Source organism: Nuphar pumila, chromosome 5 (assembly GCF_984573655.1).
Source record: "Nuphar pumila chromosome 5, dmNupPumi1.hap1.1, whole genome shotgun sequence".
Lineage (NCBI taxonomy): Eukaryota > Viridiplantae > Streptophyta > Magnoliopsida > Nymphaeales > Nymphaeaceae > Nuphar > Nuphar pumila.
The window spans coordinates 30,014,835-30,086,923 of NC_143253.1; the positions used below are offsets into that span (position 1 = coordinate 30,014,835).

Consider the following 72,089-nt stretch of genomic DNA (forward strand, 5'->3'; position numbering starts at 1 on the left):
GTCAAGCCTAGATCATATATGCATTGCATTCTTTTGCATATTTCTATGAGTTGTAAACTGTGAGACAGGTGGAACCTATGCAGAGCTATTCACATGTTGTATCAGATAAGGTTCCACAGAGTAAATTAGGTGACTTCTACTCCTTTTTCTCCCATTTATTTTCGTTCTCATATGCATTCACTAAGTTTCATGCAAGCATGGGGGAGTGCCACTGAGGACAGTGTCATTCAAGCATGAGGGAGGGTGTAGTTTGCACACCTAAACTTTTCATGTATTTGTACTTGCATTTTTTAGGTCAACTCATTAAAATTAGGCTTTTAGGGAATGAGTTTGAACTTATATGACTGCTTTGCAACATCTAACGTTTTTAGAGAATTTTTAAGCCCCACAAAAAAAAATTCTAACACGGATCTAGAAAACCATGGTTGTTTATGTGGATTTCAAAAAAATGATTATAGATGCATGTTAGAGTCTATTTTGAATCAAAAGTATGAATATGCACAGTTTTATTTTTGAAAACTAAGCAAATGAACAATATTGCATTTATGAGCTCAAAAAGTGAAAAAGAGCATACGTTTAGTTGATTGATATCTTCGTTCTTCCTAGTAGCTGGGCTTAGACACAAGTTGAAGTGTTTGAGTTTCATGTCGAAAAGGACAATGAAGGAAGTCAATTCTTTGTCTACGTTGATATTTGTGGCCTATTTTGTTCGAGCAAGTAGAGCCTGAGGGGTGTTTACACCTGGTGCCCTAAAGCCATCTGGTTTGGGAGTCATCGGCCTGAAAGCCCGTTACATGGACTTTATAGAGAGCCTAATAGGTATTGACATTGCACATGACAGAGAAGCAGACTATACGTAAACTATAAAAATTGAAGGTCTAGTGACTCAAGCAATTAAGTCTGAGAGATACTTTGTATCTGGTGCCCTAAGGTTGTCTGTTCTGGGAGTCAGTAACCCAAAGCTTGTTATACGGGTCACGAAAATTGGAAATTTGATATAGTGCTCAATAAAAGAAAAAAAAATGTGTGAAAAATTGAAAATCAAGAAAAAAAAAGAGAGCGTAAAAGAGAAAAGTTCATTGCTTAGAAGCAAATATTGAAAAAAAACTTGTGCAAAACACATATGAGTGAGGATAAGTAAATAATATGTATGTATTTGAATTTCTGAGAATTAAACATAAATGACTATGCTATTTAGAAAAGTGAAAGAAAATATTTTATTCTGTGGTGGCAGGTAGAAGACTCTAATCATGTTTTGAAAATGCAATGGCATGAAATAATTGTGAAAACAAACTCCTTAACTGCCTAATGCTTTGTGTTCTAAAATTTTTATGCATACATGACACAGATGTTTGTGGGTAGCATCACTGCAAACCCTCACGAGACCTTACTCGTCCACTAGGGTAACCCAGGGGTTTAAAGGGCTTGTTGCATGTGCTAAATGCAACCGTGATTCCTACGAAAGTGAGTTAGGTTTTTGTTTTGATTAGTTTATCATTTTTGTTTTTGCTTCAGTTTGCTCGAGGATTAGCAAACAATAAGCATGGGGGTATTTGATCATGCATATATTTCATATTTTATTAATCAATATTTATGCATGATCCATGTTAAAATTGCCTTAAAACCCCATTTTTACCATTAGTTTTGATAAACTGCATTGAATTGAATTTTATCAGAAAATCGTATTCTTCAAAGCTTTCCCTGCATATATTTTTTTAGTGTTTCTATTATAGTTAGAATTTCTTAATTGTAGTTTAGTTTGCTTAGGTTTTTATTAGCTAATTTGTAATTTTTAATTAGTTTAGGAAGTTTGCTTTTTAGACAATAAAATATGTTTTACTAAAGTGGGTCTTTTGGAAATTATTGAAAATTGTTGGACTTATTTTGAAAATTTTGTTTTACCCTAATATAATATTATAAATAGTATACTACAGCAGAAAAAAAGGGGTCTTCCAATTTTGAAGTTCACGCCTTCTCTCTCCAGCCAACTTCTTCTTCTAATTATTCTTCTTCTTTATTCTACTCCTTTTTCTCTTTTTCTTTCCTTCCTCTACCCTTTCCCTTCACTGACATCTTCTTCATTGTCTATCGTCAAGGGGTGCAGCGTGATGAGCATAGATCGTGGGAGGCCGCTCTTTCCTCAACCCATCCAGTCGATCTCAGTAAGTCTCTTCTTCCCCTTCTCTTTATTTGTTTTTGCAAAGAGTAGATTTTTTAACCGTGTTTCTTGTTTTGATCTTTGTTTGGTTCAGTTAGTTGCTTTGATTGTTGTTATCGTTGTCTGACATTAGTTTAGTTTAGTTTTTTTTTAAAGCGTTGGAAAAACGAATATTGTTCATTTGTGTGTTTGAATTCGAAGTATTTCTCGTTTCCTAAGATCAACCCGGACTCCACCACTTGTGCGAGCCGGTTTTTATATTTTTGGTGTTTGGCTTTCACTGGATTTTCATTAAAAAAATATTGTTTTAAAAAGGGTTTTCATAAAACTCACACCAGTCACTCTGTTGAAATCTTGACAAACCTCAACCTAGCCTAGCTGAACTAGTCAAGCCTACTTGGCCTAGCTGACTAGCCTAGTCTAAACCTCCATTGAGCCTAGTATATGACCCAGATCTCTAGTGATCATGCATAATTTTTGCATTTTATTCATACTATTCTATGCATGATCCAGTGAAAATTTGCATTAAAAACTCATTCTTATCCGCATTTTCGAGAAACTTCTTTGAAATTGAAAGTATAGGTAAAATCACATATTTTAAGTTCTTCTCTGTATTTTTTAGTATTTAGATTAGTTTAAGACTATTTAAGTTGTAGTCTAATTAGACTAAGGGTTAATTAATTAATTTTAATCGGTTTAGAAGTAGTCGCTTTTTGGAAAATACATTTTTAGAGGAAGACCTTTTTTAGAATTTATGAAAATTATTCAGACTTCCATAAAAATCATATAAGCGAGAATTTTTAGTATAAATATTATTTTCTTAGCTGCAGCCTACGTTTTTGCCTCTTGAGAAATCGCAGGCATCTCCTCCCTCTTCTCTTCCTCCTTCTCGTTTCCAATCAGTTCTCCCTCATTCTCTTCCTTTCTCCCCCATTTTTGTCTTGCTTCTAACATTTCTCTGGCATCGATTCTTCTTACCGCCACTCAATGGAGGCAAGTGTTGTGCAAAGGTAAGACCACTTTCTTTTTCTCAACCCCTCCGTCAAAAACGGATCGGAAGGTACATTTTTTCTCCCCATCTCTCTGTAGTTTTAGTTTCTGCATACATACATCATATCATTACACGTAGTTCATTATATCATTGCATATTTATTGCATATAGATTAGATTAGTTTTAGTTTTATTATCTGAAAATATAAAATAGTTTAGTTTAGCTATTTTTCTCAATTTGCATGCCGAATTAGATAGTAGTATTTTTTATATAGTTAGTTCTTAATTTTAATTCATGTCAAGTGTTGTCTTTTATCAGAATTAGTTAGTTGCTTTCATTAGACATAAATTAGTTTAATTAAAATTTAGATTAGATTTAATCATGTTAGCCGATTAGGGTTTTATAAATTTTTTTAGTTAGTTTGTGATTTTTTGATGCTTAGATCTAATCTTTCCTGTTTATTTTTATTAATAAGTTAGTTTATTTAATAATCAAATAATACCTTTTCTGATTTTAGCATGTTAGATTAGTTTTGTTTAGTTTTAATTAAGGTTAAATAGTATTTCATTATATTAGAAATTGATAAATAGAATAATTGTTATTTAGTTTTTATTTATTTATTTAGCCAAATAGATTAAATTTATTTATTGTTTTCATCAATTAGTTAAGTTTATTTCCAATCTCAGATGTTTTATTTCTTGTATTTAGATTAGGATTTAGTTGCTAATTTATTAAGTATTTTTTTTAGATAGATTTAATTTTTAGCCAATTTAGATAATAATAGTTAATTCTTTTTAATTTGTGGTTTTTAAATTTCACGTTAATCTGTGTTTTCCTTTCTAGCAATCAGTTTAGTGTTATTCTTACTTTAACGTCATTAGATTAGTTTAATTAGAGTAATCAGCTTAGATTAATTTAAGTCTAGCCAATTCTTGTTTTCCAGTTTTTATTCGAGTAAGTTAGCTATTAATTAATTAGATTACATAGTTAGTTTTCAGAGAATTTTTTTGTTTCAGATTTGACGCCCATACAATATGTTTTATTCTTTGTCATTCGTTTGATTGTTAGTTATTAATCTTGTATTTAGTTTAATAGTTAGTTTTAGTTGATTCTTGTAATTCGGTTAGCATTTATTTTTATTGATAGTTAGTTAGTTAGTTTTGCTATTTTGTCATTTAGTGCTTTAGTTTGCTACATATTAGTTCATAATTGTTACATGTAGTTAGTTTGTTATTAGTAGTTATATTCTTGTTTTTGTGATTTTTCTTTAAACTAACATTAGATTTTTATTTAGTTTTTTTGTGTTTTGTTCTCGTCTTGTGTTTTTGTTTTATAGGGAAGCGATTGATCGTGCGGTGAGCCCTCAAATGAGCCCCTGAAGAGCCCTCTGAGGTTCCCAAAAGGTCTCCTCAAAAGGCCCTTCAAGCCCTTCGGAAAGCCCCTCAAGGGTTCCTAAAAATTCAAATAGACAAGAAAGAATATCAATCAAATTCAAGAAAGGGACTAGAAGCTCAAGCATTGAAGACCCTTTTCTTTTCTTTTTAGCTTAGGATCTATTTATTTTATTCAATTCATTGAGTTTGTAATAAGGCCACTTAATTATTTTTACTTGTTTAAGTCCTCCGCAGAGGGCCGAACTCTTAGTTAATTAATTCTTTTATTTTTCAAGGCAATAAAGAGTATATTAGTTTTATGTGGAATACAAAGTGTTTCTCCTGTTCTCTGAGATTGACCCGAACTCTACCACTCGTGCAAGCCGGTTTTTATTATTTGGTGTATGACTTGCATAAACCGTTTTCATAAAAAATATCTTTTAAAAATCTATTTTATAAAACCCACACCACCTAGTCTTACCCATCTTTTGGAGCACGTGCATAGCCGAAGTGTTGCTTGAACTTTCCAGTGCTCGTCAATTGTAGAAAGGGATACCTAAGCTCGATGTGAGATTCATTTTGTTTTGATATTGACTTTTGTTTGTTTAATATATTTTCTTACGTTTTGATAATCTAATGTTTCATATATTGTTCGTTTCATGTGATTATCGAGTTTTGGTCGTTCCTACCACAGAACTTACTTTTTTTAGGATTCATGAATAAGGTACGAATCTCTGCAAGTCCACCACTCCAAAAATGATAATCGAAGAGTTCCTGGTCATGCTAATCCCTGCTCAACGGAGGAGAAAAGACTCTTTACCTTAAAGAGTGTACCTCGTATTTTCTCAAATTCGGATCCGATTTTTTGGACCCTTGTCTAAAAATATTTTTCTTAGTAGAAAACTGTATTTTTTTTAAACCCTTTAAAAAATTCAAGGATCCACTAAGACATAAGATGAGAACAGTGGTCATATATGTCATATGCACCAATTCTATTGGTTTCAAGCACACCAATGGTTCTCATCTCTATTAGAGGATGCGAAGGACAATTTTGATCATATGCATTTCTAAAAATTATTAGAGATCACACCATAGAATATCTGTCACCCACTCATAGAGGTTATTGTGAAGTTCTTGAATATGGCAACCAACACATTCTACTTGGAAGATATTGAGATGACCACCACGTTTGAGGACATGACACGAATCACTAGATTTAAGTGTCATGAGAGTCAGTAAGTGGACATCGATGGAGAAATTTGAAACACATATGTGATATTTATTTAGAAGCCAAGAATGATGCGTTCCTAGGAGAAAGGTTGAAGTTATCATCGTCGAGGAGTCACTTTGACCCTAGTAGGGAGAGGAGAATGAAGGAAAAACTATCGTGTATTGGAGGTTAAGTTGATACTAGTAATATCTTGGATATGGAACTGATAGCATTTTTGCTCTACTTCTTTGGCACATGCGTATTTATTGACAGTGGTGGGAAGTCGATCCATGGTTCATATATTGAACTAGTGACAAACTTAAATCATGTCAAACAATACACATTGGGAGTTGTTATACTTGTACACCTCTATGCATGTTTGAGTGGCATGAGGACTAGAAGAATAAACATCATCGGCATGTTGGTATTGTTAGAGGTAGTTATTCCTTTATTTGTACCTAAATTGTTGAGGTAATTATTTAACATTTTTTATGTAATATTTTATGTATTAATATGTGTTAATCCTTATATGAATCTCTGCAGTTTGGATATGGAAGCACATATATATTGGAAGGCCTTTGAGATGTCAAATTCTCTCTAAATTTCTGTGTTGCAATGTGGAGTCGGTCAAGCAATGAAGAAGGGACTAATCAAAGCGCGTCTGGTCATCACATGGATAGAGGCCATTACTTAAAATTATTGTGAACAATGACCAAGGTAAATATAAATATTTTTTATAATATTTCATATTTATAAGTAATGCAATATAGGACTAACCAAAAATGAATGTTTATTATATAGGTAAAATGATGCCCCTATGAAGACGCGGAGTAGGAGGAGAATCAAGATGTGGTTATGCAAGCAAAGGTCATTGTGAGGATGAACATTTGGTTGTACATCATGAATGAAGTTAAGTGTCAAATGGTCAAGCGAGTGATCCAAAAATTTGGATATGTTAGCAAAATCGTCCCGCTTAGAATAAAGGATAGAACAAAAGATTAACCCATCCTATTTTTCTCTAAAATTGAAGACTGGTGCGACAACGATGAATATATCGATTTGTCCTCCATGGTACTTGTCGATAATGACGAAGATATAGCTACTCAATCCCAACATTTTACAAGCAATCTCTCTAGGAAAGATGGCCATTGAGGAGGAGGAACGTGGGTTGATGAGTCAAAAACATAGAAGGACCATAAGTGGAATAGTTATAGAGTAGGCTCTTGCACATGACAAAATCCGCATGATAAAGGATATGCTTTTTGTAAAGGAGTCCATTATACAAAATCAAGTTGAGCTTATCGATAACTATGCTAGGGTCATTGAGGAGCTATGAGCATGCCTGAGGAGCTACTAGTGAATATATTCACTTTTAATTATTAATTGAATATATGTATGACCAGGTTTATTTTTTAATGTATGCATGAGTATATTCATTTTTTAATTGAATGTATGCATGAGTGGGTTTATTTTTTAATGTATGTATATTTATTTTTTATCAATAAATGAATAAATATATGTATTAATAAATGAATGAAATGATTGAGCAGGTTCATTTCAAATGAATGAAATGAATAAATAAGCAGGTTCATTTTGAATGAATGAAATGAATGAATGTATGAACTGATTCATTTTTAAATGAATGAATATTTTAAATGAATAAAATGAATGATCAGGTTCATTTTGAATGAATGAAATGAATAGCAGGTTTAATTCAAATGAATGAAATAAATGAATATATGAATGTATAAATTGATTCATTTTTAAATGAATGAATGTATGAGCAAGTTTATTTTTTTAAAAATGAGCAAAATGAATGAATATAATGATTGAGCAGGTTCATTTCAAATGAATAAATGTATGTATGTATGTATGTATGTATGTATGTATGTATGTATGTATGAGTATATTCATTTTTGAATGAAAGAATGAATAAAATAAATAAGCAGGTTCATTTTGAATGAATGAATGTGTGAACTAATTCTTTTTTAAATGAATAATGTATGTATGTATGAACAAGTTTATTTTTTTTATGAATAAGCAGAATGAATGAATGGAATGAATGAGTAGGTTCATTTTGAATGAATGAATGTATGAACTGGTTTATTTTTAAATGAATAAATGAAATGAATGGCAGGTTCAATTTTTAATAAATGAATGAAATAAATGAACACAATGAATGAATTAAAATAAATGAATGAATGCATATAACAGAATAAATGAATGAAATGAATGAGTAGAATGAAATGAATAAATGTATGTATGTATGTATATGTATGAACTAATTCATTTTTAAATAAATAATTGAATGTATGCATGAGCAGGTTTGTTTTTTAGGAACTCTGCAAACAATTATTGTGAATCATAATCAAGAGTTTTATTTTTTGAGAAATCTGTAACAAATTATTGTGAACAATGATAAATATATGCGATGTAGAAGAAATATCATCCACAAGTGAGACCATCTACTCGTCGTAATAATTGTAGCCCATTCATGATGTAAAAAATTCAGCCTGCAACAAAATATTAAACCCACTAAGTACGAGAGAGCAATAAGATTATGTTCCAACAAGTAATCTTAACTTATTATGTTGCAAACGTTCTAATGTGCACAAGTTGTGCTATGAATTGAATTGTACAGCTTGAACACCTTCGTCTTCAGGTACATTTCCCAAAGAACCCAGTGGTTGTTGCTCCAATTGACAGAAAATAAGACATGCAACATAAATCGAGTTTAAGGTCGCTTTGAGCACCCAAATTTATGTTTGCTACATACGCAACATTGTTCATTGGATACCTTGTCAGCTTCAAACCAAAAATAGAGCATGTTGTCATCAACATTCAAGCATGCAACAACCCCATCTTCCTACCCTTTAGTTGAGAGCATTTGTTGTAACTAGTCAATGTTTATAATTTAGTTTTTGTTAGTCAATAGTAAAACATCAGAAATATCAGTTTTCAGACTCACAAAGAAAGAATGGGTAAGGTAAACATTTTTTGGTAGATTATATCCCTTTTTATATCTTGATTGTGGGTTTTTATAAATCTTGCTAAATGCTACATATGTGCTAAATTCATGTTAGATTCATTTGAGTATACAAACAAATATAACAAACGAACGTGCAAACCTAACACTTACATCACTTGCCATCCAACTTTCTTCATAAAATTCACTCTTTTGACACATTTTAACTTTTCTTACCAACCTTTATAAGTATCTCGAGCACCACAATTGCTTTCTTGGGGTATGAACAAATTTTTGTTGGGACGTTTCTGGTATGGTTTATAACTATCCATCATGAACTACCTAAGATATAAATAAAAGACATAAGACATCATTAAATAAAGAAATACCAAACTACCCTAGCCCCATTACACCAACATTATTTAAATTAAAAGTCTTAATTATCACATGTTTATTTTTATTTGATTTATTGGTCTGCATTTAAAACTAGATGATATTTTAATTCATATGGAATCCTGGATCTAAATGGGGGTCCATATAGAACATTCTCTATGAGGATCCAATCCATAACCATTGGATCCAACTTACACTGCATACCAGATCCATCTTGGATCCAAATGGTGATTTTGGATAAAGAACCAAAATTTAAGATTCAAACCACCCCAACTCATATAATCTTCATACTCAATTTTTTTGCTTATTCTTAAAATATTATTCACAACTTCAAACAAAGGTTCATAATTAATCAAAATCAAGAAGTCACAATGGTAGCCATAATTGCATCAATAATTCATGATTTATTCATTTTCATTATCAAAAAAATCTCAGGTTTTACACTAGGGGTGTCAACGGGTCTGGTTTACCCAAACCCGACCTCGACCAAACCCTATAGGGTCCGAGTATAGTGACAAATAAGAAGACCCGATTAAGACTCAGGTTCAGACCCAAAGGTCGGATTAATACATGGACCTGAGTATATATTGTGAAACTTTATACCAGACCCAGGACCGACCCGAGTTCTGATTAAGAACTGCAAATTTTCAATGTAAAAATGATAAAATATTATTTTACCAGGTATAGTTCGAGTCTGGTTCATGTAGTTCTTATCGGGTCGGGTATGATTTCTCTTACAGCAGACCCGATTAAACTCAGATCCGGACCTGATACTATACCCGAAAATCTGGTCCAATTCTGGTTCCACTTGGGTCCAAACCAAACCTGACCCGCTGACATCCCTAAGTGAGACTGTCAAAGATCTCCTCCAAAAGCTACAACTCTGGTAGCAATAAATCCGTAGTAGGTTGTTGCAGACCTGAAAGCAAGCAAGATTTAGTGGAGGATTGTGCACCGGAATCAAACTTTGTACATTTAAGACTTAAGATGCTCAAGATACCTTAGATGAACATGATGTGGTATATACTTCATATGAGAAAAAATGAATCACAGAATTGGAACCAATACCCACGTCAAACTAACCTGATTCAAATCTAAATGCAGGTTGGAATTCCATTTACTGGGCTCAACATCAACTTTTACCAACTGGACCTAAAAGTCCTACTCGTGTCTAAGTCATGCATTCTTGATCAGGCTGCAATCCTATTCATTGAGAGCCCTACGTAATTAAATTGAAGGAAGTTTTTCTGACAATTCCCTGAGTATGTGTTGCAAAACCTTTACTTCAGTATACTCGGGAGTATGTATGAGGGTCTAGGTAGGCCTACTTGACAGTGGGTCAAGACGCCCAGTTCAGTTGCCACATGCGTCCCTAGGCTCGTGGGTCCAAGACTCTGGAAGACTCGATGAAAAACAAGTCCTCGATCTCCTGGCCGACAAGTAGAGTCGTATCAACCAACATCCCAATGGGGACCTAGTTTCCCATGTTGTGACGACTGACAAGCTTAATTTTGAGGGCAAACCAAGTGCGTCGTCTTAAGGTGTGTTTGAATCGCAGTCTGAGGGATGCACCGAGCGTGGGCCCCACGTGCATCCGCTGGAGCGTTCCGTAGATGCTTATTTGGCATCCGCCACTGCACCACGCCCCCCACGGAACAGTGGCGGATGGACACTCGGACAAAAAAAACAAGCAAAAAAGAAACATTTTTTGGGGGGCACGTGAACAGGCCAGGACAGTGCATCCAGTCCTCAGTGCACGTGCATGGACATCCTGGCACGTCCTGTCCATGTGTGTCTGCAATTCAAATGCTCCCTTAAGCCTATGGGCCAATTGGACAAGCCATGGCAATGGGGCACAACAGGTGGACAACCCTAGAAGGGGTCGTCCACAAAGGCACCAAATCAGCACCAAGGCAAGGAGTGTTGTGTATCAAGTAATGAGCGACACAATAGGCTGACGGTGCTATTGAGCAACATGAGCAAGATGGTCATTTTATGCTCAGTTCTGTATTTTAAAGTGGTAAACAAATGAATGGTTGATATTATACTAAAACTTGTTTCTTAGTAAATAAGCAACGAAAAACACATCTAATGGTTCAGATCGAGCAAAAAATACTTGAAAATATACAATTTTTAGATGGTCCTAACAGGACCTAATAAAAAAATGAGGACCCTTAATAAACAATGTTTTTAATAAACTTGCAGCGTGTGATCGGCTGGCTTGTAATGAGTTTGGGATTGGCTCTGCTGATGACGAGCTCAAACAGCACAAGCTCGGCTCCCCTTTTACCAGACCTACTAGGGGACCTGGGCAAGCAAACAATCAAGGGCACCGTCACCTTATTTTGTTGTTAAACAACTACGAATATGGTTTCCCGATTGAAAATAAAAGCACTTTCTTCTGTTTTAGGACACCGTGTCTGGGATCTAAAAAAGGATAATACTAGTTTTTCTTTTTGGTCTTTTGCTTGTTACATCTTCCTTTATCTCTGCATCATGAATGCGAATTTGATCTTTTGCATGGTTCTCATCTTATTCACATAATGGCTTGTAGGAAAAATCAATAAACTTGCTCCATTGACATCTTTATTTCTATCATTGTAAACAAGCCTGTAAAATTTGCAAGTGATGCTGCAACCAATTAAAAGGACGGACACGACATTACAGGTATTAACTTGTGCATACTTTTGTTGATGATGAAACTCCATCATTCATTATTGAAGAACTCAATAGAGTTCGTCAGTTAGGTCACTCCTCATGCCAATAGAAGTTGCCAGGAAAGATTTTCAATGATTTGAACGCTTATTTGCCAAGGACCAGCTCCTTGAAATGCAGGATGCATTGTAGTGCGCTTTCGAACTCCACTTCTTGTAAGGCAATTGTGAAGCGGCAATACCCAAGAACTCCAGTCCACAAACTGCTGTTGATGCACAGTCCTGTGGTTCTGAGGATGGTCTCCCTGATGTTTGATTCGCTAATTATGATGTTGGTGCTAGTATCATCTTCAGAGCCATTTGGTTTGATAGAATTTCCAAAGTAAGCAGATGGCTTTGCTATCACAGATACTCCACCAGAGCAATCTAGCACATCCCATCCACACTGTCCTAACATCTGTGGCAATTAAAAAACAGGTCAGCAAATAAAAATGTAATGACGACTAATAACAACTACTCCATCAAGATAACACAAACCAGCAGTCTAAAATTATAACAAAACTGAAATGCAAGTAAGCATAATCACATAGGCCTACCTCATTCAAACGTTCTACCCTCGTCTTCAGAATTACTTTCTGTTCAGCAATTGCCTCTGATAAGCTTGCTGCATTATGGTATCTCATCCCCAGCAACTTGTTTATAGCATACCTCAGAGTACTGTGTGGCTTGCTTAAGCCAGGGAAACTGTGGAATACTTCAATCAGGACAGGGTCATTCATAACCAAGAAGCCAAATTCGACCCCCCCACTCAGCATCCCAGAGGAGAGTCCACCGAGCAGACAAACAGAAAAATGTGGGTCAGACTCCTTCAGCTTCGACAATATGCCTTCCATGTTCCACTTATCCTGATTCTCACAGTTGAATTCCAAACCAGAGAATGAAGTGTCTATCACCACCCTGGCTCCAAACCTTGCACAAACTGAAAGGATGCCTCTCATTTCTTCATTGCTGTAAATGGAGCCCGTAGGGCTGACTGTTGGCCCTGAAATATATACCCAGGGTCTGTGTACAGTCCCTAAGAAGCCTAAAATATTGTCAGTGAGCTTGAACCCAGTGTCTTTCATTGTAGGAATAGTCACAATATTGGCTTTCAAAAACTTTGCTGCAGACATATAATTTCCATTAGAGCCAGCAGGAAAACACAGGGTTCCACCTTCTTCAATGCTGCACAGGACTAATTTATTGAATAAAGCCAGAGGGCAGTCCCCATAAACCAACTCGGTGGTATTATGCATCTCAATCCCATAACTATCCTTTATGAACAGTCGAAGCACAGTAGTAACATCAGTCTCTTGCTCCGTCATGTTCTGTCTTGCAAAGCTTTCGAAGATGGCACCTTTTACAGCCAGAGGAATAGGCAAGGAACTATGATCAATATCCATGTGAATCAGTGCCGAGTCTCTTGTTTGATTCACAGAGAGCTCAGCATCACTAAAAGCTGCAATGGCAGACTTCGCAAATCCAATCATCACATTTGAGCTTGTCTTGCACTCCCTCTACATAGACAGCAATGTCATAAGATTACCAGAATATGCCACTTCATGGGTGCCAATTAACACTCCGCCCTTGTTAAAACAGCTTATCCAGTTACAGATAGAAAGAATTTGTAGCAGATTTACAGGCTCAAATATGTCAAACACGTTAACTCATGCTTATGCTTACACATACAGAGACATAGATGGTGGATCAGTTCATTTCAGTGTTCATATATTGTTCATTAAGCATGGATTAAAAGTGGGACATCTCAACAGCAAATATCACAAAAGCCAGTAAACAGAACTAGTAAACTGATGATAATTTGTTGTTTAACATGACATAGGACGAGGTGTAACCGAAAAAGAAGCAGAACTCGCAAGAGCATGACTAGATATATTAACCCTTTTCCAGAATTCAAAGAACATTTGGTAAATAGGGCGCTTCCAAGGATGCATATAGATGGTGGCATCACGAATCTTAAAGATGATACTTCAAATACAAAGTGTAGGAAATACATTGCAGTGAGATTGTTGTATGTGCCTACAGGAGACGTGCAAAACAAGGAAACCTAAAAGAAGTTTCCAGTACCTGTAATATAGGATGCCGGTCAGCAAGCTGAAAAGCTAGAAGCTCATGGAAAAGACACCCATAATAATACTGGCTAAATAAAGCTGTATGACCATTGAGTAACTCGACTGTCTTAGACAATGCACTGAAGATAGTTTCTTCCTCACAAATGACAAAAGCTACTTCCAAGTCCGAATAAACCTAAAAAATCAGGTTTCATTTCACTATTAAAAGATCAAACAAAAAAAAGAAAATTTCTATAAATGTAAACCGCAATATTACCCGATTTTTAACAAGGCCACAGAAAATGGCTGCATGTGAGGGTAAAACATTGCTGGCAAGGTACCTCAGAACCCCATTAGAAGCAGGAAGACTGGAAAGCTCGAGATGATCAGAAATGTCCAAGAAAAGCCGAGAACCAATCTCCCTTGTTGTATCTAGCAATTGTTCAAAAGCTGTACTGGTAACAACTTCAAATTCTGCCATGCCAGTGATGACAACTTGTGGTTTTAACTTCTTGATCAACTCAATTAGAAGATCAGATTGACGTGGAGCTTCAATCACCATGATCACATCTTCAGGTTGGTCATCTGCACTGCAATTTATGCCCTGAAAAAATGTCATAGTTTAATAGTTCTAGTACCATGCACAAGTAGCTAGGAAATGACAGTTATCCCCTCAAAGCAGATCAATTTCCTAATTTGGAATGGAGACCACATATTCTTGATAATAGCTTGAGAAAGAATTTGATGATTACAGAGATAACGAGATAATTTTTGAGAGGAAATATATGGTCTCATCAACCAAAGGAAGCAAGCTATACTGAATATTTTCAGTCTGAAAAAGAAACGGTTCACACTTTTTAAAGATCAAACAAAATAAGGCCCTCATGTTCCCGAATTGAAAAAGTTAGTTACAACAACAATGAAAACCAACACCTACTTTGGCCAATAAAACCATATTGGAGGACACAAACATGGCATTTTGACTAAAAGCAAGTTTACAAGAATTTCATGAGATTTTCTTCCATAATTGTTTTAATCACTTATTTCCAACATAAGAAGATCCACAGGATGTTTGTGCCATGGGAACACAACTTACAGAGTAGTAGTGATGCGCCTAACAATAGAACAGATATTTTACTATATAGTATATACATTGGAAAAGAAAAAATATCATAAGCCATACCTCTATTGCCAAAGATGTCAACCATTTCTTGGGCAAGTGCCTGGTCAGATGTTCATCCACAATGGCGAGACGGGGTGAGAAAAGTTGGAGTGCATTCTCAATTGCCACAGACCTTGATGGGAATATGACAACATTCTGATATTTCATTAACAGATGCATTAGAAAATCAGCACGGTTCAGTAACTTTGTTTCATCAATAAGCAGACATAATTTCTTTAAGGAATTTCAGATCTATTTTTCGCCAATCTATGTCACATGGATGCGGTGTGGGTACGGGATGCAATGTGGATTCGCTTGGTACAATATGACATTTTTCAAAAATTAGGACTCGGGCACAACCGCAAATATATTATTTATATTTATATGATTATATATAATAATAACATATATTATCCATTAAAATTATATATATAGATTTTTTTATAAGCACACTTTTATCATGCCGGACAGTGTCATGTGTGTCAGACACCATATCACGTGTAGGATACATGTCAACATGTCGGACATGGTCGATGTCATGCCTGACGCAAATCACAGCGAATTCCATGTCCGGATCCATGTCATGTCGTACTGACACGTGATTCGCCCCATGAAGGGCGTGTCCCTGTGACATAGTTGGCAATGCACTAGGATAACGGCCCAAAGCTATGTCACATGGGTACGGGTACAACATGGCAATTTCAAAAAATGTGGGTATGGGGACAAGGATATATATATATATATATATATATATAAAGAGAGTGGAAAGAGTTTGGGTCTGGATCCACATGATCCAGATCCAAACTATTCTCTCTCTCTCTGTAAAAAGGAGGAAAGATTTCGGGTCTGGATCCACATACGATCCAGAACCAAACCTTTTCCTTTGTCTCTCTATAAAAGGGGAAGGTGCCTTTCCCTTATTTTGCTCTCTCTCTCTCTCTCTCTCTCTCTCTCTCTCTCTCTCACACACACACACACACACACACACGTGCGCAGATTGGAAGAAGGAGATTGAAGAGGGTTTGCTCTCTCTCTCTCTCTCTCTCGCTATATATATATATATATATATATATATATATATATATTCATCTTCCTCTTTTCGTCTTCTTCTTCCTTCTCCTTCCCTCTTTCCTCTTTCGTCTTTTTCTTCCATCTCCTCCTCCTCCTCCTCCTCCTCCTCCTACGTCTTCTTCTTCCTTCTCCTCCTCTTTCTTTTTTTCTTCCGCTTCTTCCTTTCCTTCTCCTCTTTCTTTTTTTACTTCTTCTTCTTCTTTCTTTTTTTTCTTCCTCCTCCTTTTTCTTCTTCCTCCCTGCACTGACATAAAAAAAATGGTTCGGTCAGGGTTGGACCCAACCTGATCCGGACCAGCACGTACCCGTGTCGACATGGGTACGGCTGCCTGGTTTTCGTGTCTATGTGACATAGGCCCAAAGGAACAGTCCAAATTGGACTGACTCATTTTGACTGCTAGTTGATTGGAATGTTGGTGTTGAGAACAAAATAAGCTTCCATCATTACACCTAATATCAGGCCAATCCCTACTTGTACAACAGTAGATTGAAACAATGAATGAAAAGGGAAAGAAACAACCTTGAGACAACATTCATGAAATATATCATCAGAAAAACCTTTTCCATGCCTTTTAAGAGTTGGAGAACTACCTTTACTATTTGGGCTTAATGGAACCTAGAAGATAATTCAAGTTGGCAACCAATAAAAAATGGAGATATAGGAACAAATAACTAGTTTAGCAATCCATCCCATGCAAGCATCTATCCTCAATCAATGCATAAGTACAATAGCGAAGAAAAACTGTCTGTATAGCTTTCTTACATTGATATCTAGTGGAATATGATGGTATATCCGCATGAAACTTGCAATAAGTTTACGGAACTGTGTACTTCCAGATGGAGGTTCATAAGGAATAAACAAGTTCTCCTTTAGAATTTTGGCAAGAATAGCCAGAAATGAAATCTTCTCATCAGCCACAGAATCATCCTCAAAAGATAAATCCAAAGAATTGCTGATCTCTTGAAAACTATTCTTGAGAAAATCAAAAATTATTTTCACCTGTCAACCACAGTAAATTGTCAGCCCCCTTATGTAGATATACCCACCTGTTGCATGAGAAATGCTCAATTAAACTGCTTGCCTGGTTTGGTTGGTGGAGTTGGCAACTGTAAACCGATAAAGCATGTGATACGGGCCCTCCAGATTTTCCATAGGCCCAGGCTGTTCGAGCACAGATAGGTTGGTTTCCAACAAGACCCATGAAAAATTCAAAACGATGATGACTATTCTTCTCAATTTCAACTAGAGCAGAAATATCTGTATCAGCAGCCTGAGAAAATATAATTTCATGTTATCATTCTATTCGGATTGGCTGCATCTGTGAGAGAAATAAGGAATTAGCCCACAACAATATATGTAATATCCTTATGACACATTTACATAAGTGTCAGAAGCAATTGGTATGAGGTAGCGCACATCTGATAGCCACAACGTTTGAAATAGAATCAGAAAACCATATAACCAGGTAGTCATACCTGAAGGACTTTTGTCTGCCATAGCTTTGTAATACGGAAACCTCTCCGTTCAAACAGCCTTTTGCAAACACCTTGCCCTGGACGGCCCCCAATGTTAAAGACCATAATGCCCAATGGTTTAATGACAGCTATTCCTTCCTCAACAGCTCTTGCAATCAAACCTAGCCCAAACTGGTCCTCAACAAATCCCTATAAAAAGATGCAGATTCAATACATGCTTCCCAAAAGTTCAACATGGATTAAAATTGTGAAAATATTCACATCCCCTTGGACAGTGTCACTGTCACCTGATGTAACATTTTTATTTTCAATAAGTTTTTTTTCTTTCGTCATTAAACTTGAGTCAAGATGACACTTTGAAAAAAAATAGAGCAATCTGTAAGAAAAGAGTTATATGTCCTTCAAAACTAATTTGGTTTCATGCTATGAATATCAATAATGTCATTTTCCAGTTAAAGCAACTTATTAAAACTTTCAGAGAAAGGAGGAGATACTTGCACATGGTTTTTATGGATTTGAGAAAGTTTGTTATAGAGTACCAAGGCAATATGTGATTTTCTTGTTGAGGCAACTTATTAAGAAGCCGAGAGAAAGAGATAGATATTTGCAAATGGTTTTATTGATTTAGAGAGTTTATGATTGAGTACGAAAGCAACAGAGTTGTTTAGTAGTAAAGAAGAAACGGGTCCAACATAGATATGCAAAGACCACATGCAAAGGCCCAATTATACCCAAGGTTGGATTAAATCAAGGATCAGCTAATCAAGCTGGCAGTCAGTTGGTTACAGCTCTCACGGTCTTGCTCCATCCTGCTAGGACCCTAGTTTTTCAGTTCTTGATAGAAAACCAGAAGTTGGTGGGTTTTGTCTAAGGACAGGAAGACCTTGTACTGTTTCATGGGAGTATCAAGCATATGATCCTAAGAGGTTGAGAAAGAACAACTTTCATGGTTGCATCGTTTAATGGCCACGAAAACAGTGTAGGTGACGAGGTTGCAAGGCTGGCCATGGAAGAAAGGTTTGATAAACCAGTATAAAGAACTTGGACTGCAGTTTTTGGTTATTCTGCATGTCTGCAGTGTAATGAAACGAGATGTGCACAATCACAAACCCAACAAAGGGCTACACAAGTGCGCAAGTATAATATGGTCTCTAATGGACCGATAACAATCTCATAAAAGAAATATACGAAAGCACAAATTCCACAAGAGCACAATGGCACAAATTCCACAAGAACACAAAGTAAAAACAGATTTTTGTATATAGCCAATATGCTTAGAAAAGCATGTTTTACATAGAGGGGATAGAGCCTCGCATACATTTGAAAGGGAGGCAGTCCAACTCCAACAGTCTATTTATAGAGCCTCTTCAACTCATAACTCATTAATTGCTTTAAATATTCATGAAAACATGCATTATTCAATACACACATATTTATCACATTAATGCAGAATAGACGTGAAATATGAATTTTTCAAACAATCATTAATACCATGAAGAAATAACCCACAAAAGAGTTTAAATCCCAAAATATTTTTTACACATCGGAAGATATAAGAAATGATTTCCATCACTTAATTAAGAGAACTCAAATGCACAAAGATCAATTACATCTTTGTAAACAATATCAGTCGTACAACTAAAGAAGTCACTTATGGACCAATTTTAAGAGATAATAATAAACAAACTTTCAAGAGCAGAAATACAAAAAACAAAAGAACCTTAATGAAAATCCAAACAAATACAATAAGAGTGCATAAACACCAGTTTACCAATAGGTAATACAAAGTGAAAACAATCTTAAGAGCAATAAGATGCACACAATAGCCACTATGGGCATATATATAAGAGATTTTACTAATGAAATGCATGAACTTATGCAAGTTATGCAAGACAACCAATCATGGAGTAACTCATGCAACTGAAGCATACATAATGTAAAATGCATGAAAATATTTCAACAACCATTTTCATAAAAGATCAAATGAGTTTAGAAAAATTACGAAGAGATTTAAAATCTCATACATCAGAATAAATGAATTTTACAAATCAAAACACTATTTTGACCACTACAAACAAATCACCTCACTAGACCTTCAAACCTCAAAATTTAAGTGTACTAGCTACTAAAACAAGAGCACAATTACAAATGTCAGCAACAATCATCTCTATGACCATGCAATACAGGGCTCCCTGACAATACAAATTAAGAGATCAATCACAAATGTCAACAACAATCATCTTTATGACCATGCGCACAGGCAATGCAGGGCTCCCTAACAATACAAAATAATTACAATCCATAAGAGGTGCACATAACTCACCTTACAAATTATTGTAAAACTGTAAACAACATTAGTTTCAACGGGTGTGCATACCTCACCATACTGATAAACGTCTCTTGTTTACATAAAATTACACTTAAATAAAAGGCATAAAAAGGAGAAGTCACTCGAGATAAGAAAGCTTGTAATGGAAGCTCACTAGTGTCACCAAAAAGAATATCATTTTTAACAATTCTTCGAAACACCATTGTTTCAAACAATAGATTGCCATCACAGATAAATAGAGTTATAAGCATCCATAATAATAATAATGACCATTCAACAAATGAGTAATGCAACACACTTACAAATCCAGATATCAATCAATTGTCAATTAGAGTCAAACCACAAGTTGACAATCTAAACTGACATAAAATGAGGTGCTCACAACTCACCCCAACAAACATCTCTGAATCAACGAAAACATATAAGGATCCAAAGGCCAATCAACTATCAATCAGATCCAAGACTAGTGTCAACACGACACTCATAAACTTTGATAATTGCAAATTGATTAGATGATTTGAGGTATATGCATAACTCACCTCAACGGCTAACTCAGAATACCAACAACAATGAGTTCAAAGGCCAATCAACCATCAATCAGACCCAAGACAAGTGACAACACATCACTCATAACCCTTGAGAATCTAAATTGATAGGATGAAATGAGGTGCACACATAACTCACCTCAATGGCTAACTCTGACCCAACAATAACGCCAAGAGAGATGATGCATCATATATAAAATTCTGTGATGAACAAAATCAATGCCATTAGAAGGCAATAAATACTCGCGAAAATCATTTTCTAAATAGATGAGTTCATAAAAGAAACCGATTTGAAAAGACAGTTTCAAATCAAAAATTCAATAAAGAAGATGAAATCTTAGAATAAATGTAGTGCAATCATATGCCCAACAATATGTTCCATGACAATTTTTACAATCTTTAATAAGCAAACAAGAATCATGCTTAATATAAGCAATTCTTCAAAAATGAATTCATAAATCCACCAATCAAAGAATAAGTGCACTAAGGCATATCACATACAAAGAATCCAATAACTCTCAAAGAGAAGACAAGAACAATGTATATGATAGAAAAAAGAAGCATTTTGAATTTAAATCATAAGTCTACTATGAGACAACAATGACATTTAACATTAATAGAGATTCTCGAGGAACTATTGATAAATCCAAAAGCATATATAATTATCACTAATCATGAATACTCAAAGCAATAAAATAATTTAATGACTTATAGCCACATAGGCTATACAAAAGCTATGAATTTTAATATTACATACTAAATATCACTCACAATGCATCAAATATAAACCTTATAAGGGGCAAAATACAATCCATAAGGAGAAAAACAAGTTGATATTATGACATACAAAATGCATTCAAGTATATGTGAACAAAGCATCCAATGCAACAGTCATTTGTAATACGAATGACAAAGAGAAATGAACACAAGTCATATATAAAAAATATCCAAGATCATTTTCAAGCATGATCAATCGAGGATGTTTTTTAAAGAATTAATTTAGTATAATGAGAGCAATATCTTAAAATCAATCATTGAAGCCACATAAAAATATGAGACATGAGGATGTCGATACGAGAGCATACACGATATTCATGGTATTACCAAAGAATTAACGTTATGATAACTCAAGATATACATTATACAAAATCTAAATTTCTCAAAGAACACATTTTTAACATAAAATTCACATAATATACCTAATAATCATGCTTTGACACATGCTTAAGGGCATCAATGATCATTACGATAAAATAAAATATATAACAAAAAAATTAGTATTTTGCAAACATGAAAAACATATAAGCATAGTATTTAAGATTTTAAAAAAAACCACATACTCTTATAAATATTCATAATCAAAACATATTTTATGTAAACATGCTTACACACAAACATATATCAAAAGTCAATAATTTTTCGCAAGTTCTAATTTTAATTAACATGAAAACATATTCATTTTAACATATTAATAAATATCTACTATATTTCAAACACATTTTTTTTAATATATACCATAAATATTTAAGGTAGAGAATCTAAAGAAAATACATACTAGAATACGAGAGTCCCAAGTCCAAACTGTTAATCAATTCAAATCTTTCTTTCAAACATGAACAAGATACTAAGACCAAGATACCTTGCTTTGATACCATGTTACGAAATGGCATGAAACCCAACACATTCCAAATTGTAATCCAAATACCAAATCAAAATACATTTGAATACTAACAAGATACAAACTACAAGTTTTATGAATAAATGATTTCATTCATAATGAACAATAAAATACATAAAAACCTCACTACAAAATGCACTCAAGAACACTCAAAAATATCTAGAACTACCCATCACTCTCTCCCTTTACAAAGCACACACCCATCCCAATTTATAGAGAAAATAAGAGGAAAAATAGAGGAAAGAGAGGATAGAGAGAGTCTTCTTTAGCCGTTGGACTAGGTCCAATGGCTAGTTTGACTAGTCGTTGGACCTAGTCCAACAGCTAGAAATGCCAGCCATTGGGCTTAGTTCCCAACGACTAGAAGTAAGTCAACTTTAGTTGACTTACTTAATATATATATTATATATAAATATATATTTATATATATATATACGTATAATAAAGCATAAGTTTGTGCACATTATAGAGCGACGGCTATGCAAATGACATAAAACAAAGCCCGATGTGTGAAACCACACATCAAACTAAATAAATTGCATAAGCGAGGCACGGTGTACAAAATTGTACATCGAGCTAAGTAAATTGCGTAAGCAAAAACCTGTGCACATTATAGCACAGCGGCAAAGTAACTGAAATAAAGTAGGGCTCGATGTGTGAAACCACACATCGAGCTAAATAAATTAAAGAAAGCTGGAGCCTATGCACATTAAAGCACGACGACAAAGTAAATGGCGTAATTTAAAATGGACAAGAATACACAAAACTGCGTCTTTGAGTTTTATATATATATATAACATAAATATAATATGTATAAGTTAGAAGTATTCCAACATTGTTCTCGTATACAACTTTTTCCTACTTAGGAGATGGTATGAATCTTTGATGATTCCGAGCGTAGGTTCTTAAAGGCTTATGCTTCAGTAAGTATGTCTCGTCCGTTGTGCCGATGTGGAGCGTTAAAAAGGATTCTATTGTGTTGCATAAAGAATGATGTTAAAGTCTTAGATTAGCGGACGAGGCGACGATTGCGTCGTAGGAGTCGAACCCGAACTTAGTTCGAGCCGACCGGATCGAGCCAACTTTGCTAGCAAGATGAATCAGGCGAAACGAGGCATAAAAAGTCAGGTTTGGTTCGGCAGGGAATCAAGTTGATATATGGTGCGCACGAGTCGGCCTGGGGTATTGGACCAACCCGGGTTGCGCTCAGTGATAGTCGAGTTTTGCTTGGCTCGACCATGCTAGCGTTGTTGTTTGAGTGCAGTTTAAAAAGGGGACGAAGGGACAGAGAGCTCGGCTATTGCGTCGAGCTGAGTCTGGCCTCTAAACGAGACAGGACCGAGCCTAGGCTCGGTCCTTCTATTGAGGGAACTGAGTTGGGCTTGGTTCAAAAGGAGGGAAAATCGACAGCCAGGCCATTATCGGAGGCAGTGGCCGAGGCGGCCAGCGGTCAACATCGGGAGCCCGGCCTCCAAGCCACTATTGGAGGCAGTGGCCATCACGATCAACTGACAGAAAAGGGAAAACGGGATGACAGGCGCGATGGTGACTATCATCCAGCCAAAAGAGTAGGGGAGGAAGGAGGCTGGAGGCTAGGCCACTGCCAGAGGCAGTGGCTGCCGCAGCTAGCCAATAATAATAAAAATAAATAAATAATAACATAACACTGGGAAGGGTGGGTGATTGCGACACAAGTGGTGCCGTCGTGCCCTCCAAAAGCTCTGCCTCCGACAGAGGCAGAAGAAGAAAAGAGGGCGACGGTAGGGGAGTGGCCTCAACCCTAATATTTGTATTACAAATACTTAAAGAAAAGCCTAATATTTGTATTACAAATACTTAAAGAAAAGCCTAATACGCAGATCCCAATTGGGTGTTTTTCAGCAGCATACGTTCTCCCCTCCATTCTCTCTCTATTCTTGTGGCTGAACCTCAGAACCTTCAATCTCTAACATGGTATCAGAGTTGCAGATCCAATATTGAAGTTCGTATATTCTTTCTTCTTACTGATTTTATCAACTCCTTTTTCATTTCTTGGTTTTCAAATTCAATCTTGGATTGGTTAGACGTGCTTTCTTTTCTTTCCTTCGATTATCTGTTTTCCTCTTCACTGTCTTTCTAATCTGAACGTGATCAGTTTTGATCTAGGCGTGATTTCAAAATTGAAAGGATCACGTCAAAGTTTTCTTTTTCTGATTTCCAAAATAGATGCAAAGCCAAACTTTGATCTGGGCATAATCTCCTCTTCCTTTTAATTAATTGTAATTCTCTTTGCTGATCAATCTCTTGAATCTCTTTTGTCTTTCCTCTTAATTCAGAAAACACATCATTTTCAAAGTGATGTGCTCAATACTGATTGAGTCTTATTAGAAACAGATTTTACAGCAAAATCTATTTTACTGCTTCTAGTCTGCAAATCATCTGGATTAATATAAAAAAAAAGGGTGGAGCAGAATTTGTTTGGAATCTAATTTTTGTTCTGAATTTCTTTTGAGTCAAACTTTTACTTGCCACCTTGTTCTAAAATCATCTTTCTCCTTTGTTTCTCATTTCTTTTCTGAATTTCTTTTGAATCTAATAATCTTCATTTTCGATTTCGATATTCTTCATCTCTTGAGTATGGATTCATTTCCTCCTCAATCTTGTCTTTCTTAAAGCTTCCTCAGTCAACTCGTGTCTAAGAAACTGAACAACTCCAATTTCCTAACCTGGAAAAGACAAATTATTTCGTTCATAAGAAGTCAGGATCTTTTCGGACATCTGGATGGCTCTGTCCCAGTTCCTCCAGAGTTCGTACCATAAGAAGACAAGAATATGGTAAGGGAGACTCCTCTATTACATATATCAGAAATCCAGAATATATATCCTGGATGAAGCGAGATCAGGCGTTGGTGGCCTATATCACTTCTACTCTGTCGCAAGAAGTGCTTGTGGCAATTCTAGATGACTGCTCCGCTATGCAGTTATGGCACCGACTGGTTCAGACATATTCTCAAGTTTCTCAGGCCAGAGTATTGTTTTTAAAGAAAGAGTTTCAAATGTTGAAAAATGATTTTATGACTATCATGGAATACTTGAATAAAATAAAGACTATTACAGATCAATTAGCCATCGTGGGGTGTGCAGTTAGTGAAAAAGATATGGCGCAACAAACTTTGAGCAGGTTGGGACCCGATTACCATATGATAGTTACTTCATTGTTATGTTTACCAGATTTACCTACATTTGAAGATCTTTGTGCCAAACTTTTTCAGTATGAGATGACTTTGAAGGGATTTTTTGAAGAGACTCATATTCCTATTGGAGGACAAAATGTGCTTGCCACAGGGGTTACTTATGGGTGAGGACGTGGTAGGTATGATTTTAGAGAGAAGGGTGGTCAAGGAAGGAATGAACAAAGAAGTTGTGGCATATTACCTACACCCAACATTCCTCCCAATCTGCAGAGACAAAGGATGATACCCACTTGTTTTTTATGCAACAAAAGAGGGCATATCAAAGCTAATTGTTGGTTCAATCCCCAAAACAGAGGAAAGCAATCAGAGACAAGAAAGGGGACAAATAGTTTGAGGAACAGTGGAGAAGTCAACGAGTTGTTATTGTCCGCCTTAGCTGAATTAAACTTAAAATAGAATGATCAGAGCACTTTGTATGTTGATTCTGGTGCAGCCACTCATGCTACTGGTGATGCTGGTAAGCTCCTAACTCTTGTTCTTTATGTTGGTAGAAATAGTATAGTCACTGGGGATGGATCTCACCACCTCATTTCTCACATTGAAAACTTTGTTATTCCTATGTCAAAATCCTCGCTCACTTTTTTGAATGTCATGCATGCCCCTAACATCAAGAAAAATATTGTTTCTGTTTTTAAGCTTGTTGATGATATTAATGCTTCAGTTGAGTTTACTCCTTTTTCTGTTCGTGTCAAGGACCTTCATACGAGGGAAACGTTTGCTGAAGGAAAATGACAAGGCAATACGTACGTCTTCCAAGAGAATCATTTTACTCGTGTTCGGCCTATTAGTTCTACCTTCAAACTCACCTCACTGTCCTGTTCAGTACTTCCTAAGAGTGTCTTTAGTCTTTTCGAATGTATTGAGTCGAATCTTTGGCATGGTCGTCTGGGTCATTGTAGTGGTCATTTTATTGAAAAGCTTGTTTCAAACAGTCTTATTCTCAAGTCAAGTTTAGGTTTAAGTGTTGATAATAAAAAATGTGCTAGCTGTCTTCAGTGTAAGAGTCATGTTCTTCCATTTCATTGTATTAATAAAAGAGCTTTAAGACCGTTTGAAATTATTTGTTCTAATGTTTGGGGTCCTGCCCCAGTTTCCTCTATGTCTGGAATTAGATATTATCCCATATTCGTTGATAGCTATTCTCGCTTCACATGGATCTTCTTTATGAAATGCAAATCTGAAACTTTCAAGTTATTTCAGAATTTTCATTCCTTTGTTAAGAATCAATTCTCTGGAAATATTATTTGTTTACAATGTGATGGAGGGGATAAATTCTCCTCAAATGATTTTATTAATTTCCTTCAAACTAATGGAATAAGTAGGTGGGTGTCTTAACCTCATACACCCCAATAGAATGGGATTGCTGAACAAAAGCATCGCCATATTGTCGAGAGTGCTATGAGTATGATGCATGATAGTAATCTCCCAGTTACCTTCTAGGCAGAAGCCTTTCATTCAGCAGTACATGTCATAAACCAACTGCCCATGAATATCTTGGAAGATAAATCACCCTACTTTTCTTTGTATGGCGTTCATCCAAATTATCATGATTTGCGTGTATTCGACTGTGTATGTTATGTTCATGTTCATGTTGATAGTTCAATACAACACAAGTTTCAGGATAAGGTCTTGAAGTGCAGATTTGTGGGATATGCTTATGATTATAAAGGGTACAAATGTTATGATCCCGTGAGTAAGTGCATCAAAATATCCAGGAATATTGTCTTTGATGAATTAAACTTTAATCATAATGTTAACACTCCTGAAACTGAGGTTTATCATCCCTGGTTGAACTCTGATCTCTTTTCTAGTATTGATGATATTTGTCCTTCAGAATGTGATCAAAGGAATGAGGGAAATATCATGCCTGATGTCACACAAAGGACTCAAGATAGCGTAGAATCCGAATCACTTTTGCCTCCCGAAAGGTATAAAGGCATTGTTTACTCTCGACGAGAGAATGAGGCTTCTCCTATCTCTAATCAGAAGATGAACACTTCTTCTATTTTTGTTCCATCCTCTGTTTCCAGAAGATCTGCTCACCCTCGACATCCGATTGAAAGGTGAGTTAGTTATGAGAATTTCACAATGGACTTCTAGTTCTTTTTAACCTCTTTAGGTAAGGAAGATCAACCCACAACATTTTATCAAGCAACAAATTCTAAAAGATGGATCAAAGCTATGAATGAAGAAATGGAGGCGCTTCATGAATGTGGTACTTGGGATATTGTTCCCAGACCACAAGATAAAAATGTTTTTGGATCAAAGCGGGTGTATAAGATAAAGTACAAGCCAAATGGTACTATTGAGCGATATAAAGCTAGACTGATTAGAAAAGGCTTCACACAGGAGCAAGAACAAGACTATGATGAGACCTTCAGTCCGGTTGTGAAAATGGGCACCATTAGAATTATATTATCATTAGCTGTTGAGCAACAGTGGACTCTTAGTCAACTAAATGTCAAGAATGTGTTTCTATATGGAAATCTAAAAGAGGAAGTATACATGGAGCAGCCCACTGGATATGCAGAAGGAAACTCCAAAGAATAAGTGTGCAAGTCAAAGAGAGCTATATATGGTTTGAAGCAGGCGTCTCGATCTTGGTTTGACAGTTTTTCTCTTGAAGTAGAGAAATATGGTTTTAGTCGATCTCTTCTTGATCATTCCCTCTTCATATTCAAATGTAAGGATATAGTTACACTGTTATTGATATATGTAGATGACATTATCATTACAGGTAATTCTAATGAGCATATTAAGCAGGTCAAAGAGCTTTTGAATCATAGGTTTAAGATGAAGGACCTTGGTAAACTGCGGTATTTTCTTGGAGTTGAAGTTGACAGGACCACTAAAGGCATGACACTTACTCAACATAAGTATACCATTGATGTTCTCAGCAAGGCAGGTATGAAAGATTGCAAACCTCTAAGTACACCCAGTGTACATCAGAAACTCAGTTCCCAAGATGGAGAATTGTACAAGGACCCTACATGATATCGCAGGATAGTAGGGATGCTTCAATATCTCACTTTCACTCGTCCTGATATTGTCTACTCAGTTAATCAGGTATCTTAGTTCATGCATGAGCCGCATATTGGGTATATGGAAGTTGTTAAACGCATTATTCGAGCTATCGGAGATGGCCTTTAGTATAGAAAAAGTACGAATGAGCATGATGCACATGAACTTCTTGCTTACACAGATGCAGATTGGGCCGAAGATCCAGATGAGCGCAGGTCGGTCTCAAGATATTGTGTTTTCATTGGCCTAAATCTAGTCTCCTGGAGCAGTAGGAAACAAAAGGCCATTGCCAGGTCGAGTACAGAAGTCGAATATAGATCAATGGCAACTGCCACAGCCGAAGTAACTTGGATCAGACACCTGTTGATAGAAGTAGGAGAATCGATATCTCGATGTCTTCTCTTATGTGACAATCAAAGTGCCATTAACATGTCTTTTAATCCCATCTACCACAGTCGTGCCAAGCATATTGAAATAGATCAACATTTTGTAAGACAGAAAGTTGAAGAGAAGGAAATTGAACCTGAATTTGTTCAGGCCATTGATCAAGTTGCTGACTTATTTACAAAAGGACTCATCAAGGACAGATTTTGGATGTTGAAAGGCAAGTTGTTCATGGTTCAAAACCATGTACAACTTGAGGGAGGGTGAAAAGAAGTCGTCAATCATATCTGGGTTGGGTTTGGATCTGAGATCCAGACCCAACTCAAGTTCATTATGTCACATGTTCATTAATGGCTCACTTGTATTTTAGTCTATTGTGTAGAGGGTATTTTAGTACCTTAATATTTGTATTACAAATACTTAAAGAAAAGCCTAGTACGCAGATCCCAATTGAGGGTTTTTCAGCAACATACGTTCTCCCCTCCATTCTCTCTTTATTCTTGTGGTTGAACCTCAGAACCTTCAATCTCTAACATTAGATGCATGAGTTCAAGAAGAAGCGGACATTTTAAATAAAGAGGACATTCAGCGAATAAACGTAGAAAGAGCTCAGGACGTAGATGATGAAGAGCTCAAGTATATTGAAAATTATGTGAATGTCGATGGAGGAGAATAAAAAGAATAAGATAATGATAATGATGATGATGATTGGTGGTATATTTTTAAAGAACTTGGTTATTGTTTCATGTGTTATTTTTAAAAAAGTTGGTTATGAACTCTTATGCAGCTCATAGAAACATAAATGTTACATATGTGATTTTATGATTGTATTTTGTGCAATTCATCATTGTTTCATGTGTTATGATTTTTTTAGATTTTTTTCTAATTTTTCATGATTTTTTGAAAGTTATAGATTTTTTTATGAAAAACCTTATGATTTTTACGATACTATCTTATTTTTTATCCGACCGATACGTAACAATACGATACTTACAACCTTGATATTTATAATATATATAATATATAATATATAATATATATAATACATGTATATATATATATGAAACTATGTCCTTCTTGACTTTACATGGCCGATGGCAAGAAGAAAACATGTCTCTCCTTTTCAATGGGCTAGGGGAAAATAGTTGTGAGGCAGAAATATGATATAGAGAGAATAGGAACCTTGTGCACTGACACGGTTAGAAATGATATATCACATATCCAATGGACACCAAATAATGCATCCCTAAACTGATCAAATATTTGGAATTTCAAAATGGTAAGTGAGATCAATCTCTTTATTGACATATTTATTAGGTAGCGGTCATTCAAGAGAATGTTGTCATAGTGATTAAAACTTTCTTAGCTCCATAAACAAACAGACCAAACTCATTCTGAATATCTTGTGAAAGTATCTTCCCTCCAAAAACAAACAGATCGAATTCATTCACAATATCTTGTGAGGCTTACCTCATTGTCATTGTACATTTAAGCCATAGTCATAAACTGAACACCTGTCATAAAATATGATAAATATCATACTTTACGCATCAAAATTTAATGTCTTCCTCATAAGAAAATCCCTGGCAATATATAATGGGTCTGGATAAAATTACTTCCATAATTTACCTCATTAGAAGAACACATTCACTATTAGCTCAGATTCTTTAGTGACACCTGAAGTTTCCTCCTGTTATACAATCATAACTGTTTTATTTTGACCAGCTAGTAGCCTGAGATATTCAGCCATGTGGATTCTAAATAACCAGGGTTAACATATCATCACACACACTTACAAAATGCACTTTCAAAGTATTAAACATAGCCTAAGTCACATGGGTGCGGGTGCGGGTGCGGGGATTCGGCACTTCCAAAAAACCCGGGTGCGGGGGTGCGGCAAAAAAAAAAATATATATATATATATATATATATATATATATATATATATATATATATATATATATATATATATATATATATATATATATATATATATATATATAAGGGGTCCGGGTTCCCCCGACGCGGGTCCTGGGCAAGGCCGTTCTATATCTTATTACCCACAATAGGGATTGTACCGCCTCCAGCCATCTTTTCTACTTTTACATTTTTAGATTTCTTTATGACATATAATAAGATATGTCAGTTCTTTATGACATATAATAAATGTCAGTGCATCACGTGAAGTGGAGGGGATTTTGTGTTTTGCGCTTTTTCCTTCTGGAAGTGGAGGGGAGACTAGTTGGGGGCAATTAGTTAGTGCATCACGTGAAGGAACTTTGGTTAGAGTCCCCAACCCTGGTTGGGTGCAACACTCGAGACATGTAAAGGGTTAATGTGATGTGATTTGAAGTAATAAGGGGCAGCAACGTTAGCTTTACTAATTTGTCCCAAAGGCCGAATGTTGGAAGCATGGGGGGGAGATTGGTTGCGCATCAGAGACGGGCAGTAGTAGCGCAGGCACAGCAGGGAGCTTTGCAGGCGCAACAGCAACAGCCTTGGCCGTGAATGATTCCCTTTAGGTTGGTGGCTTCAAAGGAGAGCTGAAGAGAGGGAAGGTATTAGTCCGGCGCCTCAAAAGCTGTCTCGCACCGACGCGTTCCCCTTTAGGATGCCTCCCTTCTCCCGTTGTGACAACAGCCCCACCTTTTATAACAGTGAGGGCAGGTTGAGCGATTTATACGATGTCCCCGGTGGTGCAGTTGCAGCAGGAGCTACTGCAACAATGACTCTGCAACCTTTTCCTATTGCCTTCAAATCCCCAGGTATCAACTCTAAAACAACACCCCTTCCAAAACACCCTTTGCATTTTTCCGGCACCTCTGATTTGTCCAAAGAATCACCCTTGTACCATTTCATAGGGCAAACTAAAAAAAAAAAAAATCAAAAAAATGTATCAAAATGACCCTGGGTGCGTTGACCGCACCCAGGGTCGTGTTGACCGCACCCGGTGCCGCACCCGCGTCGAGTCGCGTCGACGCGGGTGCGGCACCTGCTTTGCCGAGTCCCTGTGACATAGAACATAGCACTTACGAAGGGAAGGAAGACATACTTCCTCTAAGAGAAGTGCACATGAGGTGCACCTCATGCACCATGGGAAGCACTCTTACCATCAGAATGGGAAGCATGGGACTTAAATAGAATAATAAATTCTCTTTTTTTTAACAAAATGGGCACCCTTATTTCAATTTAATTAATAAGATGCTACACTAAAGATTTCTAAGGATGTGTTAGTACAACAATTTATTAAGAAGAAATGGATAGAGCTATATGGCTCCCATTATAAGGAAAAACCAAAGCCACAAATGCCTGATCCAATTAGATGTTACTGAAATTTTGAATGTGCTACCATTATATTCATAAAAGCCTGTTTGTGTTTGATATGACAGGTAAAGCGAAGAAAAACCATTGCAGAGTTCTGCATTATCATTTTATGGGGCATTTTCACATTTAGACAATAAAAAAAAGTGTATTTTTTCCTCCCAAACCCTAAAAGTTTTTTTATTTGCTTCCTGTTTCTCATGTCAAATGGGCCTGAAAAGAATATTTCCTTCTTGCTTCTGCATTCACATGACGCTTCCTATCCCTAATACTTTCCATGCAAGTTTGTGGCTAGCATTCCATTTATATTTTAACCTGAACTTGGTGATGACCAGCCACTTGATTTTTCATACAAATTGAAGCTTGCAGTCCAACTTGTACTTGCATCATCTGTTTGACACTTTGACTAGATGTTTAGGACTTTTCTCATCATGTTTTGAAATTATGATATTTCACCTCATGTCATATAAAAATTGCGGACCACTAAGAATAAACTTCAACTGCATTTCTGTGACAATTATTTGATCCCACACCTAATAAATCTCCTCTAAGGTTGACCTGTAAACATTAGAGCATGCTTGTCATCAATTTTAAGTTTAAACTCAAACTAGTTGAAAGATACAACAAAACTCCAGCATCTATGGATATGTCAAAATGACAAACATTGGGAAATATTTTGCTTTGTGGTTTTTATTGAACAGAAAGTAGCCATGCAAAACTTTGAGAACAAATTTGAAACTTTTTTCAGGAGAGAGAAGCATCCCTTGGAGCTAACTTCACAGTTTATAAAAAGAAAAAAATAAGAACAAGTGGTTTTACAAACCTGAAGTGCACAATAATTGCTCAATGAATACAGAAATTCCTCACTAGCATTTTCCGTTATTATCTTTGACATGGCCTCAGGATTTGGATTTAGAATCTGAAGAAAATAAAAAAGGAAAGAGTGTCAAGGCTGGCTTCTTGTATAATGCATAGCAGTCCAGGCACTTACAGAACTCCTAGAAGCAGAGATACACATGTACCAAAGTAACATTTAGATAGAAACTAATATACTGGAGAAACACCAACGGGGGCTCCGCTTGTCTGGCAGGAGCAGTTAGTGCACGTCACCTTGTGTTGGGACGTTGCAAGTTCAAATACACTGCAGCACCATTTCTTCATGAAAGCAACAATAAATATTACCTGTGGTATGCATCCCACAATACGATCTAGTTCTATTCCATGATCACTGCAATACCCCAACAAGTCTGACTCGTGAAACTCCACTCTATCAAGCAAAGTTTTCCCCTCACTGTCATATATAGAATTCCCATTCTCATCCAGGGCATTTAAATATAAATTTATCCATGCAACTTTAATTGCCCTTGGATTTATGTCAAGGCCATATACCTGCAAAGCAACTGTATCAGTGCTTCTATACACATTCCAAAGAATTGTCTAAAGAACAGAGAAAATACTAGATTCAACACATAAATTCCTGTAATCCCAAATTACATGCACCAAATGCTGCAAATCATTAGAGGCTTTCTAACTTTACAAGTTGTAGTATACTCCTAACTTTAATACATATTCGTTAAGAAAGAATGCACAGAAAAAGAAAAGAATTCCAGGGGAACAAGATGGAACCTTTGAAGGAGACCACTTTTCAGTAAGGGCAATAGAGATCCATCCATTTCCACAGCCGAGCTCTGCGACAATCTTGTCCTTAAATATAGAATCGGGGTGCCGGTTTATTCCTTCATAGAAAGTAAAGGACCAATCTTCCGGAATAAAAATACTAGGAATCTCCAACATCGTCAATTTCTTTCGTTGCTGGTACCCTAAAAGCAAAGAAAAAGCATCCAGAGCATCAGAATTACCTAATCGTCAACGTACAAAAACTCGTACAGAACTCACACTGTTGTACCCGTGTGGATCGAGGGTTGCCTAAACTTGAAAGAACTATGAACAAATTGGAAGCGGGGAGGAAAGGATTCAAACACCTCAGCAATTAGGAATATGCAGCTTATAGCATCTTCCTATTCAACGAGTCATTAGGATCTAGATCGGCCAGAACAGCGTCAAGACACCATATTCTCATAAAAAAAGATCTGCAACACCCAACTTCTCAAAGTCTGATAACAGTTCGAAATTAAACAACAAGAGTTCCACACTAGCTCAGATTTAGATGGCGTACAATTCAATGCAAACTATTGAAACCACTCGTCAGGAAGCAAACTTCAGGAGTACTAAAAGTGAAGCAAGAGAGATAGAGACCCAGCCATCCTTTGTCAGAAAACATAAACTAAACCCGAAGAAGGGAGACGGAACAAATAAATTTGGGACGTATTTGGATGTACCCATCTATCTAGAACATTGAGTTGTGCTTTAAGGTGTAATTTTCCCAACTTATACCATCATTATTCTAGATAAGTGGCCGAATTCAAGCAACCCATAAACAGAAAGGATCGAATGTTCAAAAGAACATTGAGCATCCATTGTAACGCGTTAGACTTGAACGTGATTTTGTAAAAGCAAGATCACCATCATCAATTTTCGTCATCATCTTCTTTATATTCATCCCAGGAATCTCGTTCAATGGAGAAACAATCTGTGAAGCGCGAAAAGGAGGAGGAGGAGGAGGAGAGATCCACCTTGGTAGTCAGCGAGGAGGACGTCGTGAATGCGGAAATGGTAAGTGGAGAAGCAGCGGTCGGAGGCGTCCTTGGAGTCGCTGAAGCGCTTCTGGAGGGAGGCTAGGAAGGCGCGATTGTGGGAGCGGGTGGCGGGGTTGTCGAGCCTCTCAAGGAGGGCCTTGAAGGCATTGTAGGCGGAGTCGCCGGAGGGCTCACACTGCCTCAAGAACTCGTCCACGTCAAGCGAGACCGCGGCCGCACCACCCATCGTCTCCGACTCGACCAGTCTTGCTTGCCCACGCTCCTCCGTTAAATAATAACAAGGGAAACGCTCCCTCAGGGTTGTGGGGAGGACTCACAGTAGAGAGAGAGATGGTAGGCGTTATGGCTTACATATGCATGTCTTGAAAAGCGGGGAAGAGAGAGAGAGAGAGAGAGGGTCCAAGCTTTGACGAACCAAACTCACAAGGTCCACAGATTTTTTTACTCACAAGCGGCGATCGAAGACATGGCTCATGTGCCAAGGCGTTGGATAGAGAGAGAGAGAGCTCGTTACTCCATAACTTTACCTTTCAATGTAGCAATCATCTAATCCTCCACAATATTGCTTGTAGTGTACTGGGAATTTACTAATAACTGCTAATGCCAATGTATGGTGCGGACTCTGAACCAACAGATCTTTGGCTTCTTTAAAGATTTAGAAAACGTTATCGAATGGTTGAGGAGTACAGTTTCGTCACCCTATTATCTTCTTATTGAAAAAGACGGTTGACATGTACCTCCAAAAGTTTGAGGGTAATTTTTCTTTGAAATTTTTGAAAAGTCTCGTTTTGCCATCATTTGGTTTCTTCTTATGGTTCATGATCTATTATTGGGCCACCAATTGTTTCATATCATGCATTTAAACAGTCTTTTGTCTTCCCTTCAAAAAAAAAAAAGTCTTCTGTCTTATTTTTATGCCCCTTTCGGACTTTTAGAAAAGCAAGATTTTTGGAAATTTGCTGCATATCCCAACAAATAACCTTTAGCTTTCATTGGCTACTTGCTACTAATTAACAAGACTGGATCATTGCAATGCTGACCGAATTCCATTCGGTTGGTTGGAGAATTGATCAAAGATGGTGCATCTTTTGTTGTTTTTAAAGGCAAGCCGGACTTTTAGAAAAGCAAGATTTTTGGAAATTTGCTGCATATCCCAACAACTAACCTTTAGCTTTCATTGGCTACTTGCTACTAATTAACAAGACTGGACCATTGCAATGTTGACCGAATTCCATTCGGTTGGTTGGAGAATTGATCAAAGATGGTGCATCTTTTGTTGTTTTTAAAGGCAAGCTGGGGTTTGGCAGACCCACCATTTATTATTTAACTACTGGGTTTTGAACCTGCAACGTCCCACCACAAGGATACATACACTGATAGCTCCTACCAAACACGCGGAGCCTAAGTTGGTAGTTGCATCTTTGGATTTTGGCTTTTAGCTTTCCATACCCAATGTGTTATTTGGCCTCTTGCTTTAATTTTTCCTTCACATCCACACTTGTACTCACCAACCGATTAAGCCGTAATGGGGTTATTCAAGGGGCGCTGCGTTTGCGTCCAATGACTCTGGCTGCTTGGATGCTCGAGTCTCTGGAAAATGGGACAAATATGGCCTGGCCCCTCAAGTTGCGTCCGAGCCTGTCAAGAGATCTCTTTGTCCCTGTGCAGGTTTTTGCGCTGCATTTCATATGTGGATTGTGGACCATCAAACATGTGTAGTAATTTATTTATTTATTTTATATATATAAAACAAAAGAAAAACCATTGCTGTGAGTTCAGTTCAGATGTCCATTACAGGACACGCCAAATCAACCCTGACTCATGTGCCCATTACAAAGCTTGGCATGGTTGCTTTGATTTCCAATCATATCCACTTTATCAAGCTCAGCTAAATCATGATTGACTGACTCATACAATCTGCCGGTTTGGTCAGTGCCTTTTTTTTAAAGCCCAATATATGGTTCATACCTGCTTGCAGGGGGCGGAGTCAGGAATTTAAGCCAGGGTGGACATAAATGCATAACGACTCAGGAATGGGTTCATTCACTAGTAACTCGTGACTCGGATGGGTCCACTCAGTGACTCGTCTAGTAATTTATTAACAAAAAATTGAAGAATGGAATAGCTAAACTTGTAATACCTATGTTTTTTTATAAATTAATAAATGTTAAATATATGGATTTTACATTTAAATTAAGTGAAAATTTGGATATTAGATTTAGGTTAGATTGAGATTCAATTTACATGCTAATTAGAAACATAGATAAATTAGTTTGAAAGTGAATTCAAATTTTTAGAGCTTAATTAGAATTAATTTAGATTTATAATTTAGATTAATTCAAATGCAATTAGAGGTAAATTTGGATTTTTATTTGGATCTAGACTTTTGTTAAACTATTAAGGATATGGATGAGGTTTGGATTTACCTAAACTGATTAGATCTCAATTGGATTTAAAAATCCAAGATGAAAATTCATGGAAAATCTAGATAGAAACTTTTTGGAATGGAAATTTTAATTAAACTAAACAGTAGATTGTTTTTTAGTCCAATGGGTTGGACGCCCTCTTTGTGGGGCCCGCCAAATGGACATTCTCATTGGAAAATAATAAAGTAATAACTTAGAAAAAAATCCTAATAAAATCTCTCTAAATTCAAGTCAAAGGGAAATCTAAATAATTCCTAAATTAAATAAAATGTCTAATGTAGTAAAGAGCAAATTTTTTCCTGGATTTGGTAATAGAAGACTCTCTAGGAAGGGACGTCCCAGCCCCATCCTACTGGGCCCTCCTATTCTGGGCTAGAACCCTATTTCAACAAAATAAAGAAAATAAGTAAATTAAAAAGTCAACACTTTTTATATAATTTAAAAGAAAAGAAAGGGTTTAAAACATGAACTTCTAACAATTTAGGAAAATTTTGAACAAGAGGGACTTTGTTGGGCCCTCTTGTGCTTAGCTGGACCTTCTTTGAGAGATAAGCTACCATATGTACGTGTATTTATATATTATATAGTTACATTATGTAATTTATATCATATATGTTTTAAAACTTAGAAACAAATAGATATATGCATATCTAATAGAATATGATATAAGCAAGGAAATTATTTTTGTAAAATGTAGCTTAATGTTTTAGAAAACTATGGATTGGGATTGAGTAGAGATTTTTAGGTTGGTAGGTTGAGAAAGTTAAAGAAATAGCTAAAAAAAGATCTCCCCCTCCCCCCCCCCCGCCCCCACACACACACACTCAGTGCTTTATTTCTCTTATTCTCCCTCACTCTCTATCTTCTTCCCCTTGCTCATCTCCCCCCCCCCCCCCCCCAACACGTATTAGAGGTCCTAGATCTCACTGGAGTAGTAGCTAGATAAGGCAGAACAACCATAATTCAGACTTGTGTGGTATGTGCCTACAGTGTGTTGTTACGATGCTTGTGGTTGCTACAATCAAGGTAGTGGGTTCTATCTTATACTCGTAGATCAGGGCTCGTATGCACAAGCATACTCCAAGGCTGAATAAGATTGAACCCATACATTGATCATTACCAATGTGAAGGCCGATGTCGGTTTAGACCTATTGAGCATCAAATTGATCTCAAAACTAATATTCGATTTCATGGACTGGTCCAAGTACAGATCAATCATGAGCATTGATCAATGAGAAACTGATAGTATGGATCAATCATGAGAATTGATCAATGAGAAATTGATCGACTACGCTATATATATAATTGATCCTTTAAAAGAGAGAGAGAGAGAAAACGTTTTCGATAAAAACTGGAAACGGGTGTTTTCGAAAACGAATTTTGAAAATCATTGAAGTGACTGATCTATATGTGGATCATTCATGAGTTTATGACCAGATAAACCTTTGATCGATGTGTGTTGTTTATATATATATATATATGATTTAGTGTAAAAGGTTATGAGCATAAGAGTCGAGTAATTGGGCATGACTGGTTTCATGAAAAAGTCTTATGTTGTGACCAAGAACTGTAACCAAGAACTGATTCACTTGTGGATTAGTTCTTTAGTGGGCTGGGTTAGTTTGGTTCATAGAAAAAATAAATAAACGTAATAAGATACGTGTTGTTTGATTACTCAAAAAACATTTTTAAGGAAAAAATGTTATTTATTTTCCTTTTTTCTTTACTTGCTTAACTTCATGAATATGTGTGATTGTTAGATTTTTCTTTTTATGTGGATGCTAAGAAAATAAAAAATATGTAAGGATGTATGCAATCAACCATGGATTTAAGCCATGGCTCATATGTGAGGTTAATAAGTAAGGTATTTCAAAAAAATTGTTTTGAGAAAAATGTTTTGAGATAACCTATGTATTTTGCAGATCTTGATTTCTTATATGTGGTTCATCCTCGTTATGTACTAAGATGTGGGACTAAAAAAAAAGATATATAAAAAGTATATATTTATAATATATAAATATATAAGCAAACCAGTTGGAGTTTTCCCCAACGCCCAATCGATTGCGCCTATGCCTTGCAGACCACATGGGTCCTGACCGACACAACACTCGAAGTTGCTATGTTGGTCAGGGTGCAAGCCACAACTGCATCAGTTAGGGTGTAGCAGACTCGAGTCAGCTTGACCCTAGCTCGCCTGCTAGCTTGGGTGATCAGCAAGGTCACACCTTGCTGGCACACCTTCGTCAGACTGACCCCAATATATCATATAGGTACTCAGTAGAGGACTGTTGCGATGGCGGGATATTGTGACATGACCAGAGCCAAGTCTTTCCTTTTTGCAGAGTTTGGATTTTGACATTTATTTGCCATTTAAACATTTATAACTCTCATGTTATTTCAAACTATGAGACTGAATTAAATTAATTGTATGATTGTTAAATTCAATTTAATATGATGAATGGTTTGATAGATCTGTAACCCACCCAATCTTTTTATCTGATTTTGTCTGTAAATAGTTTTTATTGTAAATTTTAAATTATTTTTAAAAAAATATGATTTTTAGGTTAAACTTTTGGGATGTTATAGTTTTGGTATCAGAGAAGGAAAAAAATTGGCTTAAGATTCGTCTAAATGACCGGTATCGCTTGGTGAGTATGTTCATTTTATTTTAATGTCATAGCGATGAAATAGTTCATTAAAATTTAGTTTTTGTGACTCATAAAAAATTAGAAGTTAGATGTCAAATAAGGACATCATCTACATTTTTTTTGTCATGTAAGCATATAATTTTTATAGACCTTTGGGTTTTATTGTAGATAGTCGGATGTCAGCCTCAGGGTTGAGCCACTCAAAGAGATTTTCTACTGAAAGCTTTCAACACATTGACTGTTATGTGCCAAAACTTTGCGAATAACGAGAGTAATGGCAATGACAACAATGATAATGACAACAACAAAGGGAATAATGCTGGAAACCATGGAGTGAGCTACAAACACTTCATGGAGTTGAATTGTCCATCTTTCTTAGGGAAGGAGGACCCCAATGCAACTGATGAATAGATTTGCACAATTGGTGAATTCTTTGATATCCTAAATGTTCTCACAGATAGGTGGGTTACTTTTGGCACTTACTGTAAAGCATGTAAATTTTTTAGATTTTTAAATAAATAAAGAATTCAGCCTTCTCATCGAATTAGAGATGTAATTCTAGTTTTTATTTGCAAGTATTGGTATTATAGATGCTTATTTATTCAATTATGGCTAGTAAGGGTAAATTAATCATTTCAAGTATTGTTTCTGACAAAATATTAAATAAAATATTTAAATATCATAAAAAATAAGGATCTTAGTGAATCACAAAGTCATTCGAGTATTTTCAAGGTGTTTTGAACTTAGCTAGATGCATTTTTGTGGTTTTTGAAAGAAATTCTAATGAAGGATAGTTTGATCATTTTAATCAAATAGCTATTTTGATATTTAAAACCTTATTTCTGATACACATGCATATCTAAACTAGTTTTAGTCATGTGTATGCATGTCTATTAAACTCAATTTTAGTATTGTGTGTGTGTGTGCATGCAAATAGTTTTTTTAGTATGCATGTTTATAGATCCGATCTTTCTAGGCATGCATGCACCTAAATTTTTTAGCATGCATATGATTTTGGTTTATACATATAGGTATTAAATTTGATAGAGGTGATGCTATCTTAGCCTAAACCAGAATCCCTCAAGGCTTTGAGAGGCTTCCTTGGACTCACTAGTTACTATCAGAAGTTCATAAGGAATTACAAGATTATTGTTGCACCGTTAACAACCATGTTGAAGAAGAATGCCTTTTTTTTATTGAGAAATTCAAGCTTGTTTTCGACCAACTCAAGCAAGCTATGTGAGAGGCACCCGTGTTAGTTCTATCGAACTTCTCTAAAAAGTTTATTGTCGAAACCGATGCTTGCAACAATGAAACTGGAGCAATATCAATACAAGAAGGCCACCATTTGGATTTTATAAGCAAGAGTCTCTCCAATTGTGTCAAAGCCCTCTCCACTTACGAGAAGAAAATGCTCACAATTATGTTGGCGCTCAAAAAGTGGAGGTGATATCTGTTGGAAAGGCATTTCATGATCCGCATTGACTACCACTACCCCAATATAAACAAACATGGGTAGCCAAGAAAATGGGGTACGACTTTGAGCTGCAATATAAGAAGGGACAAGAGAATCATGTCGTTGATGCTTTATCCCTACAGATGGAAGAAGTAGGGTTAAAAACCTTATTGGTTGTATCATGAATTGCACTTATAAAGGGACTTAACTTAAAGGATCTCTTGCCAAGTGGACTAGACAATGTCTAAGGGAGAGGGGACGATACAAATCCAATTAAACCCAAATCCGAATTGGCAATAGGTGATACAGGCCTAGAAGAAACCAGATCCAAAGAGGTAGTGGACATAATGAAGCAAGAAGGACCTAGACTTCACTTGAAGAGGACCTAAACCCTTTTATTGTGCTTGTAAAGAAGACCATGAAATGAATTTGAATTGCCTCATTCTTTCTCTAAAAATTATCCCTCTCTTCTTTTTTCTCAATTCATGTCTTTCTTTCTCCTTGACCTCCAAGCCTGCTCTCACATTTTTCTGTCGTCGTACCAAGCTTAGACCTCTAGTAGGTCAGAATCTTGGAACCTTGACTTAAGCCAAGTGTGGATGGTGGACTCAAGCTCAACGGTGGCTAAACCCTTGCTGACCAACCTGCATCCAGACGACCCCCTAACCTGCAAATCTGTAGTAGAACTCTCCAAGACTGTCTACTAGGTCTCTGTAAGTCAAACCAGCCCTCACATTATCCCAAACCTACGTCTGCACCCATTTGACTCAAACTGATTCTAAGAAAACTAACATATTTGTGTGCTATATAAACTGCAGAATCTGACTTTCCTAAGTCATATCTCCCTAACCCGACCTGATCTAAGTCTAAAATTTTAACTATAGGTGCTCCCATATGTTCCCAACCAACCTTCAAAAAATAAGCCTGAGATCCTAACCTAATAGAGGGAGCCAAATTTTTTACCAAACCCTATCGAAACCAAAATACAGTCTAGACCCAGTTTGAACCCAATTTTCTGCAACCTGACCTCAAACTCATAAATGCCCAACCAAGTGAAGTTTAACCCTAATATTTTAACATAACCTACTTCTACCTTTCTGAAACCTCTTATTAAATTTGCAGCATTTTATTTGCTGTAATTTAGGCATACTGAACTTTTTCCCAAAACCTATCTGAATCTAAGCTGAACCTGACTCTTTTTCTAACCTAACCAACCTACCAATACATCCTTGAACCCAAACCTACCTCGTGGGCCCAATCACTTAACACAGGTGTAAATAATGACTTGTACCTCATGTTCAACTGGAAGTCTGGAACCGTGCCCCACTGGCCCCACTAGAACTGAGGTGGATGCCAATGAAGTCTAGCATTGTGTTCGTAATGGCAAGCTTGAGGCCAATAAGGCGGGGGAGTTATACCACAACGGATGTCAGGAAAATGTAGGATGGATGATCAAGAGAGGTCTGGCCATCCTTTAATCTCGAAAGGGTAAAACTATCATTTAAGCTAAAGTAACTAACAAGGGTGGCACTATAGTTAAAGGGTTAGGGTCAGCTCAGTCGATTGTTTGTGAATTATTTTCTTAATTCAGGCACCAAATTGTGAAATTTAAAAAGTAAGGAGGTCTTTGAAATTAGTTGAAAATATAAGCTTATATTTGTAAGTTTTTTCTTTTCTCAGGGAAGAAATTGCTAGTATCACGGTGGACTCGTACTCGCTCGTCCATCTCGTGATAGACGGTCGACTGCATAAAGGGTGGCCGTCTTCTCTCTCTCTCTCTCTCTCTCTTCTCGGTGGCGGCCAGGGCGACGCAGGTTCTAGATTTCCTCGTTCGATTGGGATCCTGTTTGTTTCTTCGCTTTGATCTCGCTTGGTAAGGTGGGTTCTTCATAGATCTTGATAATTTTCCTTATATTCGAGGGTTTTCTAGGGTTCTTCAGCCTCTTTGGCGTTTGGGTGTGCTTTCGGTCCCGTTTTTTCTCGATTTTGGGCCTACTTTCCTGGGGCTTCTGCCTTCTCTTACACTATTTTTTTGGGGTTCTTGTTCCTTTTGCGATTCGTTTACTTCTTGATCTTTAGGTTTTTGTTTTCTGTTTAGGGTTTTCTAGTTTTTGCATCTTATCTGGACAATCTTTGTCGTTCTGTAACGTAGTTTTCTTCATTTATTTATAGGGATTTGTCTTTTCATTATGCCGTCTATTTTCTTTTTAGGGTCAGGGTTAGGGTTTCTTTTCGTTTGATAATATGTTTGTTCATCTACATCCTGGTTATTTAGATTGAATTTTATTTTGGGTTTTATTGTTTTATCGTTCATATTATTGTTAATGCCTTCATGTGCGCTCTTTTTTTTTTGTAAAAATAATTGAAATTTTCTTACATTTTTAAGTCAAATATTTGCCTCTGGTTACTGAAATCTCCTTTTTGTGGGGTAATTCCAGCATTTTTCATGTTTTGGTTACCAAATTCTCCTTTTTGTTGCGTAATTCCAGCGTTTTCATGTAGTTTCTTTTTCATAAAAGACTATTTTTATACATTTTTAGGCCGTGTATTTTTCCCCTTCCCTACAGGTCTTCTTCTTCTTCTGCTGCTGCTTCTCGGTTATGGTTTTTTTAACCCCTAAAGCCTCGTTTGGGAATTGAAATTATAGAACTATTCAGGAAATTTACGTAGAAGCACTGCCGAAACCACTGTGATTATGCTGTAATAATTATATCAGGTATTAGATTTTCCTTCTTTATTGAAAGTTTTACCCGTTGTCTCCATGAAGATGAGTATTTGCGAGAGTGTGGCGAATAATTGTGATATTTCTAAAGGGTTTGTTTTAGGAAAATATCACAGAAATGCTTGCAAGTTCTGAAAAATGTGAAGCTTTTTCTGTTATTTTGGTTTTTGCTGTTCTTGACTTGAATTGACTTTGCACATAACACTAAACTGAGAATGAGAGTTCGACATGATACTGAAGAGTGTAAATAATAGGTTTAGTCTCTTCGGTTTGTGGTTTTATTTTGTAAATTAGTAATGCATTTGAGAGAAATTTATTTTGTTAATTACATAAACAAGGAATCATTATTCTGTAATACTTGAAGTAAGAGGCATTCCTAGGTGTTACTTAAGAGCGCAATTTCCTTATTTTTTGTCGGAATTTTCGTGCATGCATGTCAAGAACAAAAATTTCAATTATGTGGAGTCAGCTGTCGATACCTGGAACCAGACAAACTGTATGAGTTGCTTGCTTCGCCATTCATGATGAAAGAGTATGGATTGTTTGATTATTTGCAACAGTGTTGGTGGTGATCTTATTTTATTCATCTAATCTAATGATTCTAACCCATCCTTTATATTCTGTGTCTTGGTTTTGTGGATGACGATTTTCCGTCCTTAGATTGTATTATACTGTAGTTCTATTGCTCTTGCATCAATGACAAAATTTCTATCAGTTTTTTGTTTATTCTATTTTACCTATCAATGTGTTTTTTATTTTATTGCCAGTTTCAGTAAGTCTGAATCATTGGCTAGTTAATTTGAGTGCATATTTGATTCAGGAAGGATGCCGCAGAGGCACTCAAAGAACAACAACGATCTTGCATTCTTTACGTATGATGAGAAGCGTAAACTTGGGTATGGGACTCAAAAGGAAAGGCTTGGAAAAGACTCTATAAAACCTTTTGATGCATGCTGCCTCTGCTTGAAGCCATTTATTGATCCTCTCTGCTGCCACAAAGGTCATACATTTTGCAAAGAATGCATATTCGAGTGCTTGCTGGCACAAAAGAAGGATATCAAAAGGTATGTCTGCATACTTTGGGTTTCAAGATTGCCTTTTTCCTTTTGTTTTCATGTTTTGCTGTTTATATGCCACCACTATCTTTTTATCCTTTTTCTAATATTACTATGTTACCTGGAAGAGGGAAAAAAGGAGTCTACTTTTGGTAGCCAAACAGGTCAGACCCGTAACATATTTGAACTGACGTATATACTTCAAGAGATCTGTTGCTCATATTCTGTCAAATGTCAATTCCACTAGGTCTCTTCCTCTGCCTGTTAAGATGTCATTGTAAGAGCCTTTTGTGCATATTTGGTTGTTATTTTCATTGTTGTTGACTTAAGCCAAGCTTAATATCACAATCTCCAACAATTGGCAACACCCAGCAGCAGTGTTGTAAGTATCGTACGATATTGTACAATACATATCGTTACTTTTTGGTTTTGCAATACAATACACGAGTGTATATCATACCCGTATTGAGTGTATTATACGATAAACCCCTTTATCGTGCCATATCGTACGACACAGGGTGTATCGTACGATACAGGAAGCCAAAAATTACTTTTTTTCATTTTGGGTTTTAAATACCTTTTGAGAGCCGACTTCTCTATTTGTCTAGAGGCCATTAGAAGTGCATTTTCACTGTTTATTCACCCAAAGAAGTGGGTTAAGGTAAAAAAAGTGCATTTTCACTGTTTTTTCACTCAAGAAAATAACTTAAGGTAAATTTTTTTATTATGAATAAAATTACAAAGCTATCCACAAAAATTAAAGATTTATATCAAGGTAGAAATTAGGCTCCACACTCCTCCAACAAACATGGCATCAGATGATCCGGCATGTCCACAGGGCACTCAAGTAATCAGTGAAAACTAATTGAAAATCGGGTGCAACTATTGCCATAATATTTTTTTTTATGTAATATAAAAGTTTGCTTCTTTTGGTATGTTCTTAATTGCAAAATATTTAATATTTTGCATTGTTCTTGTAAGATAGTTGATGTTTGATGATGTCTTATGCAGTTCATGATTTTATGGTTGTATTTTGTGCAATTCATCATTGTTTCATATAATATGATTTTTTTAGATTTTTTGCTATTTTTTATTATTTTTCTTGTTTTTTTTTAATTTACGATATTTTATGATACGATAGGATACAATCTTAATTTGGGCCCAACCGATACGGGTAACGATATGATACTTATAACTTTGATGAAAGCCAACCTATATCATATAGTTAGAGCTTTAAGCATTATAAGTAACTAAACATCATATTTTCACTCACACGTTCACATTCCATCTTGTTGTAGATGACATTATAAATGCCTTGTTATTGTTTTCTCATATAGGGGTAGCTTTGCCTTTTCACCCCACCAATATATAGCTCCCCTATTGTAGTTATTTCGTTGGGTCATCCTCCAATAGTAACCATGTATTTTGTAAGGTCAACATCAAAGTACTTGTTGAACTCGGTACCATGGATACATCGACATAAATATCTACTTCAAGGGTAGTTTTGTCTTTTTATCCTACCACTGCGTAGATCTCTTGTTTTTCTAATTTCATATGGCCAACCTGTCATAGTAGCCATCACAAGAACACTTGTTGATGAACATCATATCTTATCATTCACATTTTCATATTTGTTCTTTTTGAACATGACACCATTTATGCATCAACATATATATTTATTTTTGGGATAGTTTTATTACCTAGTCATTGTTTAATCTTGTTGTTTACCTCCAAAGTACATGTTAGAGATAAGAGACCCGCTAAGTTCGCTATTTAAAATTAAACTATAGCGAAAATCGAGTGCAACTATTGTCATAATATTTTTGTTTATGTAATATGAAAGTATGAGTCTTGTGGCATGTTCTTAATTGCAAGATATTTAATATTTTGTATCGTTCTTGTGAGATAGTTGATGTCTTATGGAGCTCATAGAGACATAAATGCTTCATATGTGATTTTATGGTTGTATTTTAATTTTTGTACAATTCATCATTGTTTCATGTGATGATTTTTTTTTTTATAATTTTTGCTAATTTTTCTGTTTTTTCTTGATTTTTTTTTTTTTTTATTGAAATTTATGATATTTTACGATATGATACGGTCTTAATTTTGTCCTGACCAATATGGGTACGATACAATACTTACAACCTTGCCCAGCAGTAAAATTTTAGAGTCAAATTCACCCAAACTACAATTTCTGTAAATGTTATGACACGTTAATAGGCAAGATACAGAGTAGCAAGATTTTGGTTGAGGAAGGAATATGACTAGAGTCGGTCTAAATGTCAGCTTCAAGGACAATGAGTGTTATGTGGATTGCTTAATGGACGAGATAATGATGTCTGGTAAGCTTCATGTATATTCTTTCTGATATTAACGTCTACCAGCATTGAGGACCTATTGGGCATATGCCTGCCTGTCCACAGTTCTTTGCCTGTGGTTTCAATTCAGTTTTGTTTTGCCAGTTAATTTATGTTTGCATGTCAAAGATCAAACCATCATGTCTCGGATGCTGGGTAATCATGATCTCTGTGTGTGATGGACTAGGGCTTTATGAGTCCATGAGTATGTTTGGAATAAGCGATCCTATGTTCATCTCTTTACTCTTCAGAGGAACAGGAAAGGATGATCTTTTCTTTTTCATTTTTTTCCTTTTTGGATTTCTTTCTTTTATTTCTTATTCACAGTGTTGGTACTGCTTGCTATTCAGTTGTACTGGCTTGGTTGGTTGTGCTTGCGATGTCAAAGATGAGTATAATTGGAATTTGCTATGAAATTGTTCATGATTCTTTTGCAGTTTCATCGAAATTGCATTCATTGTTGGGATTGGTTTTCCTAGCGCAATGCGTGTCTAATGCAAATATAACACTTCAAAGTTCTCTCCAAAATAAAATATAACACTTCAAAGAATGAATTTAGCTAAACCATGAGTATAACCAATCGGCTAATTTATGTATAGGCACTTATTATTCTTGTTTGTTCCATAATTTATCCTTTGCCTTTTGTTTATTCCTCAAATTTTCCCCTTGTTTGATAGTCGGGGAAATTCAGTTTAGAATTGAATCCACAATACGACCTAGAAGTATATTGGCTAATAATTGTGGCGCTCTAATTTCTCCTTTTAGAGTTTGCAAATCATAGGATAAAGGTTGGGTGGATGAAATGGAAAAGTGCAACTGGAGTGTTGTGCGATCGTAGAATGCCATTGCCGTTGAAGAGAAAGTTTTATAGGACGACTATTAGGCCCGCTTTACTATATGGTACGGAATGTTGGGCTGCCAAGAAACATCATATTCAAAAAATGAGTGTAGCTGAGATGTGTATGCTTAGATGGATGTGGAAATACAATAAAAGATAAGATTCGGAACGAGGAGATACGTAAGAGGGTAGGCGTTGCACCCATTGAAAATAAGATGAGAGAGAATCGTTTACGATGGTTTGGACATATTCGGCGAAAGCCTAATGATGCTCCAGTTAGAAGGATGGAGAAATGGGAAAGTATATTAGTTAAAAGAGGTCGGGGTAGGCCTAGGAAGACTTGGATGGAGATGATAGGAAAGGATATGAATGCTTTGAAACTCACTGAGGACATGGCATTGGATAGAAATGATTGAAGGAGAAGGATTCATGTGGAAGACCCAGAATGATTTTCTTTTTTGGTTCATATCGCCGACCCCAATTGTTTTGGGATGAAGGCCTAGTTGTTGTTGTTGTTGTTGTAGAGTTTGCAAGATATTTTTATTCGGAAGGTGTCGCCCTGCATTCTCTTTGTTTATTGCTTTTTGCTTGAACTACTGCAACTCTCACATGTTTTTGATACTCAGAGTGCCATATTCTCCTCTTTTATTCCTGGACGTTAAGTTCATTGATGTTGTTTTGGATCAAGATTTTTCACTGTTCCTCTGTCTGGTAGGAAGTTAGCTGCCCATGCTGCACAGCAGAAACAAGAAAAAGAGGAAGATGAAGAGAAGGCAATGTTGCAGAAGGCCCGAGAACTCAATGCCTTTGATCAGCAAAACCACGGAGCTGTACCTCAGTACAGTGACAGAAATTATGCGCAGGACAAGAACGGCTTCCACGGGGCGAACAGCGTTAAAGTGACATCGTACGAAGAGGAAGCTCTTCGCACCATGAAGGCATTTTGGCTGCCTTCTGCAACTCCTGAAGCGGCAGTCAAGTGTGAGCCCCCCTCGACAGACACAGTTTGCCCAGAAGGCAGAGAGAAGCTCAAGCTTAAGAGCCTGTTCCCGATCTACTTCACGGAGGAAAGCAACGACAACGAAACCAATTCACTGAACAAGAATTATATGTGTCCGAGCTGCAAGATCACACTAACTAACACGCTTACGCTCGTGGCAGTGGGCACGTGTGGCCATGTTTACTGCAAGAAGTGTGCCTACAAGTTTATAGCAGTTGATAAGGTGTGCTTAGTTTGTGATAAGGAATGCAAAGATAAGAACTTGGTTTGTCTGGAGAAAGGAGGGACTGGGTTCGCCGGACATGGGGATCATTTGCAGGCTACAGATTTCAAACATCTGGGTAGTGGCTCAGGGTTGGGACTCGTCAGGCCAGCTCCCAAAACTTGAAGGAACAAGTGGCTCTGGTGAAAATTTTGGAATGGCATTTACCCGTTGGAACTGTTGCAAAGTGTGGAAAGTGTATCCTTGCATTGAGAAAACTTGGCCCTGACATTACCAGAGAAGATAATGTATTGTATTTTCTCTCTTTATTTTAAATGTTATGGTTTGCGTCAAAAGGACACAGCTAAAGGGACACTGGATATGCCATTTTAAGCAATTTTCTATTAAGAATCGTATACAAAGTGGCACGATACGGGGGCAAGTTGGAGCATCCATTTGACATAGGTTATTTGAGCTTTGTGACCGTTACAGCCAAAGAAGTTGAGGGATCATAAGATTCTGTTTTCGATTCATATGGTGTGCTGGATTTTCAGCTCCAAAACAAAGGGTATCTACCTTAGTATGAGTTTTTTATTTTTTGGCAAAGGAAGATCTCGCAAGAATTAAAAAAAATGTTACTTTTTGGGGGAAATCTTGGGGAACATCGGCATATCTAGATTTTAAAAATACATAAGAATACAAGAAAAAACTTGAAAAATATAAGAAAATATAAATATTGTGTTAATAACATGATAATATCACGATAAACATGTGATATCTTCAAAATATGTGAGGGTTTTGAAAATCACTTTTTTTTTCTTGGGATTGTATCCGTTTTGAAAATCTCGTGATAATTAAAAAATGTGGCGACACTTGTGATTATGGTATCTACATTCTGATGAAAACAATGGAAAACATCCTTATGATTAAGACTATCAGTTCGTTTGCAATTGATCTGAACGAATCCCATGGTTCTATCACGCTCTCCATGGTTCCATCACGCTCGTTCAAGCAGTCTTGGAGGTCGCATGTAAGGATTGGGCACTTGTTCTCATGGTTTCTGCCCAGTTGTCTAGATTAACTCCCAGTGACAATCTGAAATCAAGGGTGAGCCCTCTCAACTTTAATAACGACGTCAATTAGTATGGTTGGTTGCTCTCAATCTGAAAATGATATTTAAGCTTATCTGTCCTGGGAGCTGTTTGCTGCAATCTGCAAGTCTATCAGAGTCCCCTTGCCATATATTTAATCCTTCTCTTTGGATCTAAATACGACCTTTCATTTTATAGAACTGGCAAGCATGACACGACAGGGATTCCACTTTTTTGGTACATATCTTCGATGCTGCTCATTCAGCACAAACAGGTTGGATTCAATCAGGGCAAGGATGCAGGTTCAACAAATTTTTTTGCTCCGGATTCAGCAACAAGGAAGCAAGAAGTTTCGATGTGCCGTGGTGTATGTTGTTTGCTGATGATATTGTTTTGATTGATGAGTCTAGAGCTGGGGTTAATGCTAAGTTAGAATTATGGAGACAAACATTGGAAGCAAGAGGTTTTAAGTTGAGTAAGAGTAAGACATAATACATGGAATGTCGGTTTAGTAAGCAACAAAGTAGTGATGGGAGTGTAGTGAAGCTTGGTGAGCAAGAAATACCGGTGGATGATTGTTTCAAATATTTGGGATTTATCATTCAAAAATATGGAGAAATTGATGGAGATGTAAATCATAGGATAAAGGTTGGGTAGATGAAATAGAAAAGTGCAACTGGAGTGTTGTGTGATCGTAGAATGCCATTGCGGTTGAAGGGAAAGTTTTATAGGATGACTATTAGGCCTGCTTTACTATATGGTACAGAATGTTGGGCTGCCAAGAAACATCATATTCAAAAAATGAGTATAGCTGAGATGCGTATGCTTAGATGGATGTGAAAATACAATAAAAGATAAGATTGAGAACGAGGAGATACCTAAGAAGGTAGGCGTTGCACCTATTGAAAATAAGATGAGAGAGAATCGTTTACGGTGGTTTGGACATATTCGGCGAAGGCCTAATGATGCTCCAATTAGAAGGATGGAGAAATGAGAAAATATATTAGTTAAAAGAGGTCGGGGTAGGCCTAGAAAGACATGGATGGAGGTGATAGGAAATGATATGAATGCTTTGAACCTCACCGAGGACATGACATTGAATAGAAACGATTGGAGGAGAAGGATTCATGTGGAAGACCCAGAATGATTTTCTTTTTTGGTTCATATCGCCGACCCCAATTGTTTTGGGATGAAGGCGTAGTTGTTGTTGTATTCAGCAACAAGGGCTCTGCTTGTCTGGTAGGAGCAACTAGTGAACGTTACCCTGTGTTTGGACGTTGCAAGTTCAAAACCCAATGGCATAGTTGTATAACTGGTAAGGGTCTTTCTAACCCCAGCTTGCCTTTCAAACCATATTGAGTGAAAATTTCAAAATGCCACACAGTTAACATTTTTTTTTGGATAATCCAAGGGAAACCCTCCATCACCAACCGCACATTGGCAGGTCTCTGGTTGGTAAAACCCTTGAGGTCCCTCGTGCCCATTAGAGAATACACCCAGCTTCAACTTTGAAGCAAGGGATGCCACCCATGGTTTCAAACTTGTGACCTCTTGCCAACTTGGTGACACTCACATGTTGCCCCTATAGTGACAAAAGTTAAAAACAGCAAAATCTCGGGCAATTTTGAAAATTTTTATAAATCTCGTTTTTGACAAAATCTCGACAATAAAAATAAATAAAAAATAAAAATAAATAAATTTTATAAGAAAATATAAATAAAACACATTTAAAAATGAAAACATCACAATTAATATTCACTAAAATGGTAAATATTGCGATATTTGTCACGGTTCAAAAATCTTGCGAGAAATTGCCGTTTTAAACTTTCAGGCAATTTCTGGCGATATTATTGCAAGACTTTTATAAATATCTCGATATTTGTTACAGAGGTCGCCCATACCAGATGAGCTTTGCCACACCGTACGCTGTCATTGTCTAATGTTCCTTTCCCTTATAAACCGTACTTGATGTTTTGTGTCCACAATGCAAATGGTAATCAAGGAACATTTGCAATCATAACATTAGGATATCAGACAAAATTTAATCGGTAAGTTGACGCATATAGCATAAACTCGATGTTATATTATCATTTCAATAGTGGAATGAATGATTAATACAAACTTACCAACTCCCTTATCAACTTAAAGCATCAAGACGAAGAGCCAATCAACCAACCTGACCTAGCATGACACCACCGGAACATAAGCCAAAAGCTTTTGTACCACCTAATGACAAACTGACCGCGGTTAGTTGGTCTCATTTGGACACTTCCCTACTACAATTTGCTCAACAAAATGTATTAAACCTTGGAAGTTCATGAGGGGAGGCATGGTTAATCTCCATTGAGTTATTCCCATTTTTGCTGCTGTTTTCTGTTTCATGATCAAATATGGCTTGTGATGATCAATTGAGAACTCTATGGTTGAGAGAGAACTGCTTGCTTGAGCTTTCTAACTGATCGCAGCAGAAAACATGAGGCACCTTGCCCTTATGAAAAAGCTATACATCAGTGCCCATCAGAGCATGAAGTGCAGTCAATATCCTGGAGTGTAATCCTACCCAAGTATAGCTCGCTTATGTGCTTTGAGCAGAGTGAGAGACACTTGCGGTCTATACTTTCTTGAATGGCACTAATTCCAGAAACCCACTTTTTCTCATCATATGGATTGACATTTAGGCGACTTTGGAGCAACCGCACTCGGTATGCAACAGTATCCTTCACATCACAGAAAAGAGCTGCACAGTAAGTTGGAGGTTCATCAGAAGCCAGTCTAACCAAAACCATGCATAAAAGTCCATCTACAGGTTTTGGGTCTGAAAGATTTCTGTCACCCATCATTTTAATATCATTCTCGATAGGAAAGTAAATTCCCTCAGTCCCTTCTGCAGTAGCAACTTTTAAATCTTTAGAGTAATGTCTGATAGCCTCACGTTTAGTGGATTCATGTTTCTCTGCCAAGGTTAAGATGCACGAAAATCGCAAGTGGTAATTGACAATTGTTTTGACTGTTCTGAAGTTATGGCAACAGCAATAGAAATCAAGCCATCTCTTTGCTATGCCAGCATACCACTTGATGATATCAGCATCCTCTAGAGGAATAAGTAATTTGATCGGCCGGGGACGACCCATTGAGTTTGTAAATCCTGCCATTTTAACAGATTTTCTCATCAGTTCCAACGGTGCATCAACCTTCATGCATAGCTTTGTTAAATCATCTACAGTCTGCAGAGAGTATCTGAGACTTTCCTCTTCTAATTTCTTTTCTTCCACCATGGTTTCCTTATGTTTTTTAGGATTAAGATATTTATCTACCTGCCCTTGAAATTGGTCATAAGCATCCAAAAGTTCTTGCGGCAACTGATCTCTAACAGATCGAGAATATAGGAAGTCACCAGATGTGAATTTGTGGTGCCACTCCCAACACTCATCAGGTGAGTAAAAAAATTCTTGAACGACTTCTTTTGCCCAAGTTCCAAATATTTCCCTAACTACAGGAGCCACATCTGGTTCACCTTTGAAGCCGCCACTGCATTTGTACTTCTTGAAAACATGACTGAGTATTTTCATCCCCAACTTCTTCCGTCTTGTCTCCAGTGCATTTCTTTCTTCCGAAGCTCTTGCCTGTCGCTGTTTTATATACTTCTTCCTTGCCCTGATTGCTTTCTCAGACAAAGGGGGTCGCAACACAGAGGGAGGAACAGCCTGGAATTCCAGGCCAAGAAACTCTATCTTCTCAGAAACAGCACTATGCATCACAGTGTTTGATCTATCTATCTTCAACTTCAAAGTACTTTCTAAGAACTCAACAAGCCGATCCTTCACTTTCATAGTAAGTATTTTTGATCCAGAACATATCACCAATATATCATCTAAATATCTACAAGCAAATAACTTCACAGGTTTATAAAAAATATTGTCTAAACCCTCAGAATCTCTATGTCTCACCTGTTCATAAACCCAATCTTTCACACCAGATGACTCTTCAACTCCAATTTCACTAACCAAATCGAACATTGGTCTCGTCCTGTCAATTTGAGAACGCAAATTCTGAATTTCTCTATCAAACACATTTAAGTAGATATTAACAAGAATCGAACTCAACCCACTTTCCTGTGGAAGACCTTTTCCCATATGCCAACCCCCAAATTCGACAGAAACCACTTCAGACTGAAACAACGTGCTTATGAGATCTATCAACAAGGCATCATCAATTTTTTCTTCTAATATTGATGTCAATTTCTTCACACAAGTATGATCAAACTTCTCACGCAAGAACTTGACACGAAACCACCAATCTGGGTTAGCAACTGATGTCTTCAAGTACCTAACAGAAGTATGTCGCCCCATCCCTACCCGACCACCATATGCGAAGGTCATAAACCTCTTATCATAAATGACCTCCAACACCATTCGAATTGCCTCGATCACAGCTTTTAACTTCAAATCAGGAAGAACCAAAGATTCCCCCTTCTTTCTGATCGGAATCATCCTAACACAGCCAGAATTCACATTGAAACTGCCCTCTCTGAGTTCCTGACATGTGTTCACTATCCAGCTCCAATCAATACCTCTATACCCCGAAGAAAGCAACAAATGGCGCAATTCTCCACCCTTTTTACCCACACTGAGGTTTTCACAGGCGGCGAACAGAATGCTGGGGAACGCAACCACATTGCGTACAAGGTCATGGAATCTACCATTCTTGAACTGCTTTAAAACAAGGCTTTCTATATCATCTTTTGTTAAAGTTACTGCACTCCCACATGCATCAAAATCAGTTCCCTTACAGTATCCATGTGCAACTCGGAGATAAACCCTAAAGCTAATCTGAGGCAAACCAGATCTCCTGAGCATGAACACCGCTGCAAAAAGAAATTTGAGATTATGGAAAATGGATGTATATCTTTACGACAAAGGTGAGAAAACCTAAACCAAAACTTCAGGAAAATTGAAATATACTCATGAGAGAACGATCTAAATCACAAAATAAAAGAGAGAAAAAAAGATATCTTTAATGCCTATACCCCAAACGCCAACTTCAGCCAAACTATAGAATCCCTTGAGCATAAAAAAATAAACACAAAATCACACAAAAAAGGTATTTTCCACGAAGTGGAGGAAAAACCTGAATGCAACCCTAAGTCAGAGAAATTGAAGACCTCTCAAATGATTAACAATATCACAAAAATGACGATCCTTATGTGAATCGCAACTACAAATTGCCACAAAAAGCATACGGAAACACACGATGCGGTGAGAAAACACAAACATGACCCTAAAGTCCGAGAAATCCAAGAATCTCTTCGACGACAGCAGGATCGCAAAAATGCTTATCAAAATAACGAGAAACGACGATTATTTACGTGAACTGCATCTACAGAATGATCGGATTCCAGCAGCAAACAATTATCTGACAATGATCGACAGGAAAAGAGACGAAAACGAGAGAGAGATGATCGTACGGACCTAGGATTTGATAGCGGAGCTCTTTGGCGCGAGATTGACGAAGAAAGTAAGGGTTCGAAAATTAAAGGGCCGGAGGGGGGGAGATATTTATAAGGATAAGTCCCTGATGCGAGCCGTTAGATCTAGTAAATCCGACGGTTTAGATCTCCACTGCCCTTCGCTGGGATTTGGAGTATGGATCCTACTTTAGATTCGAATTCCAAAGCTCTTGAGGTCCATGCCCAATTTGAGGTTGATGATTATGCAGGGTATGAATGAAATTGGGACAGATATGGGTCCGGTTATGATATAAAAACCCTGGTACTGAATCCACTGAAAATGATAAAAGTATGTCGGCATTCATGTGGGTAAATCAGGTCGGGTTGGACCCTATCCAGCAATATTTTATTTACATGATTCCTACCCGTATCCATGCTGACCATATTTCTTCTGAATCCCACCTGGATTTGGACATACACAACCGGACCTAACTTTAATGATTTAGTTCGGGCCCGAGTCAGAACTCAATCCCATTTGCATCCCCTATGTAACACCGGGTCAGGCAGATCGATGGACCACTGGGCTGACTTAGTGGATAGCTCGAGTCTGAGCCTTTATTTTGCTCCAAGTCCAATATGAATGCGACCTAAACCCGCTCTGATCATTTATCAGGTCTGGTTTGATCCAATTGATAATCCAGGTTAAAATTTAAGAAAAAATACCAAATTTAGATGGCTTGTCCTGGGTTGGACGAAATGAACAAAAGGAATGGAACAAAACATTGGTTTTGTTCATTTTGTAACAACTGATCCGAGTCCAACGTTTGTTTGGACCGTACTCAAATGCTATGTTCCAAATGCCGGTTGTTTGATGACAATGTGTAGGCAACTTGGACAGTCATGGGTCAAATTACTTCGTTTTGGATTGTATGACTCGATCTGTCCACTATTTTACATGTTTTAACAAATTCATTATGGTTTTTTGCTTGGATATGAATCCAATTATAAAATTATATTTAAAATCATGATTTTTTGCCATGAATATAAATTTTGAATTGGATTTTTGCTCGAATATGGATTTTGCTTCAAATAAGGATCTCAAATTGGATATTTGCCCCGAATATGGATCTCAAATCAGATTTTTTGCCCAAATATAGATTTTTGCTTGGAATATGGATCTCGAATTGGATATTTGCACTGAATATGTTAAGAAGGTTCATTTTTCTGCTCCCATAGAAAGTTAGGCTCTTCAGTCTTCTAATTGGTCTTGACAACTTTTGCCTCACAGTTATGTATCTTGCCTGAAATTGGTAGTTCTTAAGGAAGCAAAAGACAACACCATGTTGCTTGTTGACAATCAAAACTTTCAAAGAGCAATGTCTAAAAATGCATTATAAGCTGAAAGCTACTTGAATGAGATCACTTGAAAGGAAGCGTGTACATGGTATAGAAACACAGAAAAACCTAATGGAGAAATTGATGTTGAGCAATATGACCCACTGATGGCATGAGTGACTTGATATCTTACATTTTCAGGAAAACTTATAGGAAGTCTCTATGTACATAGATATGTGTAGGGTACTTGGTTAGACCATATACTTCAGTCATATTACTATGCAGTATGCAGCATAAGTGTACCATTGCTGGTGCTCTGTTTAGGTTGCACAGATTAATCCTCTGATGTACCGACTGTTTTCAGGCTATAGTAGATGCTGGACCTTACTGACATAACAAGATCACTCCAGTTTTGGAAACACAAAATCACAACCCAACTCACACAGTTTCAGTTTTCAATTCTTTGCTATGAAACACCGCCTGACACACATTTGGTTCAGAGTCTCAGTCTCTTTGCTATGAAACACAAGAACACCATACCTTATGAATCTCGAAACGTATATCACAACAATCGAACCAAGACCAAGAAACTCGCAGACAAGAAGCAGAACTTGATAGGAGTCTAACCCAAAAACTCCAACCCAGCTGAGACCAAAAATCCCGTGCAGAATCGATGGAAGACCTAAAGAAACAAACTCCTACGAAATTGAGTCTCAACAAACACGGGAACCTTTTCCGCCATGGATCTAGGGCACACATACAGATAGAAAGAGAAGGAGAGAGAGAGAGATGGTACCGTCTATTGTTGGGTGCTGGTTCAGGAAGCTTTGCTCTACATGGAGAAGAAAACACCATTCCAATGGTAGTGGGAAAAGGTCGGTCACTCAGCGAAGAGAGAGAGAGAGTGAGTGAGAGACGCATCGACGGGCGCATTTTTTTTTCGTCCCCTCCGTCCCTGTTCATTTTGTAACAAGGGGGAGGTGGATCGAATGCGCAAGATTCAAAAGAAAGAAATTGCAGAGGCTTTGAAGAAAATGAAATCAAGAAGGGCAGTTGGCCCAGATGGTATACCTATCGAGGCTTGGAAATGCTTGGGAGAGAAAGGTTTAGAATGGTTGACAAATCTTTTTAACTTGATTTGGCGAACAAATAAGATGCCTAATGAGTGGAGGAAGAGTACTTTGGTGCCTTTATATAAGAATAAGGGTGATATACAAGATTGCACAAACTATCGTGGTATAAAACTCATGAGTCATACTATGAAACTTTGGGAGAGGGTGATTGAGTCTAGGTTGAGGAAGGTTGTCATGGTATCGGAGAATCAATTTGGTTTTATGCCTGGAAGATCAACTATGGAAGCTATACATCTTCTTAGACAACTTATTGAAAGATATAGAGAGAGGAACAAAGATTTGCATATGGTTTTTATTGATTTAGAGAAGGCATACGATAGAGTACCTAGGGACGTTCTCTGGTGGACAATGATGAAGAAAGGTGTTTCTCTCAAGTACATTAGTATAATTAAAGATATGTATGAAGGAGTAGTAACCAATGTCCGCACTTGTGGAGGGGTGACAACCAATTTTCCGATAACGGTTGGGTTACATCAAGGATCTGCTTTAAGCCCTTTCCTATTTGCGATAGTGATGGATGAGCTTACGAGATCAATTCAAGAAAATGTACCATGGTGTATGTTGTTTGCTGATGATATTGTTTTGATTGATGAGTCTAGAGCTGGGGTTAATGCTAAGTTAGAATTATGGAGACAGACATTGGAAGCTAGAGGTTTTAAGTTGAGTAAGAGTAAGACTGAATATATGGAATGTCGGTTTAGTAAGCAACGAAGTAGTGATGGGAGTGTAGTGAAGCTTGGTGAGCAAGATATACCGGTGAATGATTATTTCAAATATTTGGGATCCATCATTCAAAAGTATGGAGAAATTGATGGAGATGTAAATCATAGGATAAAGGTTGGGTGGATGAAATGGAAAAGTGCTACTGGAGTGCTGTGCGATCGTAGAATGCCATTGCGGTTGAAGGGAAAGTTTTATAGGACGACTATTAGACCCGCTTTACTATATGGTACGGAATGTTGGGCTGCCAAGAGACATCATATTCAAAAAATGAGTGTAGCTGAGATGCGGATGCTTAGATGGATGTGTGGAAATACAATAAAAGATAAGATTCAGAACGAAGAGATACGTAAGAAGGTAGGTGTTGCACCCATTGAAAATAAGATGCGAGAGAATCGTTTACGGTGGTTTGGACATATTCGGCGAAGGCCTAATGATGCTCCAGTTAGAAGGTTGGAGAAATGGGAAAATATATTAGTTAAAAGAGGTCGGGGTAGGCCTAGGAAGACTTGGATGGAGATGATAGGAAAGGATATGAATGCTTTGAACCTCACCGAGGACATGACGTTGGATAGAAATGATTGGAGGAAAAGGATTCATGTGGAAGACCCAAAATGAATTTCTTTTTTGGTTCATATCGCTGACCCCAATTGTTTTGGGATGAAGGCGTAGTTGTTGTTGTTGTTGTTGTTGGGGAGGCGGATCGAAAATAACAAACAATCATGGAGGATGCGCGGAACGCCGTCCGCCATGTCCAACGTTTGTCTGCTTTCGCTGTTCCCAACAAGATTTTCCGTCCGAATCCCGCTGGGAACGGCAAATCAAACATGCTCTTAGGGCACATTTGTGTGCTATGGAAGAGCGCCCCATGACAGATTTTTCGGGGAGCTCTCTTCTGTGGAACACTAGTCCGAAAAGGGGGGTGGGACATTGAAAACAAGCTCCTCTTTTCGCAGGGAAAGAGACGCTCGTGTTTGCATCACTACAGTGGCCCCCATAGAAATGCACGAGGTTGCATGCATTTCCACAAAAACCTAAAGGTAACCGTGTCCGTGTATTCGAGTGTGTCCCCTCGTGTCACTAGGGACAGACACTCAAAACGGCGTCCCTATGACATAGATTCATGTAACAGTTCTTATATATTTGGTCATCTTTCCCCCATCAAGAACTAAGAAAACAAAAAAATGTAGACAAAGAAAGATTACATTAATATATATCATCAATAAAACCGAACTTGTAGATACATGCTTGATTAGTTAATTCACCTGAGTGTTAGTTACAAAGACAATGAGGTCAGTGAGGACCATTTGGCAGAAGCACTTAAAGCAGAAAATTTTCACTTTTAAGAGGGTTTTAACTATGGATTTCACATTAAGCTTCTTGGGTAGATTGTCACTTTAAAAGGGTTTTAACAATGGATTTCACATTAAGCTTCTTGAGATCAGTGTAAGATTGCCCGCTACCAACAAACATGACTGGTGCACCTGAGATGTAAGCCATTAAAAGTGCAACTCCAACCTAGAAAAGATATTGATCAAAAATAGAAAGAAAAAGGCATAACATCATCAACCAAAATCTCTTCAAGTAGAATAAGATACCTTGTCATCAATTGTGTCAATTTTTGTCAGCAAAAGACCATCAATCAATCTAGCATCGGCCGTTGTAGAGATTTGCTAATTTTTGCATCATATAGTGATGTAGTGGTCAGGAGGATCGCTCCTGAACCCCGCAAGAATAAGCACCCTAGCACAACTATAAAACTAAAAAGCTACTAAAAACAATAAATTGACAAAAAATTAAAAGAAAATAAAAAAAAAACACTCACAATTCATTCATCTCTTACTTTCTGTCTCTCTACAATTTTTCTTTAATTGGATATGAGACTTCAGATAAGTCTTGAATGGATTTAAATGGTGGATCTTTCGGGGTAAGCTCTAATATATATTTATTTGACTGAGATTTTAAGTGGGGTTCACCTACTTGGGTTTGGAAAACAACTTTAGGAAGATGTGAGTTTTCTTGGATATACAGCTTTAATGCTTTTGGGGCAAGTCTCAAAGGAATGAACCTAGTTTGCATTAATCGTTGCGTCTCTTCTCATGTTTGAACTTGTTCCAATCTTTGGCTCGATCGATCGTTTTGCAACATATCCCACCACACTTGGGCTGGTCCTCGAAGCCGTGTTGCTGCCAATGGAACCATATGATGCTTTGAAATATCATGCCACTCGAGGTAGAACCACACAACATAAAACCAATCAAAGAATAAGTGTTGGATCTCATTTGAAGTTGATCCTAAGACCTGTTTTAGGTTGTTGGGAAAAGTTTGGGTTTGGCTTAGGTTTAAATTTTATGTTTGGTTTTGTTGTGGATCTTGGATTGGTTATCGGATTGGATCACGACTAGATTGGGTACATAATGAGTTGTCATACTTGGATTAGTGTATGATGGAGCCTAGATCGAGTTTTGAGGATAATAGGTCTGGTCTGAACTAGGGATGGCAGTGGATCGGGGCGGGGCGGGGGACAAGGTCTCCACCCCGCCCCGTCTCGTCTCAAAAATTTAACCTTCATCCCAGGTCCATCCCCGTGGCGGGGGAGACTTTGGACCTCCACCCCCGCCCCGTCTCAATATATGAATCCCCATCCCCACCCCCACCTCGTCCCCGCCTCACCACCGCCACATCCCCATCCCATCCAAAACTCAGGGTAATTAGTACAAACAATAAGGCATCTCTCATATAACTTTACGACCATCACACATGAACAAAAAAAAATGAATAAAGACGTACCGGTTTAATAGCCACTTCTTTTGTTTGAGTATTACAACCTATAACAAATTCAATCACACAAATCCCAAAAATACCAGGCTTTTGAATAATCAACAATCTAAAATCTTTGCAAAAAAATCACAATCTAAGAAAGCATTTTCATCCTAGAGAAAAAATCGCGCTTTTAAACAAATAGAAAAAATCAGAAATTGAAACAGAATTAGAAAGAAAATCAAAATTAACAACTCCAATAACAGAGAACAAATTACAAAAGAAGCATAATTAAAGAATAGGGATGTAAGCCATACCCAGATAAAACTCACCAAAAGATCCGCTTCCAATCTTCGAGCCAAGCTGAAACCTGCCACCAATCACATGCTCCATATCTCAATTGGAAACAAAACCCTAATTCAAATAGCTCGAAACACCTAAACCCTCTTTTCCACCATGCGTTCTCCCTTCGAGTTCCAACCAGAAAACCCTAAATTTTCACCACCAACAACAAGGAACCCTAATTCCACAAGACTCATCAAATTCCGCCTATCGATGATCACCAACGATACCAAACGCCCAGAAAGAAACCCGAATCACAATTCTTCAAGACACCAAAAACCTTAAATCAACCATCACCGACATGCCCAGAACCTTAACTTTCCTTTCCACTGAACGACTGAAACCCTAATTCCACAGATGACGAAGAATCTGAACCACGAAACACCATAAGAATCACGATCGGATGCCAAAACCACAAATGATCATCGGGACACAACGATTTAAGGGATATCAGGGGAGAAATATAGCAACAAAAGGCAATCGAAAGTTAAACCCCATAACAAAGCATGCAATCTTGTATTTTGATTTTTTTTGATGATAGAATAAAGAAATATAGGGTTAGGGTTAATGAAAAAAGGGTATTAATGAATGTGGTTATTTTGTAATTTTATTTTTTTATTTAAGGTATTTTAGTAATATCATTAACGGGTCGGGGCGGGGGAAAGTGTCAGTCCATCCCCGCACGGGGATGAATTTTAACCTTCATCCATGCCTCCATCCCCGTTTCATGGCCTTCATCCCTAGTCCAAATGGGGCGAGGCGGGGCCCCGCTTTCCCCCGGTCCACTGCCATCCCTAGTCTGAACCTAATCCAGGTCCAAAAGAGTGATTGAGTTTGGTTTTGAGTAGGTCTAAAACTAAACTAGAGCTTTGTTTGAGCCCAATTAGGCCAAGCATGGGACAATTCCACATGAATGAGACAAAAATATTAGGTTTGAGCCTGAACCAAATGAAAAATTGAACCAGACCCAACCACATGGGGTTCAAAATGGGCTAGAATCGGACCCAAGCCTGTTTGAACCGGGCCTGGGACCCAAGAACCACCTTGCAGAGGCTGTGGGGATAAAACTAGTTCAATAATGAATCAGTTTAACCACTTGATTTTGTGGGTGGGAACCTCCCACCTGATGGCTCGGTTTGATGACAATTCAAAAGTAATAATGACAAATGAATTTGTCGTTAGAACTCTGAAACTGGTTTTGGCCATAACTTTTGATTCTGGAATTGGTTTGACCTAAGTTTTAGCTTTTTGAAAAGCATAGAACCTCCTCTTCAACTTTTCTTTTAGTCAAAAACCTTAAAAAGGTAGTTTTGAAGGTCAAAAATTAGTTTGAAGCAAATTTAGATGGTAAATTAGAGATTTTTGAAATGACAAGATATCTTAATCCAAAATTGGGTGTCTATGTAATGTCTCTCTTTATTGTCAAATATGTGAAGCTTGATCGATAACAAAAAAATATACACACTAGTTGAAAGAGAGCGAAAAGATCAGTTTTTGCAAAGTTTTTAAAAAAAGATCTTGATAAAAGACAAAGGCATAGATGACTTGACTGTGTAAGATAGCTAAAAGCGTGTACGTAGCTTAACACAAGGGACTCCTTGTTGTGCTTGTCATAAAGGTAGAGAGGCCTGACCAAACATAGTTGGACTGTAGACTAAGCTAGTACCTTGTTTCACACGAGGGTTTTGCCTCAAATAGACATTTAGATATGAAGATACAATGTAAACACAAAAACCTATTAGCTAACCTAAGGATGGAGCTAATTGCAGCCCTCTCTTGGTTAGACTAGTGGGTATAAATACCCCTTGGTCCTATTTTGGTTCGTTATTCACAACCATTTGGGGCGCCTTCTTCTTCCTTGTTCATGCTTGGTTTTTCACCTTCCTTCCTCGTTCCTTTCTTTGCCTTAAGGAGTGTCCCCTAAGTAACTTCTAGCTTACTTTAGGACTAAAGCTTAGTCTAGACTTAACTTTAGTCTAGTTTATTCTTGAGCAAGCTAGTTAATATTCTTTACTTTCTTGCAAGTGTCATAGGGTAGTTTTCTCTTCCTTTTATTCTCCCACTAGGGTTTTTACCTAAGCCAGAAAAAGTGCTAGGTGTATTCTACTAGGCAAAAAAACTGATTTCCTCAGTAGAGCATCTTTCATACATGGAAAAGCCCCTTCCTAATAGGAAAATACAATTAGAGTAGGGATACTCTACTAGATTGTGAGCTTGCGGTTCATGCAAAAAGACTGTCAAAATTTTGAACAGAGCTAAGGCTTCGAAAAACCCTAGTAAGTTATCATCTTCCTCTTTTCTTTCTTTTAGTTAAATTTCCATTTATTACATTGGATAATATGTAGTTTTTGTTCTTGCAGCTCACTGAGCTTTGGTGGGTTCCACTACCAAAGTTCTTTCTCCTTCTTTTCACAAGCGTTGTGGAAATTAATCATGAGAAAGTTTCAATCTCCATGAAGTAACATCTCATTATAGGATGAGAAACAACTTTGTCTCATACCTATGAGAAACCCATCACTTTGAAACAGAGGTGAGTTTTCTAAAGAGAATCCCTTCTAAATAAAATAATTTTCAAAATCAAACTCTTTTGAGTTTCTTTTGATTTTTAAAATCCACCTCTATAATTATGATAGGAAGTGCATCTGTATAACATCAAAACCTCTTTAGGAACTAGTTCATCATATCGTTTAACTTCTAGATCGGTTGAAGGTTCATGGCAGAGAACTAGACAAGGGAATTGCCTTCTAAGTTTTTTAGGAACTAATCAATTATTGTTCAATCATTTTTTCCATGCTCATAGCAGTCATTGAGGAACATAGTTAAATGGGTCCTTATATCTATCAACCCATTAAACTTGATGAATTTATGTGGGACATTACCTGACATTTCATTATCTCCTTTCAAGATAAAATTTTTCACAGTATAAGTCTACCTTTCGCTCTGGTCACCCCAGTTGGTTCAATTCTCAAACTATGTTCTCTAGGTTCTTCATCTTTTGATCTTGATCTAAAAGCTCTATATGGATCAACAATGGTGATGTGTCTTGACGACATGAGACCTTGGTAGCGCAGGCGCTTCTTGCTTTTCTCTTATTTTTAATCGAGCTTCACTATTTGCTACTTTCTATTAAAGTTCCATCATCAATATCTTTAACATATATTTCACTTTGTAGATCATCATCATTATTTCTACTTCTAGATCCATCTTGGATATGTTCTCCCTTTTTTGAAGGTTGGGGGATGTATTGGAACTCCTCTCCTTTATCTTGAGATCAGTTTTATATCCCTTTGTTAGGTGCCAAAGCCATGAGTCATGTGCTCCAACTTGGCCTTACCATAATCCTTGGTTATTTGGATCATATCCTAGCTCTTGGATCTTAGGGTCCATGGTGGCTTTTTGAGACCTAGTGGTCATTCTAGGTGGGCCCTAATTACTAGATTCTACACTGGATTTTGAATCTGCATCTAAATTTTGATGGTTAAGATTCCTATGCTGATCCATTTGGAAATCTTTCTTAGGATCCTTATTTATCTTTTTGGGTTCTAACACAAATAAGAGTTTATACAAGTCACCTTGCACATAGATTCTGATTTTTGAAAACCAAGATTGCTAGATCTTTTTAATGAGCTCCATGATGCAAGCGAGGTCTCTTCTTGTGTTCGAACAGGTAAGGCTCTCTTTTGGGTCCACCACGAATACACTCAAATTTATGTTCATAGTATACGTGAGTAAAGATTCGACTTCTTGGTTCACTACTAATATACTAGACTTATGTACTTGGTATGGGTGGGGATCCGCAAATCCAAACAATAGGACTTGAATGATAGGTTTTAAAAATCCACAAAAAATTAAAGACAATAAAATTCTTAAGGAATAAGATTTAAATTAAAGAAAAGAAACCATAGATAAAATAAGGTCCCAAACAAAGCGAGTTTATTAACTTGTTGTTTTTCAATATTCTCCTAAAATCTACATGAAAGATCATCTCCAACAAGGGTCTCTAATTACAGGAACTCAAAATCCCTAGAGAATTTCTATTATGCAAGAACACAAGTCTATCATGGGTTTCTACCTAGAAAAACAAATAAACACTCAAATTCTTTTGTTCTAAAAGTGTTTTTCAATGCAAACTTTTCTAAATGATCAATTCTATGAAAATCAAGATCGTCAAATCAAGAAAGGATCTAGGAAACTGACTCCAAGATCTGAAAATCTGTTTTTCAGATTTGTGGACAGATTTGCATAGCATAGAAATAGAATCACACAAAGCAACAAAAAGAAAATATATAAAACACAAAAAGAGATTTCAAACACCATTAGAATCACTAGATTTTGATGCATATATGTCAAGTTTCGATCCGAGAAATCACACTTTATTGCAGAAATGTCTAAAGTATTGAAATTCCTAATAAAATTTTATAGTAGGTTTGGTGCATATAGCAACATAATCATACCAAACACCAAAAAGAACAAAGAAAGATAATTGGAAAATATTCAAGCAAGATTCTAATCTATGATCACTGAGCTATGTGTCAGAAAATCATACTATTTTGAAAGACAAGAATACAACCACAAGTTTATATCATGTTTTCAAGTGCAAAAAGGTGGTTTTAGAGAACGATTTCTCTTTGGCACTTAAAAGAATAGAGAAAAAGGCAAAGCTCAGCTTTCCAACAAGACATAAAGCATAAATTTTTCATAAACATAAGCTTAGATATCATTTCTATAATAACTACTTAGGAAAATTAACATAGATTGTAACTAATTTTCAAATTTTGTGCAACTTTGGAGGTCCTAGGGGCAGAATCTCACTTTACATAAAAGATAAGATCAAAAGCTTCATGCATTCCCTTCCCAACAAGACCAAGAACATGAAAAATAGAAACCTAAGCACAAAGATATGGCTTTGCAAAATATGCAAAGTTTATCTCAAAATTAAAAGAACGTGCTTTTGGATCCTAGGTGGATCCAAAGCTACAAAGCCTACAAAAACAAAAGACAAAAATTGTACTATCCTTGCACACAAAAAATCCAAAAACCTCAATTTCCACAGTTAAAGAAATGGGGTCCCATCATAGTTACCATTTAGGACTGCCAATCTAAGTTTTGGTGTAAACTTAGATTTTGAATTTTTAACAATTTTTTTATGTTGAACGAATACCAAAAATTTCGTAAAATCCTTTTTCAAATCCGTTCAAAAAGATGTGAGATGTTTGTTTCAAGCCTCAACTATCATTATCTATGAGAAGGTAAAGCAATAACAGGTTTTTCGATCTCCTCAACTTGAAGCTCACCATTAAAAAAGTTTGGGTTTAGGGTTTTAACCCCTCACAAAACAAAATATGCAATAAAAATTAAACGTGTATAAGCACTCATGAAACACATTAAATATATAAATTAAAAAAATAGACAAATAAATAGGCGGATCGATATGAAAATCACTTTTTTCAGACTTTGAGGATTGTTTAATCCTTCTAAGCACCTCTTTGGTCCAACAACACCTCTGTGTAGGTACAAGGGTTGTTGCAATGACTTCGACAACACCTTCGCATATGGATGATAGTTTAGGGATCCAATCAAGAGAGGGTCAGAGTAAGGGCAAGGCTAGGGTAGACATTTTCTCTAGGACTAACACTCAGTCAGAGAATTTTCATACCCTCAGACTCTCAGGTTCAACCTCTATTTATAAGAATCTTGGATGAGATATGAATCAAGAGTTTTTGGATTTGAATCCAACCGAAATGAATTCATGACTATCCTCATGGGGGTAAGGCTCATCTAGAAGAGTTTTGCACGAAACACACATGAAAAGTTCGGGTGTAAATGAGACACACTTATTTGAGAAGCTTATTCGTGTGCTCGATAGGGCAGACAACCCAAAGGAGTACAATCCCAAGGATGATGTAGATCCAACTAAGTTTAACACTTTAACAAGGTTATTGTGGATAAACACTAGGCTAAGGATGTAATGACAAGGTCAGAATGCTAAGGGCTCTAGGTTCTGGATGCATGGACTTAGGGGGAATGAACCTCTATTTATAGGTTTTTTTGTGGATGTTGGACTTAAATTTGGGTGTTTTGATTAAAATATCTTCATCCAATTGCCATGAAATCCCTTGGATTTGATTGGCTAGAAATTTGAGGTGGCACACTTTGATTAAACATCTTAGTTTTTTAAAAGCTAAGAAAATTGAATTTGGCAAGTTGGCACTGCAAAATCAAGGTTTTGAAAAGGTGTTTCTCACAAATCTAAAGTTTGAAAAAGGTAGAGTGGCTTAGAAATAGGTACAAAATAGCGAGTTTGGGTCCAAACGACAATTCATTGTCTAGGACACAATCCAATTGGGACTGAATCCGAATAAGACAATTCAACTGAATCTTGAATTTTGGATTTGGATCCAAAACACTTAGACGACAATTCAAATTGGTCTAAGATCAGGATCTAGATAAAAAACCCACTTGGATGACAATCAAATTAATTGGATATATATTGTATCCAATTATTTGAATGACAATTCATTTTTGGATTTAGAGCTAGATCAGGTCTGTTTTGATATGAAAACTTGTTTTGGTCATATCTTGATTTTTAGTATCCGTTTGAGTAGGGGTGGCAATCGGGTCGGGTTGGTGGGTTGGCGTGTCAGCATACCTCAACCCGAACCCGACCCATTTATTAAACGGGTCGGCTGTGGCAAACACGAACCCGACCCGTTTAATAAACGGGTAACCCGACACGACCCGCGAACCTATTTAATAAATGGGTTGGGTCGGGTAAACGGGTTTTCAGGTTGGCGGGTTGACGGATCGGGTTGGCAGGTAGGCAGGTTGGCGGGTCGGGTTGGCGGGTTGGCGGGTTGGCAGACGGGTTGGCGGGTCGGGTTGGCGGGTTGGCGGGTTGACCCACCCGCCTAACCCGTTTATTAAATGGGTCAGCCGGGTTGGCGGGTTGGCATACCCCCAACCCGAACCCAACCTGTTTAATAAACGGGTTACGCGGGTCGACCCGTTTATTAAACGGGTTGGCTTAAGCCCAACCCGAACCCGCCTAAGAGGCGGGTTGGCGGGTCGTGTCAGAAATTGCCACCCCTACGCTTGAGGCAATTTTTGATTCATTGGAAAGCTTATGATCTCTACTTTAATTTTTATTTTTAGTTTCACAATGCCATTTTTTAGGCAGAAAATGCATGCACTTTGAAATAAATTTAGCTATTTTAAGGAAAAAAACCATTGGATGAAAATCCATGAAATTATGGTTGGTCAAAATTATGGTTTCTATAGAGGCCTAACATTGGCAGCAACATGATGAACACACATCGGTTGTGCAATCCATAAATAAGAATACTGATCATCACTCTGTCATCCCTGCGATCAATCTTCAAACAATGGCTTGATCGATCCGAGTGCACACAAGATTAGATAGAATAGGACCAGACTACAACCACACCACAACGAGGCATAACTATGCCTGAAAAATGGATTAGAACTGCAACTCTGATACCATAAAATGGCAACAACTAAAAGATTCGAAATTTAACATGGATTGGTGAAAATCACCTACATTCACGACGAGTTCTCACACCACTAGGCTCATGGTGGAGTGAGTTTCCATAATATATAAAAGATGGGCTCTTTACATAAATCAAGGAGAACAATACACATACACCAATAGATCTCATTAGATTGTGATAACAAATTAAGAAGGAGAATGCTCACGTTGATAGGTAGGGTCTGTCGTCCAGATAGTTAGATTTTTCTTTTTCTTTTTTTTTTGATAGGCAAGCTAGGGTTAGGCAGCCCCCACCAGTTATACATCATGCCCTTGGGATTTGAACTTACAACATCCCAACACAAGGTTACATGCACTAATAGCTCCTACCAGCCCTGTTGGTCCGGATAGTTAGGTTCTATTTCTAAACATTTTCCACCATTTGATTGCTGATGTAGGTTCTTCAGATTTGAATCTATACACAGTCCAATGCATAGCCACTTCTCTTTGTATTACAAGGATGAGGGTCAATAGCAGTGACTCTTTAATTGCGAAAAAATGTCACTGCTAATAACTAGCAATAATAGTGACTTTAGATATCTCTGTCAATGCCTTGGCCCCACACGAATGTTGCCGTTAAAGACATGTCTATAGCGGTGCCTTTATATTTTACCGTTATAGGTATGTTTATAATGGCATCATTATATGGCCATTAATTATTGCCGTTAAAAAACTTGTATGACAATATTTAATGGGCATATAATATTGCCACTATTGATATATTACGGTGAGATATAAATCACGCCATTATAGCCTAATCAATAACGGTGACATTAGATAGCCCTTAATTATTGTCATTAAAAAACTTTTATGATAATATTTAACGAGCATATAATATTGTCACCATTGATACATAACATCCACATAAAAAAGGTCATTGTTATAGTCTTTCTCTATAATGACAACATGTCGGTCGCCTTTATAGCCTTGACCGTGATAAAAATTTCACCGTTATAGCCTAGTATTTTAAAAGGGCCTGACAAACCCTTTTTCTTTTTCCCTCTTCTTCTCTTTCAGTTTTTCTCTCTCTGTGATCTCTCTACACTGTTGTTGGACCACCGTCAAATTGAAAACGTAGTGCTTGCTCCCTCCTCTCTCTCCGAGATATCTCTGCACTTGTACTTGCAGGATCACTATCGGAGTGTTGCGTCCCTCCTCCCTACATGATACATCTCTCTTTCTCTCTCTGAGAGAGGATTAGTTTCATGATTCTTTAGACAAAAAACCATCGAGCGGGCCTTGGATGTTGCTCATGGCCAAGATAAACAACACCCAAGAGCTCACCAAATGTAAGGCATTCTAAACAAATAATAGCCATCTATTTTCAAGCCCAAGTGTTGTTCATCTGGAAAGCAGATGACTTGCAAAAGATTTTTGGGCCCATGTAGGTAGGGAGATTTTCATTTGGCAGCTACTTGATTGGCATATCCAAGGCTCCACCACCCATACCGTTTAAAAAATAAATAAAACTAACACGATATTATTGCGAGTTTTTATTTTTCTCTCAATAATATTGTTGTACACGAGAAAAACTCAATTTTACTCACACTCACTCTGCGTGTTCCTGGGGTAAGTGTCAATCTCTCTTCTCTCTTCTGATTAGATTCATCCTACTTGCATTTAGATTGTCGTATTTGGATTGATCAGAGGGTGGGAGAGAACTATGACAATAGAGGAGTTATTTTTCTTTTATTTGGATTTTTATAGTCATAAAATATCTTATTTGAGTTTTTCATGGATCAGAACCATGAGAATTGTTGATAGTTAGGGTCTTAGATTAGGTGGAATATGTTAACTTGTTATTTTGATTTTTTTTTAATCTTTGATGGTTTTTTCTTATATCATCTTCTTGTTTTTCTTTATTTTGTGTTTAACTGCAATGAATTTTTTGCTCCTTGTTTTTTCTCTTTTGTTGCTTAAGAATATTCATAAATTTTTTTGTTTAACTGCAGCTTGCATTTATCTCCCTTGACCTTTTAGACCGTCTAGATAGATGTAAAGTTCTTTTTATATGTTTCTGTGTATTCTAATTTCTCATGAGATCTGTCATAATGCAAACTCTTAATGTCTTTTCAACCTAACTAGATCAGTAAAGCCCTCATGGTTCTGATTAGATCTCATCTTATTTAACAATTGGCTTTGAATTCTCAAGCTGCATTGAAAAACTTCATTTGCATGACTTTTCAACAATCAATCACCTACCAAGATGTTCCAAAACTTTTAATAACAATTTGAAAGGAGGTCAGTCAATATTGATTATCATCTCTTTAATAATTTATT

General features: G+C 36.9%; 3 protein-coding genes across 6 annotated transcripts; 1 reads left to right on the forward strand and 2 right to left on the reverse strand.

The window, feature by feature from the left end:
- Positions 1-11,638: 11,638 nt before the first annotated feature.
- On the reverse strand, positions 11,639-35,140 carry MMT (methionine S-methyltransferase). The gene is made up of 12 exons (XM_090005930.1): positions 34,706-35,140; positions 33,699-33,892; positions 33,255-33,461; positions 32,896-32,991; positions 17,562-17,750; positions 17,168-17,356; positions 16,849-17,085; positions 15,036-15,170; positions 14,130-14,456; positions 13,869-14,048; positions 12,341-13,300; positions 11,639-12,201 (listed from the first exon to the last, which is right to left on the reverse strand). The coding sequence occupies exons 1-12, from the start codon at positions 34,953-34,955 to the stop codon at positions 11,893-11,895; spliced, it is 3,273 nt and encodes a 1,090-aa protein (XP_089862056.1). The 5' UTR covers positions 34,956-35,140; the 3' UTR covers positions 11,639-11,892.
- A 7,849-nt stretch (positions 35,141-42,989) lies between these two features.
- LOC149837272 (phosphoinositide binding protein) lies at positions 42,990-49,765 on the forward strand. Of its 4 annotated transcripts, none has more exons than XM_090007306.1 (3): positions 42,990-43,137; positions 44,802-45,045; positions 48,950-49,765. In XM_090007306.1, exons 2-3 carry the CDS (start codon positions 44,807-44,809, stop codon positions 49,620-49,622), a joined length of 912 nt encoding a protein of 303 aa, XP_089863432.1. In that variant the 5' UTR covers positions 42,990-43,137; positions 44,802-44,806; the 3' UTR covers positions 49,623-49,765. The 4 variants fall into 4 exon arrangements, with proteins under 4 accessions (XP_089863432.1, XP_089863434.1, XP_089863433.1 ...); XM_090007308.1 differs by having other exon boundaries at positions 43,012-43,137; positions 44,776-45,045; XM_090007307.1 differs by having other exon boundaries at positions 43,012-43,132.
- Positions 49,766-52,596: 2,831 nt separating this feature from the next.
- LOC149837273 (RNA-directed DNA polymerase (reverse transcriptase)) lies at positions 52,597-56,029 on the reverse strand. Its single transcript, XM_090007310.1, has 2 exons — positions 55,996-56,029; positions 52,597-55,391 (listed from the first exon to the last, which is right to left on the reverse strand). The coding sequence occupies exon 2, from the start codon at positions 55,381-55,383 to the stop codon at positions 53,035-53,037; it is 2,349 nt and encodes a 782-aa protein (XP_089863436.1). The 5' UTR covers positions 55,384-55,391; positions 55,996-56,029; the 3' UTR covers positions 52,597-53,034.
- Between the last annotated feature and the right edge of the window lie 16,060 nt (positions 56,030-72,089).

Coding starts and splice junctions, on each gene's coding strand:
- MMT (XM_090005930.1), bottom strand. CDS start 34,955: ATGGGTGGTGCGGCCGCGGTCTCGCTTGACGTGGACGAGTTCTTGAGG. Junction 17,751..32,895: donor GCAATTATTGTGCACTTCAG/GTTTGTAAAACC, acceptor ATCTTTTTATAG/GGATTTGTTGAGGACCAGTT. Junction 14,049..14,129: donor GTGGCCTTGTTAAAAATCGG/GTAATATTGCGG, acceptor CTGATTTTTTAG/GTTTATTCGGACTTGGAAGT.
- LOC149837272 (XM_090007306.1), top strand. CDS start 44,807: ATGCCGCAGAGGCACTCAAAGAACAACAACGATCTTGCATTCTTTACG. Junction 45,046..48,949: donor CAAAAGAAGGATATCAAAAG/GTATGTCTGCAT, acceptor TCTGTCTGGTAG/GAAGTTAGCTGCCCATGCTG.
- LOC149837273 (XM_090007310.1), bottom strand. CDS start 55,383: ATGCTCAGGAGATCTGGTTTGCCTCAGATTAGCTTTAGGGTTTATCTC.